Genomic DNA, 72,089 nt, shown 5'->3' on the forward strand with positions numbered 1-72,089 from the left:
TTTTTGGATTTTAATACCCAAAGTGTAAACATAGAATTTAAAGTAGAACACTACTCTTTTAGCATTTTAACCACAAAAAGGTGTGAACTAACCACAAAAGGTGTGAACACCCATTTTATACATTGAGTGGGAGGTCTGTGAGTCCACATGTGAAAGAGTGGGCAGTCCTGGAGAGGAGTGTTGGCTGTGATTGGTAGATGTAAAATTTAGGGAAAATTACACAAGAGGAAAAGGTCTTTAAATAGTGGAAACAGAGACACACAGAGATATAGTCACTCAGAGTTGGAGTGAAGAGAGACACTTGAAAAGAGACTGGAAGACAGACACTCAGAGGGAGTGAAGACACTTGGCTGTGGAACTGGACTCCTGGAGGAGCTGGTGCTAGAGACCTCAGACTGCTTTCTTTTTAGACAGTCACCGTAGTGAGTGTAAAGGCTGACTTCCTTCCTTGCCCCTTCTGGAAGTGTGAACCTCTGAGAAAGGCCCATCTTCTTGAGACTCCTTTCCCCTGACTGGTGCCTTTGAATTGCTAACTGGTTCAGAGGAAGCCAGGGCTTTCTCTCTTTCTCTCTCTTTCTCTTTCTCTCCCTCCCTCCCTCCCTCCCTTTTCTCTCTTCCTAATATCTTCTATTGTAAAAATAAACTACCATAAATTCCATTTTATATTAGTAATTAATTTTTAGGATTTAGTAATTAAATCCCTGGCATTAACCAACCTAATATTCAGTCCAACCAATAAAAAATAACAGTAACCAAGACATAAGGCAATTATCAAGGCATAGAAAAGCATGACCATATGGTGAATCACATGAGCAAAATGATATCATCAAGAGGAACTTTTAAAACAGTGGCAAATATTACAAAATCTTGGACAAAAAACTGAAAACCAAATGTATGCAAGTTGAGTTTTCGTCCTTGTTGCTCACTGAACCCAAGGGATATAGGAAAAGGCTTGGGAAAGGCACAGTTGCCTAAGAAGAGATTTGGAAATCTGAACCATAGCTAAAAATACAGGAATGACATACTTCTTGTAAGAGATGGAGTGCATTTCTGGTATCTAAAATAATACAAAAAGATCTTAATAGGGAGCAGTTGGGTTGCTCAGTGGATTAAGAGTCAGGCCTAGAGACGGGAAGTCCTAGGTTCAAATCTGGTCTCAGACACTTCCTAGCTGTATGACCCAGGGCAAATCACTTAACCCCCATTGCTTAGCCCTTACCACTCTTCTGCCTTAGATAAGGGTTCAAAAAAAAGATCTTAATAGGCTGAATCAGTGGTGGAAAATTGTGTGAATCATATCTTGACTTAGAAAACCACAAATTAATGTTATCTCTATTATATTATATGTTTATTTATCTTGGTAAACATTTCCCAATTACATTTTGGGAGCCTATTTTTCAAGCATGAGTTAACCTATATGGTCACTCATAACCCTTCCAATTTCAAAATTCTGTGAATCTCTGATCCAGCTTTCAAATGCTGACCAGAATATGCATAGTTAGTTATGCATAGTTAGGATCATATCACTCTTCTGCTCAAACATCTTCAAGGGGTCTCTAGTGTCTATTGAGTAATAGTTTAGTGTCTTTTGTTGCCATTTAAAGTAATCCATAATATGGCACCTATTATTTTCATCCCTTTCATACAGTGAAGTAGTCCAAGAGAGCAAGTTCAGGTTGCCTAGTTTCAGTGCCAATGATTAGCCACTAATTTTAAACATCTCTTCCAATTTGTTTTTCACTGTTGTTTAGTTGTTTTAGTCAGGTACATTTCTTCTTAACCCTATTTTGAGTTTTCTTGGCAAAGATACTGGAATTGTTTGCCATTTCCTTCTGCTTTAATTTTACATATGAAGAAACTGAGGCAAACAGGATTAAGTGACTAGCCTGAGGTCCCACAGTGTTTTGGGGATCAGAACTCAGGTTTTCCCAACTCTTGGTCCAGCACTTTGCTTCATAGCTGCCCTCAAATATTTATCTATCTTTACCTGTTATTAAAGAGAATGAACATGTTTTTAACAATGTTTCTTGCAAATTAGAGACTAGAAAATCTCACTCTAAAGTTGCCTCAGTAGAAAACTTGAACTAGGAGAAAGGAGATGTGAGTTCTAGTTCTGAGTCTTCCGTTAATATGAATAATAATGATGTTGATAATTAGTAATAACAACAATATCACCAACTTTTTTCTTCTGTCCAATGGAAATAATAAACTTTCTTTTTTATTTCATAGGATTGTTGTCAGGTGTCTTCCAAACATAGAAACAAGCAGGAAACCAATTATAGAATATAGAATTATAGATTTAGTTCCATAAGATCAAGAAATAGAGGACAGGAGAGTAGTATAAAATTTAAGACAAGTGGAAAGATTTAAATGTGGTTTAAAAAGAGAAGAGCAAATTAGAAAAAGGCCATAAAGAATATGAAGAGATTAGCCCCCAAGGACAGAAGTAGGAGCAGTGGATAGAAATTTCCAAAAGGTAAATTTAGGCTTGGTATTGGGGAAACTTCTTAACCAAGAAAGCTATCCAAAGAGTGGATCATAGACTCAAGAGGTAGGCAATTCTCCTTTCCTGGAAATCTTTAAAAAAAGATTGGACAGCTTCTTATCCAATACATTACAGTGGAGATTACTATTTAGATACAGCAGGCCAGATTGTCTCTGTGGCCCTTGCATCTCAGAGATTCCTTGAATGGTTCCACACCAAACAATACAAATACTATTTCTTACAATTATTACGATAGTTGCTGAAAAGATAAACATATGTCTGAGGGAAAGTCTGAATGAGCCAAAGATTTGAAAGATTGTTGAAATCTTTCTGAATGAGTGTGTTTCTGTGCTTGTAAATTAAAGATGAGCTATATATATGCAGTATGTTGAGGGGAAAAAACATATCTTAATACTTAAAAATAGTAACCCTAGAAGATTAACTGTGATAGCATGGAGGAATAAAGCCAGACTTATGATATCATTAGTGTATCGCATTCTTTCTACCATGGCAAGTCAGCATTTGCTGTACAATGTACTGATTGCAGGCAAGTTAACACTAAGCAGTCCAGTCATGAATGCCAGTATTAAATTAGAAGAAACAAACATTTAGTGATATAGGTAATATTGTATAATGGCATAACTCTGGCTCACACTAACATTATGGGATTTATTAGTCTGCCATACTTGACAGCCTAAATGGGAAAAATCCTATCTCTTCTTGGGCTGAGAAGATAGCAAAACTCCTAATATTAGTCTGAGACCTTTTACAGTCTAAAGTGTATTAGACTCTGAGTCAACAGAAATTTGGGTTCATGACCCATATCTAGCATTTATTAGCTGTGGGATCTTAGCTAAGTAATATAATCTCTTTAGTTAAGTTTACCCATTTATGAAATGGTCATAATACTTGGAATACCTAACAAACAGGGCAGTGATGAAAGGATTTTGCAAATTTTACAATTCTAACCAAACGTGAATTAATATTATTATTTGCCAGTTTTGAGAAGGACATGACTATTTAACCATAAACTTCCTTTTCAACTCTCTCTCTCTCCCTCTCTTTCTCTCCTTCCCTCTCCTCTTCCCCCTCTCTCTTTCTGTCTGTATGTGTCTCTGTCTGACTGTCTCTCTCTCTCTTTCTCTCTCTCTCATTTTCATGAGAACAATAGTTAATGTCCAAATTTCAGCCAGTGTTCAGAGAAGGCAAAGAGAGGTAACAAATTAATTCATTTCACTTCTCTTTCCAAGGTAAATGTCTGTCTATCTGTCTCTCTCTCTCTCTCTGTCTCTCCATTCAAGACACCATGCCTATCTTCACTTTCTCTCACAACAGAGTGAGAATAGCAGGGATAAGGGAGGGAAGATGTGGTAGAAAGAGGTAAGATTATTGACAGAAGAGCAAAATAGGAGGACAGAATGGACAGCAAAATGCACAGAAAAAGGAGAATAAAGTACAGACATGAGGGACATGAAACTGTCATTGGTGTTGGACCTCATGATTCTAGATTCTTTTCAATATGTTTTTTCTACAAATAGGGAGGAATACAAGCATGGATGGATAATTTCTATTTTGTCCAAGAATGACTTTACCCATGAATACTATGATAACTCTGAAAATTACACAGCAGATCAGATATCTATTCCAACTGGAAAAAACATGGCAATGGTGATATGATTCTCTATACCCCCTTCCTTATACTCAACTCTACCTGATCATATCAACTAGTCAGAATAACTTGGGTTAAACTATACTTCTCCAACTGTTTAACTTACTAAATTAGCCAAAGGGGAAAAATAAAAATGAGAACATGGAGTGACTCAAGACAGACTTATAAAATACATATCTGAATGTCACATGCCATCAAATTAGGATAGGTTGTCAGCATATGCAGAGAACATAAATATTTATTTAGGACCAAAACACTTCTCAATATGTTGAATTGGAATCCTTGCAATCTTGCTGTACAACTTCCCTAGTACAATCATATGTACAGAATGGCTTCGACTCTCTGTACTGTGTATGATAGAATTAGGTCAAGTGATTGTGTGTTCCAAATGTCTAAATATTTAACAATGAAATGAAAACCATAGTATTACATTGTAAAGTGGCTGTCATTAGTGTGATAGTGATTAATTGAGGTGTTTCTAACAGTGCCTAAGCTAAGGGTTTTCCTGTTACAAATCATTGGATCAGGGCCTTGCACATAGGAGGTCCTTAAAAGTGCTTATTAGATTGACTACATGAGATTTTGACATGGGAGAGACCTTTGAGATCTCCTATTCAGTCCATTCATACTTCAGATGAAGAAACACATTTCTTATAATCTTTATCCTATTTGTACCTTATTTTATTCAGATAAAGTAATACTTTCTTCTTAATCATTGCTATTTATCTTTTCTTTCTGTCTCCTGGCAGATTATTTGTCTCTCAAGGCCAATTGGAGTCACGTTCTCTCGCAGACTTAACACATGGGACTTTCTCTAGCTTATGGGATGAGTCCTGATGGGCAAAAGGCCACTTTCTGGGAGTGGTAACCGAGAGTAAGATGTCTTTTTTTTTTTTTTTTGGACAAGGATATCATGTACACCTTAAGGTGAAGAAGCAGCTTCCCAAACATCATTAAGATATATATACCAGATGCAGAGAACCTGAAAACAAAATTAGCATTATTAACATGAAATGTCAGAGCTGGTAGGGGCCATAGAAATGATGGCATCTAACTCCCATTTTACAGATCAGAAAAGTGGAATTTGGATACCCATCCAAGGACATTTAACATGTGCCCTGGACCAATATTCTCTTTTTTCATCAACCTTAAACAGCATCTGTGAAAAGTAGCAGGATTTCTTAATTTGAGACTTCCATACATATGTATGTATATATGTACACATGTCAGCACACATGTTATCACATGTGTTGAGTAGTAGGCAAAGTAATTTCATTTTTAAGCACAAGCTCATTTATGTCACATGGCATGAGGTAGCTGATAGTGCACTGCATAGAGCACTGAGTTTTTGCATCAAAGAAAAAATATTGCAAGCATCTGGAAAGAGCAGCTTAAGTGCTGAGAGGATTTATTTTTAAAATATATTGAATTATTTCTATTTCTGGGTTTTCCTTCAGAAGTTCTAATCAGTTCCTTGACCTTTATACACACCCCTTCCTCCTTAGGGACTCCAAGAAATGTTTATCTGAATAAAGCCTGGTTAATAGACAAGAGAAATGATGAAACTCAGTCTAAATGACTGAGGACCATCACCCAGGGGTTTATGAAGAGGTTGAGAGTTTTAATGGACTACCTCACCTTTGGCTATTTACCAGTTGGAGATGTATTAAGATATCCAAAGAAGGGGCTGAATAATGACCTCCCAAATTGTATTTATGAACCTGTGCAAGAGGACCTCCCAGTCTTTTGGTTATTAAGATGATCAGAGACTGTGAATTTATTGGTTAATGCTAGACTAATCAATAAATTGATATTCTAACCAGAAGCCAATCTCCCAGAATTTTAAATTATTATAATGCCAAGCCAGTATCACACAAGAAGCTTGCAGTCAGGAAAGACAGTTAAGAACACATGACATCTGGAAGTTTCTATTATAAGAACTGATCTTGGAATATAGTATTCCAAAAGGAAAAAAAAACATATGAATATACAAATGAATAATTTACCTTTCAAACATGAATATAATCCTATGGAGAGTGAAGGGAGGGAAGTAATGGATCTTTGATGTATAAATATTAAATTAGGCTTTGACTCAATATGAGAGTTATAAAAGTGGTTGCTGTTTAAAAAATATTAACCCATGAGTCAAAATAACTATTAGTAGCTTTTATATACAGCAAGGTAGAGACACTGAAAGTGGGAAAGAAATATGGGAAGGAGACAAAGCCTGGTCTAGCTTACCAGCCCTAAATGTTTCTCTGGTGAAGTGAAGTCCAGTTCAGCACCCAGAAGGGGCTTTCCCAAGTCCTGATCTCCATATGGGCTTCCCAGTAATCCTCAGTCAGAAGTCCCAGTGATGTCTTCAGTCAGAGTTCCACCAATGCAGAATGACTCGAAGGAAAAGCGCGTTTCTTCAGCTCTTCACCGATGCAGAATCCAAGGGAAGAGTCTCTCCAAATGCCAAGGCAGGAAAGAGACCAGACCTTGTTGGTCTATTCTTTTATACCCCCTTTTCCCATCATTTCCTGATCTCCCCCTCTTCACAGAAACCAATTGCAGTCTTTCAATTTGCCTAGCACTTCCCAGTGGGCAGTACCCTTTGGAGGTGAGAGTTTTCTCTAGTAAGTGACTTGTGAATTCTCTAACTTAAGTGTTAAGTAGGGGTATTTTTAAGTTCTTGATTTGATTAACTAAAAATAGACAGTGGCTGAGTTAATTCTTTCTTCACAGATGGAATAGAAAATTTTGATATAAATGTATATGATGTAAAAGTATATGATGAAGTGCAGTGAACACTTTAAGTCAGGGAAAATAAGCAAGTATTCCTTGAGAACCATAAAATCTTCAATAGATATTAATGGAATTAAGAAAAAAAGGTAAGGATTTGGGATTGGATGGATTCTCTTCAAAGGATATTTAAGAGGAAAAAAGGAAGGAATACATTGGTATAAAATAAGAAAGAAAAGGATAGACATATATCTCATGATTTGGGTTAATGAGAATAAACCTAGAGAAAGGGATAAGGGTGCAGCTAATAAATAGACCTCACTCATCTGTAAGTCAAAAGAGGGATTCACACACACACACACATCATTTAGTGTAGAAATTTGGCAAATTCAAGAGGCAAATAATTAAGAATCAGAAGGGTGGATTAAGATGGAGGATAATATTATGGAAGTAATAGTCACAAGCAAAACACACCTGGATCATGCCACTTTTCTTTCCCAGGCCTCATTTTCCTCATCCTTAAAATGAGGGGATTGGTTGTTGATTACTTTTGATGTTCCCTCTGTTCCAGATCTATGATCTTATCTATGACTTATTCCACTCACTGAATGCTCTAACCTGACATTTGGAGATGTGACATCTTGACAGTTTCTGGGAAGATAGTTATGCACAAAATTAACAAGGTACTCAGAAGAGAGCTATTTTGGAGCAGAAGACTGGGTGTGGTTCAAGGCAGTGCTGCGGTATCATTCCCTATAGCCACAGCTTTGGAACAAAAGAGACTATCCTAGCTTTCTCTGACATGCGGAGAGTATATAAACCTTACAATTACTATCCAAGTTGATGACTATGTTTCCTCCTTTATTGGACGAGAAATCTTTTATGAAAGTTTAAAGGCATAAATGATATTATACTATCACCACATGAGCCCATAAGGCCTATTAACTACCACACCCAGACCACTAAAACCATCTGTGTTCCCTCCATATGCAAAGAGAGAGCTCCTGGTTTAAATTTCTTTAATTGATATAAAGATCCTTTCCTCTCATACATGAGGGCTGTAAACCTTAAAATTTCTTAGACTTAGGAATGTTGGAAATTTCACCATTGGGAAATTTCATACTTGAAAAATTTCCTACTGATAGTAAGAACTCTATTGGAATGTGAAAACCCTTGGCATGGGAGGGTCCTTCTCCTCCCTACTTAAGACTACTTTAGGACAGAAACCTTTTGCTAAACAATGGAAAGGGCTTTGACCTATGCTTAAGCATAGAACAGGAAGTTCTTTGAGTCATGATTGATTTTAGAATTGATACAATAGAGATACTTGGAATGACAGAACCAGGTCTTGGAACTTACAATCTCCACCCTACTCAGTCTAACAGGATTTAGGAAGGGCTGCAGCATAGATCAAGATTTAATTATTTGAGAATATGACCTAAAACAGACATGTGCAAAGCCACAGACCTCTGGGCGGTCCTGGGTTAAACTAGAGCCACCATTGGCACAGGGGAGACATCAACAGTGATTGGTAGATGTGAGAACTGAGGGGAGGGAACTTAGATGGTTTCCTTAAAGATAGCAGAGTCTGAGGAGAGAAGGAGGAGGTTTTGCTCTGAGCGAGGTGGCTCTGAAGGAGGACTGAGGAGGTTGCTCTGTGGGAGGACCAGGAGAGAAGGCTGGCTCTGAAGGAGGAGAATTCTCTGGAAACGTTTCTTGAAAGGAGGCTCTCTTGAAGGTGGAGCCGGAGGTTGGCATGAGAAGCCTTACCTAGAGAGATCTTGGGTGAGTGATAAAACCAACTGACTGATTTATTCATTCTTATTCCTTTCTTACTTTCTCTCTTTTTCTATTGATTAATCAGTGTATTATAAATTAAATTTCTCTATAAAACCCAGTTGACTTGGGCATATTCATAAATTGGGAATATATTCCCTGGCGACCATCTTATATTTATATAAAACCAAGACACAGTAGAAAACATATTTCAGCAGTCATAATTGATATATATATATATTTCCCTTGCTCCCAAACATTTTAATTATCACAGGGCATTGTTTCTTATCCCTTATTTTTTATAAAGGGCAGTAGGAACCTGGAGCCAAGTTAATGGATTTATGCCAGAATTAACTGAAAACATGAGATACTTCACCTACTTGACCTTAATGTTAATTTTGATTTGGAAGTTGAAGTTCTCCTGTTTTTCAAAGACATGCTAGCAACATGAACCTTTGAAGAGAAATATTAAAGCAAATCCATGGCATAACTTGGAAGAAAGAAGAGATGAATATCAGTCAACACGAGAAGTGGAAATCTGAAGAAACCTGATAAGTATTCATTCAACCCAACACTATTAGACGCAAAACACAAAATCACAAATTGATATGTATTGGGAGACCTCATGTAAATAAATGAGTGTCTGAAATTGCATTTATGTAAAATGTAAATATGTATATAGTTAGTTTCATAAGGTCTTGAGCAAATAGAAAGATAATAGATATTTCTATTTCACTGACATCATGATGTGGGAACAATGCATATTGTTGTATTATATGTAAATAATCTCTATAAATAATGTATATACTATGATTAGGTTAGTAGCATAGTGATAGGGTCTATAAATATGTACCATAGCATGTATATATGTTGTATATAAGATTAGCTTATAGATTAGACTAGGGACTTAGAGAATAGTTATAATAAGTAAGGAGTAGATTAGGAGTAAGTTAAGTAGCATAGGCAGCTATACTTAGGAATAGACTTAAGCTGCATTTGCAGATAGTAAAGTTTTAATTGTTTATTGTAAAGCTGATGCCAACATTGTGTTTAATGGAAATATTTATATAGATAAAGTAGTTTGCAAATAATTATAGATACATAAAATAGGAAAAATGTTTGTATTAGTTTAACTTAGCAAGAGTAAGTAGTATTAGCACTAAGATTCATATTTCTTTGTAATAGTTTTGTTCAAACATTTATTGTACTGACTTTATTGTAGAACCCTAAAACTACCCTTACCCAAACTTTCCTGCATAGAATTTCTTAGAGTAGATAAAGTTAGCACAGAATAGTGATAGAGTAATGAGGGAAGTTTATTATTTGGGTGGGGGGAGTTAGAAAGTTGATTTAATAGCTTGGTAAGTATAATAAATATAAGTGACCTTGGGAAGGTCACAACAAAAAAAGGGGACAATTGTGGAAAAGAAAACTGAATCAAGCTCTAGACTTTCTGCCACTGAGGTGGAGCAAACAGCAGTTGGAAGGTTAGAGTGAAACTGATGAACAGCAATGACAGTTGGTGGGGAAAGGGGGACTTGGAGAGGGACATTTGGTCTTGTAGGACTCTCTCTTTCCTGTCTCTCAGATTGGAAGGAGCCTCTCTTCCTGGCTCGGGATAGAAGTACTTCATTCCTGGACTTTTCCCAACTGTGTGCCCTACCTGGATTCCTGTGATTGTGTCATCAAACAAAAGGATTTAAGGGGAGCAATTTGAACTATAAAGCTGGTCTTTAGGAGTGTCAGCCAAAAGAGACAAGCCCAACCAGCTCTGAAAGTCAGAACTGTTTTTTCTTCTTGCTGTCTACTGCTAAAGACTTTGAACTTGAGAAAACTAGCACAAATTAGTATAGACAGGAATAAAAGAAACCCTCCACCAACCTATGAGGCCTGGCCTCAGCTCAAAAGCTGAGAGAGACTCAAATCTAATCTAGAGAAATCCCAATTCCCTCTTCCCTGATATCTTCCCATCCCAAACTTGTTATTAAATTCATCTTGAGATAAATAACCCACAGTCAGATAAGAGGACTCTCATTTCAGGGGGACATAGAGGGAGCTGAACCTAAGGACAGTCATTCAACCATAAATTGTCCTTATTGGACCCCTACTAGGCAACTTTGATCTGAGGGGAGGCTTGTCCCTCAGGAGGGTCTGTGCTTACCTGCCCAGGGGTATCTTCAACATCAATCAATAGAGAAGACATACCCTCAGGCTATTATAGTTGGTCCATTTCTCAGGAAAACCATTTTTCAAAGACAGGCTCTCAGCAGGGGGTATAGCTCTTCTTTTTCCTCACCAGCATCCATATTCTGTCTATCCCTTCAACTCCTCCATTCCCTGTTACAAAACCTTCCTTATTCCCTGATACCTCTTCAATATCCCTACAATTCCTTTAACTATTACACTTTTTGCCTATGGCATGATGGATTTTACCACAATCAAAATCAATTTTTGAAATTTCATCTCTACATATATCTGCCCTCATTGATTCAGTAAAAATGTGTCCTATTCATTATTGTTTATCATCTTATTCCACAGTCACTGAACACAGAAGACAATCAGCACAATTTTTTTAAATTCAGTTTTCATTCAAACAGCCTTTCAAATCAAGAAATATTTTCTGAGTACCTACTATGTACAGGAAACTTCTAGGCTAGTCCTAGAAAGGATATGGAAAAAAATATATAAAATATAATTCCTCCTTTCAAGGAGCTAGAAGTCTAATTACAATCTATCAACAAGTAATTTGGTAGCATGTAGGAAATCTTGCTTTTTAACAAGAGAAAGAAATTTTTTAAATGCTTGGTTTTCCTCTTTGTTTATTTAGATGATCATTGGGCATGTGATTACTTTGACCTGGAAAATTAGGAACTAGAAATATAAAGTTTATTTTCAAAAAATTTTAGTGTGCTTCTTCTATGCTTAGGAAAACAATCATGTTGATCAGTAATCTCTACTAGGATCTCTCTTGTATGTACAGAGCCTCCTAATTTCTGTAGAAGTATCGAAGGTGATGAAAAGAAGTACCATGTTCACATAGATTTGATAGTCTAATGGAGAAAGGGGAACCACAAAAATGAAAATGTTATGAAAACATAAAGCCTAAAACCCAAAGTTATAGGCAGATAGAAATATTTTCAAGCTAATATGGTACTGGTTTTTGAGGTAACCAGTGTTAGGTGGAATTGGTCATGAAAGATTTCACAAAGTGAGTCTTTGGAATTGTCTTGAGAAGTGTCTACACCACTGTAGGAATAGAAGCATGGATGGTTTTGGTTTGAATAAGGCCCTAAAATTTCTGGCTTACATGTCCTAATTGTCCTTGTTATAAGGGAACACAGCACAAACTTAGCCTGAGTCATACTATTAGTGATGATACAGGTATGAACTCTGATTAAAGGGATTGATTTGTGGGGAACTGGTGATACAAGATCCCAGAATAAATAGAGGTATGAATTGTAAGGCAAGTTTTGGAAGGGAAACCTGAGGTAAAGAGACTAATATCCTCACAGAGATAAAAGATCCTTGGTAGTTATACACTCTTGAACTTTTTCTGAGAAATACTAATGACCTTTATTGTTAGAGTCTAGCTCTGGAAACAGCTTCATGGGTGGCCCAAACTGGGGTGAGGAGGATGTATTTTGGGATTACAGGAGGGTCAATACTGACAAAGGACCACTCGGTTAAGTCTCTTTGAGCAGTGACAAAGTTTAATGAGCTGGGGTACACAATTTATAGGTAAAATGATGTAAGCTAAGAGATTGGGTAAGTCTTTTGCAGGGAAAATGGTTAGTAATGATTTACAAGATAAGGATAATGTATATAGAATCCTTCAGTGGTTCTCAACTGGAGTTTTCTATAGATAATAGATCAAGATGTCAATGTGTGACTCCCTAGCTGGGTTCAGTATCTCAATGGGTGACTCCCTAGCTAGGTTTCACATGGAATTCTTGTACCAGCAGTTTCCTGGCAGGATATCTGGTATCTTGGGGAGAAAAATGAATTGGGTTCCTGCTCAGAGGAAAAGCTATGTGTCTGACTACTTCTAGGTTATGGTCATGATTTTACTGGGACCTATTCTTACTATTGGGGGCTACACTTCATCTCAAAATTTCTGTGACAGTGCCTTCTATGAGACCAAGAAGATAAAGGTGTAATATTCCATGAACCTAGTCCAGGACCCCACTAATGATAGCTAAGCAAAAATTTCCAAGAATCATAGTTATCAAGTCGCACAAATCATGACCCACACACCAATCACCTATTTTTCCTAGAAAAGGAAATGACTAACTGAGCGGTGTCTCTTTCCCCATGGTTTAAGGAAGGAGCTTATGGGTTTCTGAGAAAATGTTGACTACTTGTTTTTCCTTCTTACACAGAAGTAATAGTAACCTGGATTGAGATGGTTTGCTTGGGATATAGGTGTTATAAAAAACTTATTGCAGATATATAAGGCAGCACTAAAGTTTTAATAATGTAAAACTTCTCTGAGACTTTTGGGATACTCTGTATGCATATGTATTGTATATATACATCATATATCCTATATATTTATCATTTGTATTTATATTTGCTTCTATCTTTATATTTGCATATATAAGCATATAAGTATGTTTATAAATACACATGAACACGTATGTGAAGATACACATATGTATACATATCTATTTATGTTTTACTTATTTAAACAAATTCAAAGAGGCCAGTAATACTTCTTTAATCTAAGGGTTTATCTTTAATATAACTGTGCTCTTGAGAAAATCTGGGATGCACAAAAAATACATAAAAAATTTACAAACATAATGTTAAAGATTGTCGTTATTTACGTTAGAAAGCCCTCACTTTAGGTTTCCTTGAGTTATAAGTATTTTTAGTGTAACTAAAGTACAATTAATTTACCAAAGTTAGATAATCATTTGACTTTTAAGAATTCATTCTGTAGATACTGAATATTAGAGAAGTGATAAAGCAAAAGATCTCTGGGGAGTTTTTTCAGAACCTAATTATGTGGACCTAGATTATACACAAGTGTATATATGTGTTCTTATTTAGAGGTTTACTCCATCATGGATATGATATGACATGATACGGCACAACACAATATGGTATGGTACGGTATAGTATGGTGTGGAATGGTATTGTATGATATAATATGACCTGGTAAATTAGGAATGAGAGATATATAATTCACTCCAAAATTTCAAGCTATTTTTTCTCTGCTTAGAAAAACAGTAACTATTTTAATCAGCAATCTTTACTATGATTTCACTGTGTGTACAGTCTTCTATTATGTATATGTACATATATCACACATATACCTTATCTACATCTATGTATGCATATATACATTATACTATTTGTGTATATTATTCAAAATCTTATATATCTAAATATAGACATATGTTTTGACATACATTTATACACAATTATATTCTATAAAATATAGAGATGAATATGTGGAGATAAAGGTAGAGATGGATAGATGATATAGACTAAGATGTGTCTCTAGACATAACTAGATAACTATATTTCAGTATAACTGGTTTTCTTTGAAATTCTATGCAGTTTATTTTATGCATTTAAACACTTGATTCTTGCAAGGGCTTCATAGAATTCCCAGACTGCAAAAGGCATCCATAACACACAATAAAAATATGTAGATTGCCTGATCCCCTTATTCAAATTTGACAACCAGCTCCAAGTTTAGGAACACAACTAGAAGTGAATAATTCACCAGGAAGAAGGAGAGTGTAGACCCCCAAACATTTTCTTGATTATATTTATTTCTAATATATACTAAGATGTTGTACTGGTCACTGGAGATACAAAGTAAAAAAGCACAATACCTGCTCCAATAGAATTTACAATCTAACAAGTGGTATAAGGCATAGATACAAATAAGTGTGTTACAAAGTAGAAAGTGAAAAGGACAGAATTGATCCAAATTATATTATAATTCTGACAGTGTTTGGTGCATACCCAAACCATCTAAAATGTTATTGACTACATGGGAGATGTTTGGGAGATAGGAAAACAGACATACATAGACATTCAGTCGTGGTCTGCTGTGTGACAATATAACCTTTTTCCATTGGCCATGTAGCTAGAACTGATCTTTTAAAACTGGCAGGCATTCTTCTGCATTCTTCCTAAGAATAAAGGACTTTTTTATTGATAGCAGATAATACCATATGGTAAGGGGAGAAGAATTAAGGGCTACTTCCTTCCTGCTCCTCATGCCATGTGACCTCAAGAAATAGGCTTGGGATTCTTGAGCTTATTTTATTTTCCTTTTCAGTTCTAAGTACAGGTTGTAGAGTCTTACTTGGCTCAAGAGCATGAGACAAGCACATCTGAAAGTCCAGAATCCAGATTGGAAGTTGTAGCCAGTCCAGCAGAGAAGCAAGGATCTGAGGTTTTATTCCACTGGGGCCTTGGGCTTGAATCTGGGACTAATGCTATGTAGGAACTGTGTTAACGTATGAATCTAATGCCATTTCATACCCTGACCTGAGAGAGAGAGAGATAATGTAGAGAGGATTATGTCCCCAAGGTGTTGGAAAAATTGTTTTCCTATTTGTTCTTACTATATATTTGAAATAAATATTCCTTTTTTTAAAATAAAAGTTCACATGTTTAGTGGTGAAGTGGAGATGGGATGCTAATCAGTGGGCTCTTAAAAAGTGGGGAACATAATCAGTAAGGATTTGAGCCAGTGGAAGAAAAAAAGAGTCACCCCCCTACTATCCCACCCATTCCAATCCCCCTCAGGGTACTGGAGAAGGGGAAAATGTGACACAGTTGACCTTCAAAGAAGATGGCCAGTGTGAACCCATGTTACATAACAAAATTTGAGAAGGTAGAGATCATTTTCAGTGAAGAGAAATCAATGAAGATTCATGAAGTAAGTGTAATTGATCTGGAGCATGAAGGAAGAGGATTTTAACAAATAAGGATGTGTACAAAGTGTGTTTCTGACATGAAGGACAGTTTTTATGATTTCATGGAGGCGCAAAAGAAAGGACAAGAAGAGGGATCGAATCAGTTTGGCTAGAACCAAAATACATGAAAGAGGATATAGTTAAACATGGACAGGACTTTTGAGCTGCCAAAATGTTTATTTTTTCCTTTAAGCAATGTTGGAACCACTGAAGATTTTTGATGATAGAGTAATATGATTCAGGAGATTATAGGATTTTAAAGAGAAACCTTAAAAATCAACTAGTTGAGGAGCAGAGAAACACGTTGACTTTCCAAATTTTAGTTGGAAAGCAAGTATGTTCCATGAAATACCATTGCCCTTTTACCCAGTCAAGAGAAGAAAATGATTCTTTATTCTGGTAGAAGCAAAATCTTATGAACTAGAGAATATTTCAGACAAAACATTTTGAAAAGATCAACTATCAATATATTGAATGGAAATAGAGAAGTGATAAGATTTAATTAACAAATATGAGTACTAGGAAAAAAAGAATATATACAAGTTAAGGCCTCCACTTGTTTCATCTAGTAAGAAGAGGCAGATAGCCATCACCTTAAATATATTTATATGTGGGGATTTTTGTCCCATTTTTTAAAGATTTAGAATTTAACAAATTTCATTTTGCATTTTAGAACTATGAACTTATTTCAGAGTAGCTATGTTAAAGAGAATCCAGGCATAAACTCAGGTTAGCAAAATAAGAGTTGCCCAGTAAACTTATTTAAAGTCACATGTATTGGCTTCATAGAATATTTACAATCCAATTAGAATAGCTGTAGCATCTATAAAGTTTAGGAAAAGAATTTAATTGGATGTAGCTTCCCCCTTACAGCCTAGAAATTCACTTTCGACATTCCCATTATACTAAAGTACAATCCATTTTGAGAGACTAGAGAGATGCTGTGCATGGCATGCATGGAGGTAAGGAAAATGGTAACCATGAGTGAGGCTACCAATGAAATGAATGGGTCAGAAAGTGGGTTGGGCAATAGTGAATCAGTTGGTATGCTTGCCATTCTTTTTTTTGTTAACTAAGGAAGCTAGTGTTGGAAAAGAAACAAAGGAAACACCAGGGCCTCCAATTTGACTATAATTTTGTCCGCTTATGGTTGTTCCCTAATAAAGCAGGGACAATTTAAAAAGGAAGTCACCACACACTTACACACACATGCACACATGCTCTCTCTCTCTCTCTCTCTCTCTCTCTCTCTCTCTCTCTCTCTCACTCACTCTCTCTCTTCATCCCCTAGCTTTCAAGGACATACGACTTTGCCAGCAAACAAAATGATGTCATTCTTTTTGATGAAAAATAAGAATGGGTGATCAGCCCTAAATAAAGTAGAATTTGGGAGCTGCTTTTCTACAATGACACTTCCAGTGGCAGATGCTGCCTCAGTGCCATCTTCATTAATTTCTACAAAGGATTTGTGCATGATTTTTGATAAATATAAACGTCCTCCTGAGGCAATTCCTGAAAGATCTGCTTTTGATTCATCAAAGGCATATGCCATTCCCAAAGCTTGTAAATATCTCTTGACTTGATAACTTTCTTCAATCCTGATACGAGGAACATACACTTCCACAGACTGCAACTTCATTCTTTGGGGGCTGGTCCAGTTCATTAAATTCTGATAGGTCAATTTATTTTCAACCTGGAGAGAGTTCATAGACCATTTAAATCATGTGATCATGAAATATACAAAACAATTTATTTCAATAAATAGAGCAGGAGCAACCTATGCAGATTTTGTTTTCTTAAATTTAAAGGCTAGTTTTAAGTCACCACTATGATTTAGAGTACTAACAAATATTTCTAGAGTGATAAGGCTCAGGATGGATGAGGGACTGCTGATTTTCAAGAAAATTGTTGGTCTATGAAAGAGAAGCCGGTCTATAAATCTATAAGGAATCCATTCCTGATTAAAAATAAATATCTAAAGCAATGAGATATCGAGAAAGGAGTGCTAGATTTCAAATCAGGAGGTTGGATTGAATGTGCCTTTCATATCTTTAAGTAAGTCTCTAGCTTCTTGGAGTCTCATTTTCTTCATCTGTAAAATAGGTATACTAATACCTGCCATGCCTTTATCACAATGTGATTGGAAATGTCAAAAGATAATATAGGCAAAATATTCTGTAGACTTTAAAGCACATAAAATTTTGATTATATCATTGTTGTTATTGCTATTAACCAAGATAAAATTAAAATATACATCCTCCACTCAAATCTTCCTCTGAAATCTAATGATGGAATGGAGATGGAATGGAGAATTTGGACTTTTGAAATGTATTCTAGTGAAACATAAGTCCTCTCTATTCCTAGCAAAGTAAAGGTAGCCTCTGCCCAGTTGTCTGGGAGTTGACTTCCATCAGTTAGGAGAAGTTTATCACCAAGTTGGTTCCCAAGTTGATGAATTTTTTTGGTCCAATCAATCAATAAGCATTCATTACTTACTTTGAACCAGCAGTTGTGCTTAGCATTGGGGATGCAAAGAGAGGCAAAACTAACTCTCAAAGACCATAATGGCTAGCATTTATATAGTGCTCTAAGGATGGCAAAGTGCTCTCCATCTGTTATCTCATCTGAATCTCACAACTCAATGAGGTAGGTATTATTATTATTCCTATTTTTCAGATAATGAAACTGAGGTACAGAGAGGTTAAGTTACTTTCCCAGGGTCATTCCACCAGTAAGTTTCTGAGACAGGTAGGGCATCTCTGACAACTACATGTTCTACTTTAAGCAGCAAACACACTGCCAAAATCTGCATAATTTTTATATGATAATCTGTGTAAATCCTTTTACATTTTTCAGATGACTCTCTCAAACATTATTGCCTTTAATCCTCACAATAATCCCATGTGGAAGTTCCAAACTCTAGACCAGTGATGGCAGAGATGAAGAGCCAGGCCCCATCCCACCCCATCCTAAAACCAAATGTCATGCCCCTCCCCCACATGCTGGGTATACCCTGCCACCCCCTTACTAGGCAAAGGGGCAGATAATGTGAAAAAATGTCATCAGGCATGGTGAAGAGGGGAGGGGAGCAGCTCTCCCAGTCCCTCTGCCTTTCTAGTAATGGATTCTGGAGCCATGAGAATTGGGAGGATGACTGAGTGCCCACAGAGAGCACTCTGAGTGCCATCTTTGGCATCTGTGCCATAGGTTCACCATCACTGCTCTAGGCCAATACAATTGTTTTCAAATGAAAATAATTATATCCCCAAAGAAGTCATTAGTAATTCACTTTTTTTGTATGCTCCACATTCAGCATGGCTTACCTCTGATAGATTATTTTCAGGTAGTAGTATGTACATGCTTATCCCACCAATATATCTGAGCTCAAGGACTTGCATATCTGGGTCGCTAATCAAAGACATGTTAAACTTGCGCTCTTGATGCATGAGACTGACTGTTTTCCCAGGGCACTGAAGAGAAAATGAAAAGAAAATGGTTGAAACCTATATTCCTGAGAAGCCCCAGTGTAGCCACCTCCTTCTGGTCTCCTCTGCTCTTTGCCTCTGCCACTTCTGTTGTTGCTGCCACCTCCCCCCCTCTCCCACCCCACTCCATTGTCACCCTCTGCTCTGCTCTAGCTCTGGCTGCCAACTCTCCTTTATTTATCTCACCTTCCTCACCCTCACAGCTCACATACACACACACACACACACACACACACAAGGTCCTCTGGGGCAAACCCACAGGCATTTTATCTCCTCACTGATATCACATGTCCACTATCCAGAACCTCTAATAAGGTGACAACTTAAGACCGGCAGGGACTGAGGATTATATTATATAGAATCCAACCATGGAAAGACAGGAAGACACTGCATACTGTTCAGGGAATTGCAGATAATTATGAGAAGAAGAAACTTGTGAAAGCTTTCAAAAAGAAATTTGCTTGTAATGGTACTGTGATTAAACATCCAGAATACAGCAAGGTTATCCAACTTTAAGGTGACCAGAGAAGGAACATTAGTCAGTTCCTCCTGGAGGTTGGCATTGTCAAGGAGAAGCAGCTTAAGGTTCATGGTTTCTAAAATGAGCAAAACCACATGGAGAATTTCTTGAATAGTTTTGTTCTCTACGCTGAAATGACTACCTTGTGAAATGAGTGTGCAAGTAAACGGACTTTTCATTTATTTAATCAAAGTTTCATTTACATCTGCATGATTACAGAAAATATGTCTGTAGGCTAGTAACACATAAGAAAATTGCAATAAGATGGCAACTAAGCCCCTTATTCATCCTAACACATTTCCAGTTGAAAGTATTTTGTTTCAAGTGTTTATTGTTCAGTTTATTACTTTTCACTTAAAATATTTTTGTGGTATGTTGCCACTTAACAATAAAAAAGCTTCTTAATGTTTCTGTGAGCAGTTATGCTCCCAAATCTAAACAAGACCCAGTTACAAGCACTTAACATTTTTTATTAATATAAACTTTCTCAGTAAACAGATTCCTCCTTCAGTAAGTATTTCCAGGAAGAATAAACTTTATTGTGTGACATTGGAAGCTAATCCATTGAGCCCCGAAGGAAAAGGGAGCATTTGGAGTTTGCTTCCCTTTCCTCCAGCATAATGGCACATTCCATGACCATTCCTTGTTTACTGATGAAAGTCCTTAGACCATAATAAGTGCAGTACAGAGCTGAATTCTATCTTATCATCAGGGCCACAATTCAGTTCTTTGTGAATTAAAAAATCATCACTGGAATTGTGCTCCTCTCATGAAAATTAGTATCATCTTTTGCTCTTACCCTTATTTTATGGCTCATGCCTTAAAAAGTAAAATAAGTGGAGGATCTTCATTTTCCTATTCTAAATAAAGAAAAGAGAGAGTCATCTTGGGAATAGTATGAGATAAGTTGGACATATTTAGGTTGGGATAACAAGATGGGGATGGGGGTGGGGGGCATTCTGCCATGATTTAAACACTCAGAAATGCAGTTCCTCTTCATAGCTATTAAATTGTAATGGAGACAATAGCCCTGATATTTTTATCAAATGAATTAATATAGTTGCACAGTGTTCAAGCAGAATAGCCAGAACAACTAGACTCAAATATATAAGCTCTTAAGTAATAAACTCTAAGGACAGGCACCTTGCTTTTTATTCTTCATAGTGGTGTGTATATACATAGTAGGTGCCTGATAAATATTCATCAAATGAATAAAGTGAGTCAATTTTGATTAATCAGATGATTCTGTGAAATGTATGTTATCAATTGTGTGCCAGCTGAACTTCTGTCCATAATACTTGATAAATATACTTGCCTCCTTCAAGAATTCATTCTGTTCACCCATGATTTTATAACAGGAAGGGGTGCTGTCTTTTGTTTTCCTTAATGGAATAAAATATTAGAACTAAGACTTAACTATTCACTTTATAGTTAAGTTTGGAGTTTGCATTGTAGTCAAGATCTTTGGAAACTCTTTACTTATGGAATCAACAGTCTGGTAATGTACCATATACATGTGATATGTCCATTTTAAATAACCAAGAGATGTGTTTAGTTTCATGTGCACCATAATATATAACATTAGTGGTCTTTGGGGGGAAAAAAGCAAACCTGTGTTCCTTCTTATTCCTATTCTTAATAGAGTATATTTAGGAAATCTCAGAAATATTTGCTCTGTTTGTGATCCTTAGGAGCCTTTTGCCATGTGGATTAAAGGAAGAAAAGTGTCCTATTCTTATCCCCATTTCTGGGATGCAATTCAATTTGACAAGAATTTATTGAATTTCTAAGCTTGCTAGAGATGTTGGCAGGTTTGTTAAATATAGAAAGATAAAAATGAAATCCCCTCCCCCCCTCAAGATGTTTACATTTTACTTGAAGAAAAAAACATGCATAAAGATAGGTCAGTACAAAATATACACAAAATAAAGTCAAAGTAATAGGGAGTTAGGGGGCACTAACAACTGGGAGAAGCAGGAAGTCTTTTGTGCCTATTTACCTGGCCTGAACCTAGAAGGAGCCAGCAATTCCAAGAAAGGGAGCTGAGGAGGGAGGAGTATTCTGTGTATGGAAGATAACTTATGCAAAGGGAGAGAGGCAGGAAATGGAATATGATGTAAAGGCAGGACAAGAAATAGGGTAGTTAGGCTGGAATACCAAGTATGTCGGGAGTATTGTGAAGTTTGTACGTAAAGGTAGGCTAGAATCAGGACTAAGATGACTGGATTTAGCAATTAAAGGATTGTTGGTGACCTTGGGGAAGGCAGTTTCACTCTACTGGTAGGAGGAAGCCAAATTACAAGGAGCTGAGAACTAAATTGGAAATGAAGAAATGAAAGCAAAGAATGTTGACAGGGTTTTTCCCTCTTAGGAATCTGATTGTGAAAGGGAGGAGAGACATGTGAACAAAGTTTGAAAGGGTAATAAAAAAAGATTTTCCCTCCTTTTTTGAAGAATGGGAGAAGACTGCACATGCTTGGAGACAGGAGGATATAGAAAACAAAGAGCAGAAAATGAGAGAAAAAGATAGAGGAAGAGCAGGAGGTAGAAGAGAAAAAGAAAGAGAATAGGAAGGAGGGAGGAGGAGGAAGAGGATGGGAGGGGATGAGATGAACAGCACAAAAGGAAGAGTTGTCCTAGTCAAGAAGAAGAACCAATTCTTCCACCAAGATTGATGCAAAAATAAAATAAAGAGCACAAAAAATGCCCCAAAAGATCTGTCTGGTTTCATATTCCACCTCTGACACAAACTGAAACCATGGGCAAGTCACCTAACTTTTCAACACCTCAGCCAAGCTCTTAAAATGTAAGTTGCTAAGTAGGTGGCTTGTATCTGTAGAGAGATCTCTTTTATTAAGAATTCTCTGTTCTAGTTAAATCACAAGTCTTATCCTCTGGGATAGTGGGGAGGTAGGGGTGGGATAGAAAGGACCATTATTCCCCAAAGTCTGAATAATCCATTCTTTGTTCCTAAAAGAACACTTATATGACCAACTTGTCCCATTATGCATTAACTTTTAGAATAAGCAATTATTTGCACATGTTCATATAATATTGTGCCCATTGCAATTCATTTAAATCAAGCACAAGAAAACAATTCCTCCTGGGATTCCATGCTTAGTTTCTCTCTACATACCAAAGTCTGTGCACTGGTTTCTCCTCATTCCACCCAGATAGTTAATATACCTAAAACTGTAACAGGTCTAGGTAGACACAATCACATTGTCTTAGAGAGATTTCAGTGTGAACTGCATTCAGAAGTCAGTGAAGAAAAAGAAATAAAAATATAGAAAGCCATTTGGTAACCAACTTTCATGAACTTTTCATTTTACTAGGTCCTGCATAAGTTTCTTAAAACTTCTAATCTGAAGAAATGAACAAATAGCATTTAACCAGGTATTTTTATGAGAAAAAATAAGACTATATTTATGTCTATTTTTTCATCAATTTTGATGATATTCATGGTACATGAGATTTTAGGGATCCCAGAAGACAACCTACAAAGGGAAATTTTATTTGATTGCTTTGTGAGTAAGCAACTGCCTAAAATATTAACAACTTAAAAGAAATAATACATGATAACTGATGCAGCCCATGGAGCCTCTTGGAAATAGAGAAAGGCATAAGGGGAGATATAAAGTTCTTTTGCTCTAAATAGAATCTTTTGATTTTAATATTGAAAAACTAATTACTGACATGAATTACTGAAGGAAACTAGTTATTGACAGGTATTGAATTGACGGTGCTGCTATGGGGTTGCTACTGGAGCTGTGGGCCCTGGAGCCTTTCTGCTTTCAGTGGGAAGATGGGATAGTAGAGACACCAAAATGATGATGCATGATCATTTACTAACAGATTCAGGATAATAAATTCCAGATAAAAAAGTAGCTGTCTTCCTTCTCTTTTTATTTCTACCAGAAACAGTGGACATTTATTCCAAAGCTTTCCCGTTCTGTAAATCTGGTTCATACTTTTATCTTCATTACTCTCATAAGTGATTTAGATAAAAGTGTGATTGATCTTAATTGTGCCATTTTGTAGTTCATTATTTGTGAGGATATAGGCAGAGTGACAAACGAGCAAGAAGATAGACCTTTCCTTTGTGAATGTCAGGACAAAAATGAGTCCTTTTCCTCCTTTTCACCTTCTAACTAGAGACTTCTGGGGAAAATGATAGAGAATATGGATTGACATTGATTTAAATTTTATTTTAATAAATATTGTAAAGCAGGGTAAGAGTTGAATCTAGGGGTCTCTTACCCCTTAGGTGAAAAGTGAATCAATTGACATTATTATCTGCTATCACCTCACTATAGGGAATAAGATATTTCTAGGAACACATTAATAATTTTTAAATTAAATTTTCTTCTTATGTGTGAACTTAAATTCAATACAAGTGCAAATTATTGTATTAGCACTATTTTTTTCATGCACAATAAGGAACACAGAAATACTTTTGCAGAGGTAGAGCTCAAGGCAATGTTCAGAGAGTAGGTTCTGTTCAATGAGAAGAGGAAGAGAATAGTTGGCAATATCCATTGCTACTCACATCTAAAGGTGGGGGCCAAATGGAGGGAGTAAATCCCATTCCCTTCCTATAATGGTAGTCTAACAGAATCTTTTTCAACTTCATCCAAACCTCCAGACCCTCATAGATAACTTACTACATTGGGCAAATATGATCTGTTATTCACGTATATTACAAAGTCCATTGGAAAACATGCTACAAGAAATGTGTCTAACTATATAAGGGGGGAATTTATTAATACAAACTGTACATTTACAAAAGTTCAGTTTCATGTAGTCTTTTATATTCCTCTTTGTATGTTAAAATAACTATATTTGTTTGATTATGAAGTCCATAATTAAAAAGAAATTTTCATTTAAAAAATCAGTTTCCTAGTAATTTACTAGACCCCAAAATTATATAAAGCAGTGAAAAGTAAAAGCCTTCTGTATGTAGTTGCAAATTGTAAATTTTAAATAGTGTGAAAATTCAAAAATTAAGAGTTGACATTTTCAACTTGCCTCAAGTAAATTATTTTTAAAATTAAGTTGGTCATATATGATTACTTTGAAATTCCTTGAAGAATTATCCATCTCTTTCTTTGCTGCATGAAGTATAAGTGCAATTATAGAAAAATGTTTTTTATTTAATTTTAAATATTTTTTCCCCAAAACCCTCCAGAGCAAAGTAGAGTGATTAAAAAATCATTGGGTGAATTGTTTTTATTTCTTTTAATTTTATATTTTTCAATGAACAAAAACTTTTTTCCTTCCCATCTCTTATAAATGTTTGTTAAATGAATAAAGATAGAAATATAAAAGTAGAAAGTTCTACAATTTGACCCTGCATAGCCTCCTGATTTTGATAATGCAGAAAAATGAAAATTTTCACTGACTCTCAGAACACAATGCTTAGACAAAGAAAAATAATTAAAGACATCATAGATGTGATAGAGATTCACATACCTTGGGGGACTTGAAGCGGCAAGTTAAAGTTTGACTTTTAGAAAATGCTCCATCCCACTTCCCTTTGAAGTACACAGCATTTACCATCACCATTACTACTGATGAACTAATGCTATCTGGTGGACAGATATTCTTGATTTTACCTTTTCAAAGACATTGAGGAAAAAAAGGAAATGTGTTATTTTCAATAAAATGGTAATATTCAATAAAACTTTTCCAACAAGACTTTTTCAATAAAATAATAAAACTTTTCAATGAGATTACTCTGTCTTAGTGCAGCTTATAATCATTACAATATTCAAAATTCCAGCTATCATTTTGGCTCTGATCATCTTAAAAATGATGAAGAAATACTTCTTTGGTAATCAGAAGCCTTCTGAAATGTTCACAATCTTAGATTCTGAATTAAAGAGTTTAGTAAATGCAATGAGTTTTATTTATAAAGTTTTCTGTTGTTGCAAAGATTTTTCACAAATCTGATCTTGTTTAAACTTCAGAAACACTTTATAAGGTAGGGAGATAGACTATTATTCTATTACAGGCTGACCAAGTCTGAAAGATGCTTGATTTGAGGGCGTATGTAGCAAGGCTGGGTTGAGCTCCCTCAGTCTCTGACAGGTCCCTGCTAGAATTAGTCAATAGAAAGATCATTGTAGAAGCACAGGGAAGGTTTAAGCAGTGGTGTTCATTAGATCCAGATTCGCAAATACGTAGTGAGGAAGAACAAACGTATCAAAAAAAGGCAATTTGGGAATTAAATTCCAGCATGATTCAGACTACACTTGTGTTTATGGTAGGGAGAAGAAAATTAAAAATCACAAGGCTTTTAAGGCCTAATGTATCACTCTGACTTCAGAGCATATATTATGATTTTGGTTTTTCAATTCAGTGCTAAAGCTAACTTGTCCATGATCTATTTACATATATTCATTAATAAACAACATGTATTAATTATATATTATGTTATAAAATGCAATATATTATATATGTTTAATAATGTAGAACACTGTGCCTAGTCTGGAGAAGATAAGACCAAGAAGACAAATTGTTTAATCCACAAGGAACTTTCAGATTAAGATTCATTTCTTAAATGCATACGTTAAATTGATATACTTGGTTTTTTTAAACCCTTACCTTCTCTGTCTTAGAATCAATAATGTATATTGGTTCCAAGGCAGAAGAGTGCTAAGGGCTAGGCAATGGGGGTTAAGTGACTTGCCCAGGGTCACACATCTGGGAAGTGTCTGAGGTCAGATTTGAACCCATCTCTGAGCCTAGCTCTCAATCCATGGAGCCACCCAGCTGCCACTAAATTGATATACTTATTAAGCCGCAAACCACTGACTAATATTTGTATGAGGAGAGAAGTAGTAAATACACAGTTGTTAAGTTGGGTTTCACAAAATCTGAGAAACTACAGAGTGCTGGTGATTCCTTGACATGAAGGCATACCTTTTTAGCAAAAATCATCTTCCAGTGAGGTTATGTGGCTATGAATGAATGAAATGGCTATAAATACCATTCTTGCCAAAGAATTATGGTGGTGAATGATTCAAAGGGAAATAGAGAGACACATGTGGGGTTTAATTTATAGAATTTTATTGCAGCAGTGATGTAAAGGCTATTGTAAAAGAGATAAATGAGGAGGAAAAAGATGTGGATTGGCCACATAATGAACAAGTAACACTATGGCTCACATGTTCTGCTGGTACCCACACAATGTCAAGATATCTAGAGGAAGGCCTCTGGTTATATTAGTGAATCTTCTATAGAATTATTACTATGAAGTATACAAACAAAAATGCCAGAGAATGAGGAAATGTAGATGGGTTGAAAGCTGCACTACCAAAGGAAGTGAATGAAATCATAAATCCATCAAACTGTAGAAGTATGTTGAAAAAACTGAGAATCTGGTGCCCTAATATTTGACCATTAAGTCCAGTTTTTAGTTAATTATGAACAGACAACCAGGTGGCCCCTAGGAGAAAAACAAGCTTATATTCTCTCTCTCTCTCTCTCTCTCTCTCTCTCTCTCTCTCTCTCTCTCTCTCTCTCTCTCTCTCTCTCTCTCTCTCTCTCTCTCTCTCTCATTTTTATGAGAATAATAGCTAATGGCCAGATTTCAGCCAATGTTCAGAGAAGGCAAGGAGAGGTAACAAATTAATTCATTTCACTTCTCTTTCCAATGTTAATTTTATAGGTCTCCTTTAGCAATTAACTATGCACTGCTTCGTGACAATTCTTGAATTTTTAAACTGACCTCTTGGGATTTTTTTGTATTACTATTGAACGTATGATATTTTATATTTTGTTTTCCCAGGTAGACTATAAAATATTAGAAGGTAAAGACTATGCTTGAGATTTTTTATGTCACCTTGAAGATTAACACAACACTTTATATATGACTCAATGACTATTGGGCAGATAGGTGGCCCAGCAGATAAAGTTCTGCACTTGGAGTCAGGATGATCCTGAATTCAAATCTTTCCTCAGAGACTTATTAACTATGTGACTTTGGGAAAGCTATCTAACCTTTGTAAGCATCAGCTTCCTTGCCACAAAATGAGGATAATAACAATAATATCTACTACCCAAAACTATTGTGAGGATCAAATGAGATAACATTAACTACAAACTTCAATGTGCTAGATAAATGCTAGTTATTTTATTACTGACTTTTCAATGTTTCGGTAAAGTGGTGGAAACAAAGGCCTCTATCATTATGTAGCCATAATTTATCCAGAATTATAGAATGGTAGAGCTAGAAAGAAACTTGATGGTCATTAAGTCTAATTTTCTCATTTTAAAAGTAACAAAAATTAGATCAGAGGATTGAAGCAATTCATTCCCAGTCACAACATTTGTGAGAGAAATAGAGCTGAAACTCAGTTCTTCTGATTATAAGATATACAAGACTGCAATAATTTTGCACTTTTGCCCACTGTTTACCTCCCTTTATAATGGAGATAATAGCTACACTTTATTATTCCTCCCACAAACACTTATTACATACTTTGTTCAAATCCCTTTTAAGAACTGTATCCCTTCAGAAGGATATACAAATAAAAAGAGCAGCTTTGAAAGCAGAGGGTTGTATTTATCATTCAGGGACAAGTCAATGTATCATATCTTGTTTCTACACAATTATTTTCATGTTGTCTCTCCCATTGTCTCTTCCATTAGACTGTGAGCTCCTTGAGATCAGGTGCTATTTTTTGCTTTTCTTTGTATCTTCAGTCTTTGGCACAGCATCTAGCATATAATAAATGCTAACAAATGCTTACTGACTAACTAAAAGGAAATTGTATGCCATCAAGATTTGCAGTTTTATGTGCAAACATCCTTTTCTATTTTAATGTACATGGAATTGGCTTAGAGTTATATTTGCTGAATGCAGAGTTTTTAAAAATCAGCTCTTTTGCAGGGTTTAAGTTTAAAAAAAGAAAATAATTTTATCCATGAATGTCTTATAACAGCACAATATCTGGATTGGTACAGAAATTCATTTCTCCAAGAAATCAAACTCAATCACAAATTAATCCCAGGTTCCTCCTTGGGATCAGCAAGCCAGAATGCCATAAGAGATAGAATGATGTAATTGGACTTAGGAACACCTGTATGTAAATACCTATTCTAGCATTTCAATTGTGTGACCCAGGTAAATAATTTAATCTCTTCAAGACTTGAACAACCCTCTCAGGCAAAAAGAGAGGCCATTAAAGTCAGATGAGTTTTAATGTTTCTGGTCATCAAGCTTTGGGAAATTCCTCTAGCTCATATTCAACAGTCTCTGATTAGAAAAGTAAGTAGAGGAGGTAGATAGTAAAAGTAATTCAGAACTGAGATAAGGCAAAAGATGAATGACACAGAATAAGGAAGAGAGAGATTCTGGAGTAGAGGACAGTGTATGATTGAAATGGCTAACTAGGGTCAAGATTAGAAAGGGAAGAAAAGCATGTGAAGCCAAAAGAGCAAGGCTAATAGTCTGAGAAAGAACTGAACAGGAGAGGAATTAGTGGTCTCAACAAGAGGGAATAGCTAGATGGGGTGATATATAAGAAGAGATAGAATATAGGAAGTTTAGGTCAGATAAAGCAGTGGCAGACTCTCTAAGGAAATAGAATACTTTGGGGTAAAAATGAGATCTAGTTTATGACTAGACAGTTAGCCACTCAATATTATTTCTTTCTGGCTAAGGTATAAATGAATATTGATGATTTCATTTATTGCTCTTTCTCAGACACATTGAAGATAGTCAGTTGGTCATTATATGTTTACTTGTTAATTCTTCATGACTTCATGACTCCTTTTAAGGTTTTCTTGGGGAAAATACTGGTTTGCCATTTCCTTCTCCAATTCATTTTACAGATGAGAAAACTGAGGCAAATAGGATCAAATGACTTGCCCGGTCAGATAGCTAGCAAAGTGTCTGAAGCCATATTTGAACTCAAGAAGAGGAGTCTTCTTGACTCTGGATCCAGCACACTTTCTAGTGCAACTCTTAGCTGCCTAGAGCTTAAAAGCAACTGCTATGTGAAAGGAAATTTCCTAAGTACTGGGGTAACAATATAAAACAGTTCAGTGATGCTAAATGATAGCATTAGTTACTATGAATAAGAAGAAGCTTCTCTTACCCAATAAGGAATTTTCTGGGTTTCATTATGATCTTATTATTCATGTGTAACTTTGGCAAGTATTGTACTTTTTTAATGGACACTTACCATTTGTTTTATCTGCCGTCCATTGGTTAATCTTATTCCTAGTTTCTTCTATATCAGTGGTAAAGTCTACACGTTCTACTTTGGCATTGTATAAGCTTCCAGCGCACTTTAAAAATTGCTAAAATAAAAAAATGTCTTATATTAATAGAATAATCACTAGATAAATATAATATATACAGGTACCCCTTCTATATCATGAGACTTAGAAGTATAGCATCCCTGATATGGAAAAACTACATAAAATTTTTTGGTCTTCCCTTTGTACCAGAAAAGAAGTTTGGATTTTTTCTATGGAATGTTTACAGTAAAAGAAATTATGTATATTTATGGTATTAAAAGATAAAATCTGTTATTATATTATACTATTCATATATTTTATGTTCTTTTGATTCTCTAAACCTTTTCTGTCTCATATGTTGCCTGTGGTTTCTGCAAAATTCTCAAAAAAAAAATTCCCATTTAAGGAAAGGACCTGTTTGTTCAAAAATATTTATAGTTGCACTTTTTGAGGTGGCAAAAAATTGGAAAATGAGGGGATGTTCCTCAGTTGGGGAATGACTAAACAAATTGTGGTATATGATGGTGATGGAATATTATTTTGCTATAAGGAATTATGAATAGGATGATTTCAGAAATAATTGGAAAGACCTATGTGAACTGATGCAGAGTGAAAGAAGCAGAACCAGGATATCATTATACACAGTAACTGAAATATTGTGGGATGATAAAATGTGATTGACTTTTTTGCTACTAATAGCAATATAATGATCTAGGACAATTCTGAGGAATTTATGAAAAAGAATGCTGTCCACTTCTAGAAAAAGAGCTGTTGGAGTATAAATGCAAATGAAAACATATGATTTATCACTTCTTTATTTGAGTATATGATTTGGGGGTTTGGTTTTAAAATATTATTCACTTACAAAAATGAATAATATGGAAATATGTTTTGAGTGACATTACATGTACAACTGAGATTAAATTGCTTGTCAACTCTGGGAGTGGGGAGGAAAAAAGGAGGGAGGCAACATGAATCATATAAATTTGGAAAATGTATAAATTTGTTATTAAAATAAAGATAAGACTAAAAATTCCCTTTTAAATTTTTATGTTGACTTTTGAAGGAGGTCAAGATATGGAAGAAATATGTGTGTACACACATATAAATATATTTATTATATATATAACAAGTATGAGCATAGGTGTGCATAGAACATTGTGCTTATGGACCTTTTAATAAAAAAGTGGTATTTTGCCTCATTTCATATTTGTATTTTAAGCAAAATTGAGTTGTCATTTTCTTTAAATATCTAATTTTTTGTTTCTTAAGTTTGGTGAACAAATTGAATGCCCTTATCATCACGTATTCAATAACTTCAACCTTAAAAAATAAGAAGAGAAATCTTTTGGAATATCCCTAGCAAATGTGTCATTTACCCTTATGTGCACTAAGTACAATAAAGCAGAAGAATTAAATCTGAGGAGGAAAAAAAAAACAACACCCTAATAAATCTTCTAAAACAGATCTATCTCTCTGCTCCATCGTTCCCTCTACTTTCTTGGAGAAAATAATAAAGTACATTTTCACATCTGGAAACAGAATATTTGCAGTTATGAATTACATAAAATGGCAGTAGATATTTGAGGGAAATGCAACAAGTTCGAAAGGGAAGGAACCTAATATTGAAATCAGGAAAATACGAATTCAAATCCTACCTCTAACATATGATGACTATATGGGACCTGGGCAAGTCACTTAGCCTTTCTTCTAGGATTATAAGTAACAAGAGCTACCAACACAAAGGAAATCACAAATCTATTTGAGAAAGAATTTTTTTTCCTCCATGGAAAATGCATGGGATTTTCCTAACTCATTAATCAAGAATCAGTCAGGAAAATTAACCAGAAATTCCTATTATCTCTAATTCCTATAATTATCTCTAGTGTTAGATTAACTGTATTCATGAGAATGGGAGAAATTCTCACTCATGTCATTAACATTTACATAAATGATTTTGCAAACTCTCTAACTTCCCAATTCCTCAGCCTCCTTAAATTCCCTCCTCAATCAAATATATAGATGTTAAAACTAAGTCTCACCATTACCCACAAAGGTTCTAATTCCTTAATTAGAGAGTGTACCATAGTTCTGTATGACCTAAATTTCCTATATTCTATTTCTTTCTTATTATCTCTCTTAAACCTATTCCCTCATATGAAACCTCTAATATCTCTACTGCTCAGTTCTTTCTCAACATTTTTTATTAGCTTTACTCTGACTTCAGTTGCTTTTCTTCCCTTTCCAATCTTGACTCTAGATAACCATTTCAATTATATACTACTCTCTGGTCTGGAATCTTTCTCTTTCTTATCCTTGTCATCTTTCACTAAATCTGAGCTCTGGATTACTCGCACTATCCATGTACTCCTTATCATAGATTGTGGAATATGAGCTAAAGGAATTCACAAAATCCTTATGAGTGGAAACATTAAAATTCATCTGATTTCAACAGGGCACTCTCTATAGCAGGAGCAATCCTTTTATTTCTCCCTAATTGGTTCTCTATTTTACTCCCTCTAGAAGCTATTCCAGAATTTCTCTTCCTTTAAAGATACTCTTATGCCATCTCTTCCTACTTTAATGAGAAAACAAGATTATTCAATGTGAGTTCCCTCTTCTCCCATCCTCTTCATCTAAAAAACACTTCATAACCTTCCCCACTTCCAGACTCTGATAATGAAGCAGATTATAAACTTGCTGAGTTTACATGTCTACATGAGCACTTCTTGTTCTCATGTCCTCAAATCTTCAACAGACTGAGAATTTCATCATCCCTCTATCTCAAAATGCCAACTTATCCCTATCTAATGCTTTCTATCTTACTGTCTTTAAACATCCTTATGTCCTTCATTCTTGACAAAATTCACTGGACTCTTATTTCCTCTCAAGCTATCATTATCTATCTTTCCTCCTTATATCAGAAGTCTTAGAAAAGCTATCTACATTCAATATTGTCACTTCCTCTCCTCTCCCTCACTTCTCAACCCTCAGCAATCTAGCATCCAATTTCATCAATCAATTAAAACTCTCTCCAAAGTTTCCAGCAAAATTGCCAAATCTGATGATCTTTTCTCAATCTTCATTTTCTTTGACCTGTGGCTACCCTTGACACTGTTGACCACCATCTCCTTTTAGACACTCTCTTCTCTCTGGGTTTTAATCCTTTACACTTTTCTGGTTCTCTTTGTCTTCTTTGCTGATTATATATATGTATAATATATATATATATATAACATATATATATGTGTGTATATATATATATACAAAATGCCCTAACTATAGTCCATTCTGATATTTCTCTTCTCTTCTTTCCCAGTAACTTCATTAGCTCCTTAAGTTTAATTAAAATCTTTATATAGATGACTTACAAATATATATAGCCCTAATCTCCCTTCTCAGCTTCAGTCTTGTATTACCAATTACCTATTATACATTTCAAACTAGATGCACCAAAGATATCTCAAATTCAACTCATCCTAAGTAAACTAATATTTCCCAAAAAACCCTTCCTCTGCTCCAAACTTTACTATTTCTGTTTAATGAACCAATATTTTTCTAGGCTCCCAAGTTTATAATTTTAGCAATGTCCTCAACTGTTTACATTGTCACCCAACATATTCAATTGGTTCTTAAATCTTGTCATTTCTGCATCTTAAAACATCTCTCATCTAACCTCTTCTCACTAATTACATAGTTTCAGGCCCTCATTTCCTTTCACCTAGATTATTGCAACAGTCTCCTAGATCTCCCTACCTCAAGACTATCTCTGATCCAGTCAGTCCTCCACATCAATTTTCCTTAAATGCAAATTTGACCAAATTAGCTCCTCTACTCAAGTGATTCCAGTAGCACCATATGACCTATAGGGTAAAATATAAACTTCTCTGCTTACTTTTTTAAATTCCTCACCTAGCCTTTTTGGATCCAAATATCAACCCTCTGTGATCTAGCTCAATTGGTGATCTCTAAGACGCTCACACAGAATACTACATTCCCCATCTTGGTGACTTTGCACTCACTGCTTATCCTCCAAAGTTGGGCATCTAGGTAGCACAGTTGATAGAGTGCTGAGCCTGTAATTAGAGAGACTTATCTTTATGAGTTCAAATCTAGCCTCAGACACATACTAGCTGTACAACTCTGCACAAGTAGCTTCACCCTGTTTGCCTCAAGTTTCTTCCTCTGTAAAGTAAATTGGAGAAGGAAATGGCAAGCTGCTCCAGTATCTTTGCCAAGAAAACCCAAAGTGAAGTCACGAAAAGTCAGACATAACTAAAATGATTGAATAACAAAAAAATTCCGAACCTGGAATGGTCTCCTAATTGATTTTGTATCTTACTCCTTATCCGTGCCTCATAAAATCAGTCTCTTCTTCCAAGATGCACCTTAAGCATCATCTTTTACACAAAGTCTTTATTGATGTATCCAATTGTTAATGTCTTCCCTCTGAAATTACCTTGTATTTAGTTAATATGTTTTTATGTGTTTTGTTCATACAACTCAAACCTGTATTTTCTGATATCAAAGAGCTAGGTAGTACAAGTTTTCCATCTTATTGATGAAGAGCCTGAGGTTCAGAGCAGTTTAGTGACTTGCCAAAGCTCAAAACCACTTCTCCTGAGTCAAACTATCCATTGGCTATATGGATATATAAAAGTATTTATATTATATATGTGTATATACATATGTATTCTCTATATGATTATTTGTATCTCTGATTAGAATATGAGTAACTTGAGAGTAGAAATTATTTCAGTTTCGTATTTGTTTCTTCAGCTTCTATATGGCATACAGTAGGTGCTTATTGATGGATGACTTTAAGCCTATATATATAATGATGACTCAGATTTTCCCAGGACAATGCTAATTTCAGTAAAAGTAAATATATATTTTTAAACCCTTACCTTCCATCTTAGAATCAATACTGTGTATTGCTTCCAAGGCAGAAGAGCAGCAAGGGCTAGGCAATGGGGGTTAAGTGACTTGCCTAGGGTCACACAGACAGGAAGTGTCTGAGGCCAGATTTAAACTTAGGATCTCCCATCTTCAGGCCTGGCTTTCCATCCACTAAAAGTAAATATACCTTTAATACAGTTTTGCAAATGGAATATCATTTGTCAGTTTATGCCAGATTTGGAGAATAGAAAATCTGGTCCCTTCACCTACTGGCACAGGAAAGTGAAACAGTGCTTTTACATGATTTATGGAGAACACCCATTTAAGGAATGAATGGCACAGCCCCCAGGCCTAGATCCCCAGGATCCCAGAATGGACAATGCACAATACAAAGAGGGAATGATATTCTAAATCCCCTAAATGATATATAGTACAGAAATGGTGTTCACTGTTTTCTAAGTTCAGTTATCTTACAATTCTGGATTTTGAGTCTTGCTATGATAGTGCATTGCCCATTGAAATACTAGACAGTTTCATTCTGTCCTTTTGGTTATCATTATATTAGAGAGATGTAGCTTGTTTTCAGTGACCTCTCTCCCCCTCTATCTAATCCGGGAAGGGCATTCATTGAGGATTAACATTTAATTTTCAAGAGCAAATATCTTCTTTAACAGCAGGTAATGACCGGATGGTCATCAGTTAGGTCACTTTTTAAAAATTTATTAAGGTTTCTTCAAGCCACATTCCCAGGATTCTCTCAGGGACAGGTGTGGATATTTGTACTTCTAAATCTCCCACCTCCTGTTCTATTTACTATCAGATCCTGAGATGATTGACTGTAACAAATTACTACTTTCATTCCCAGGTAAGGTTTTTTAAAACCAAATGCATTACCTCCCATGCCCTCAGGAAAGGTGTGTCTCTTAGACAATAAACTTAGACTTAACCCAAGTGGATTCTAAGAGGGAAGCTTGAAGCTTGGCACCTTATTATTATTAGTAGGGTGTGTGGAGAAGTATCTTATCTCCCTCCCTTCCCCCAGCCCCATGCACATCGATCATTAATCCAGAGCTGAGAGGAAAAGCTATTCCTATAGAGAACCCCATTTTCCTTGCCAGAGGGGACATAAAAACCTTGTGATATTCACACCTGAAACCGTAGTAATGTGAAAACCAACTCTGAGAACCATACCTGGAAGTCCATCTTAAGTGTTCCTTTTGTTGTTCACTTACTCCTGTTGTGTACAACCCTTCATGACCCCATGGTCCAGAGCTATTCATGGAGTATTTTTGGAAAGAATGTTGGAAGGGGTTTGCCATTTCCGTCTCCAGTGGATCCAGTGGATCCTTTTGTCAGGGAATCAGAGATCAAGTCTCTTGCCCAGGGTCACACATCTAGGAAGTGTCTGAAATCAAATTTGAACTCAGGTCTTCCTGACTCCATACCCAGCACTCTATCCATTTAGTCACTTAACTGCTTCCTAGGCATATAGAGGCTAAGTGATTTGCCCAAACTCACACAACTAGGAAGGATCTGGGGCTGGATTTGAACTCAAGTATTCCTGACTCCAGGACCAGTGCTGATTCCAAGACCACAACTGCTTTTGGTGTTCCTTTAGACTCTTATCCTTTCATAAGACTCAAGGAACTAATATACTCCTTAGAATGTGCATTAAATAACACTAAATCACTTATATATTGGGTATCACAAGACACTGCAATTTAAAGCCTAAACTTTAACATATTATTCAGGATGTCCCAAAAGTCTTAGTATAGTTTAAAGTTTTAAAACCTGTTATTTTTTTCACAATCTTGTGAAGTAAATAGTATACATGTTACTCTCTCCATTTTATAGTAGAAAAAAGAGAAACCCAGAGAAGGAAAATGGCATACCTAAGTTCATATACCTCATACCCATATTTTTTACATCAGTGACCTAGGGATATAAGTATAATTATTCCTATCTTATTGATGGGGAGTCTGAGGTTCAGGGAAGTTTGGTGACTTGCTATATAGTCCCAAAGCTCAAGCCACTTCTCCTGAGTCAAGCTCCATGGCTCTTTCCATTTAAACTTGCCAAAACTAATTATGAGAAGTATTAAATTATCATGTAAATAATATTTGGGGCAAATATTAGTAATAATAATAATGATAATGATAATCTGTTAAAGTAAAAACAACTCAGCTTACCTCATGAAAATCAAATATCTTTTCTGCAAACAGACCATTGGCTATGGTGAGTTGATATTCATTTCCAGATGTGTTTATTTCTGAGAGAAGTGTTCTCATCTGGGATTGGAGTCCCTGGGTGTTGCCAGATTGTTATTAAAAAGATAAAGACAAGTAGTTAATTCATTCCTGGAATTGGAAGATACACATATGTAAATAACTACATATATTTACAGGATGCTGCTAAAGGGTGGAAGCACATTCATGGAATCATTAGGCAATACAACCTTATATATAACCATTAAGAAATCAATACCGTGAGAAAATTATGGGAAATTAAGGGGATTAGTATAGCGAGTGGTTAACTGTGGGAACTGAGTGAACCACATTGACTCCATCTGTGACTCAATTCTGGAGCTAGCCTAGTTCCTTCTTCACTCAGGTATGGGCCTAGTGAGAAAAGTTTATTTATTTGTGGGAATTGGGAGAATACCTTGTTGGATTGTTTGAACCTAGCCCTGAATGGCTGGAAAGCTGGGCCACCTGTTCCTGAAGTTTAGAGACCCTTATCCAAGGACCTGGTTTATGTTGACCAGAAATGCAAGTGTATCCTGAGAATCATGCAAAGAATTTCTCATAAGTGTACATTTCAAGTAACTATTTGTTTTATCTGAAAATTGGCCCCATACTGCTCAGTTATTCTATCCATGTTCCTTTGATTGTTTATAGATAATTGGGGAAGAGTAGGATATATCTTTTCCTGAATTCAGGGAATTGTGTGTATTCATTCTCCCTCTCCCAACTTGGAAAGTCTCTAATCTTTCATCCAATTACAAATCAGAGTACCTACTGTTGTATCATTTTCTTTTAATTAATTGGTCTTATTAAATTAATAGTTTTTCATATATAAAGGTTTTTCTTTCCTTGTATTTGGGATCCAGCTCCAGGCTGTGGAAAGGTCCTGGTCCCAATTGTTTAAGTAATCAGTGTGCATTGATTAATAAACCAATATATTCAGAAGATCAAACTTTTGTTTCCTTAGTCATTTCATCTTTTGCTCTTTATGATACTGAACTCAAAATGAGTAAGTTTTAACCTGAAGTCAGTTGTTTCAATATAGTTCCTTTGGACCAATTTGCAAAAGCTACAAATTGCTGAAGTGGTTAAAATTTCCTTTACTATGAAGAATTGACATCTCTATAGCTTCTTGTATAATCTCAATTTATCTTCACTAATGACAAGTCTATTAACTAGTGATTTTCAAACTTTATTTGAATCGAATTGAAAGATTAAATTTTTATTTGTTTTTTTTTTTTTTTAGTTTCAGAGATATGAAAAACAAACAAAAAAATTCCAGGCATCTAGAACTATGGTTTCCAAGCTGGGGAAGAGGAAGAAGAGGAAGAAGAAAGATTTCTTTCAATTTAGTCACCCATCATACAACATACTTTGCTTCTTTTCATGGAAATTTTTCAAATAAAATGTCATGTGTTTACCTGAGAATTTGAAGATCCTTGTTCATTCTGAAAATGAAGCACCTGCAATTAGAAACACAAAGAATATGACACTGACTTAAGAGAAGCTAGTGATGCTATCATGAGTGATTCAAATGTCTACAGACAACCAAGAAGCTTTTTTTAAACCAAAAATAAAAATCACCCTTTTCCAATGTAAAGTTTTAACACATTTAGCCTCAGTCATAAGACTGATAGAGCCAGAAATCCTTCCCAAACTTAATAGCATCCTAGGAATCATTTAACTTTTATTTTTGGATTTTTCAGACATTCTTTGGGAGGAATTAGGAGAGAGGACAGAAAAAACATTGGAAATATTTTCTTCTACTATCCATTTTATTAGGGAAGATCTTGAAATTATGTATGGAATAGTGTGCAGCAAGGCGGCTCAGTGGATAAAAATCCAGGTCTGGAATCAAGAGGACCTATGTTCACATCTGGCCTCAGATCCTTCTTAGCAGTGTGGCCCTGGGGTGGTCACTTAACCCCAGTTGCCTAGCCCTTTCTGCTTTTCTGTCTTGGAACTGATGCTTAGTGTTGATTCTAAGACAAAAGGCAAGAGTTTTTAAAAAGAAAAGAAATTACCCATGTACTTTGTTCTTTGTTTCCATGTTAGTACTGCCTTTATCACCAATCCTATCTTCTATAATATCATTCCCTCAGCTTATTTTCCTTTGCTGTAAAATAATGGGTGTTGGGCTAGCTGGCCTCTGAAGTACTTTCCAGAACTAATCTTCAATCCTGCAACTTTGAGATTCTATGATCTGTATTTTTATTGAAATTACCAGAGAAGGCACAGTAAAAGACAAGCCATAAATTATGTTCTAACCGTTGGCATCAAATACTTAGCTCTTCAAAGCTGCATCAGGTAGGTTCATTCAGGACAAGGCATTTCTGTATCCTTAGTGAGATTTGAACTATACACTTTCCTGCATTTGATCAGAGTATAGGACCTCTGTGTTATCATCATCAGAAGAATTGAGATTTCATAGAAACACTTAGAAACAGATACACTCTAAATCTAGTATCAGGCACCACAGAAAGTAAAACTGGCTAAAATTGAAATTATGTGCACATAAAAAAATAACAAATGATTAAAGATTATCAGTCCTTATATCTCTGACTCCATGAGTGGCACTGGATGGTTGTTCACTCTGCTAACCCTTAGTATCAGCTTTGGTTAAGGGTAATAGTAACAATAATAACAATAGCTTGCATTTATAGATTACTTTAAGGCTTGCAAAGCAATATGTATGTATGTGTGTGTGTGTACACACAAACATACACACACACATATATATAATTAATCTGAGCTAGTTGCTATTATTATTTCCATTGTAAAGATGAGGAAACTGAGGCTGAGGCAAATTAAATTGCTTTTCCAGAGTCATACAACTGGTAAATGTCTCAAGTAGATTTAAACTTGTCTTAATTCCAGGTCCAACATGGGCAAGTTCATCCCTCCAAAAGAATTCCAAGCTTTACTCTAGTTCTCGGGTATTGTTGCTAGGATTTAAAAGTTAAGTGTGGTAGACTTGTGAACATTTAGTCCCGTCATTTTTATTTTAAGACATTATCAGATCAAGGCTCAATATCCAAAAGTATGGGAGGTATCTATGTGAAGTAAAGTCACAGAAATTTACCACCAAAGTATAGAGTCATCTTAGCATTCAAATAGCAGGGTTCCAGAACCAGACAGCCCACTGATTTTTAGATGGCAAGTTTCTAAGAGGAGGGATGGTCCTCTCACTTTGAGTTCAGAGCCTGACTTAATGCCATATATATATATATATTTAGAAGTTAATTCTGTACACATTTTTATTCCCAAATACCAATTCTCACCAGTGAGAAAAAGCCACCTCCTTACTCCTATTTATAATTTGGAGAAAAAAAGGTATTTAATTATTAAAAGGTGCACAAAATGTTAAATACTGGTGGCAAATAAATAAATTTTAATATTTCTTAATAAGCAACCCTTTCTATTTAGAATGCTACATCCCTGCTTTAGGGGGGAAAAAATTCCCAGGAGATGTAAAGTTGTTCATTATCTCTCTAATAGGAAACCTTGGTCTTGGCTAAACCGACTTACGGCTTCAAGTATAGTTTTTAGAAGCACCATTTGCTCATATCTGCATTGACTAACATAAGGATTGGAGAAAATACAAAATCTAACAAAATCTAAGAAGGTAGAGAATGAAAAACAAAAGTCTTAACAGTTCCTGCCAGCATCCCACAACTTGATCTTTAGGAATTTGCGTCTAAATGGACTGATAAGAATTTTACAACCAAAGAAGTCTTGTCAGTTATTCTTCAGATTTAAAATTCAAGTGAGTCTTTGCATATGTACTTCATATCATTTTCCTCCTGTTCTCATGCATTATTTATTGCAAAAAAGTTTTCTCAAATATTCCCCTAATACTTTTCTTCAATTTAATATAGTAGGAACAATTTACAATTTACAAGTACCCATTACAGGTATAATGGATCTATCTCAGTCGCAGCTCTTAACATTTACTCCTTGAAGATTTGAAATATATATATATATATATATATATATATAGTGCCTATAAGTTAAATAAAAACTTTTAGGTTATGAGGGCGACAGAAGAATAAAGTGAACTAATACCTTTCTGGAATAAATTGTATCAGTGGGGCCTGAACTATGCATCAGATGGAAAGCATTCAGTATTTTTAAACAAGGATTTTGTAGTTTTAAAAATAAACTACATTTTTTTCTACCTCTGTAACCTTACTCTTCAAGGCCCCTGAAAGAGGAGAGCAATCTTGAGATTCTATAAGATTTCAGGCTTCCTCTCCACTTTAAATTGAGCATGCAAAAAGAAATCCTTTTCCAACACAAAGAAGTAAGCTATGGTGCTGCAGGAGAATATGGCATCTGTCCCCCTGCAATCAGCTAATTTCCAGGTTCTAATTCTTGGGCACAGCATTTGAGGGGGAAAACAATATGGAGTACCGATGAGCTGCAGAAGATTATGTCTAAAGGCACAAACATGGATCTATATATCAGAAATTTACCTTATCAATTTGCTTTGCGCAGTCACCTCTGGAACCCATTCGCACCAGGGACAGAGCAATGAAGATACTCAGGGGAGAAAAGAAGACGTTGCCATTGCTATTTCCTTGACTGGTGTTCATCTCTTTGAAAAGATCAAAGCAAAATTCTGCATTTGCTGCAGCAAGGGAGACCATTGTGAAACTGAACACAGCCTACAGGGAGAAAAAAAAATGAAACTTAAAAAAATATTTCAACCACATTTTCTCTATATTTCTCTGAACCTTCATTTCCTCGCATGTAGAATGGGTTTAGCAAGGTTTTATCAAAAATCAAATAAAATAATATCTTTAAATATAAGACTGCAAACCTTAAAGTTTTAAATAAGTGACAACAAAATAAGAAATTAATGAAATAATGATATAACAAGAGTCTATGTTGGCACCCAGTTGTAATAACTGCTAGTGAGGAAGCTGTAGTAGACTGATCTCTTGAGCTCCAGAGTTCTGAACTACAGTGGGCTATATTGATCATATCCATAATAAGATCAGCATTGATATGATGAGCCCCTAGTGTTGTGGAACAATAAGACTGCCAAAGAAAGAGTGAATTAATCTTGGTCATAAATAGAGCATATCAAAGATCCTATCTAGTCAGGAGCAGGACTGCATTCATGAGTAGCCCCTTCATTTCCAGCCTACACTAGATAGAAAGATCCAGACTTTAAAAAACAAAAAGAAGAGTAAATAATGACAGAATGATAGTTTCATGGCTCCATGAGTATCCATTAAAAGACCTAGAGGAAAATCTTAAGCTAAGTGGGCAGATATACCTCTAAGTATGATGAACAAAAGGATATGCATAAGAGAGTTCTAAGGGGTTGAGATCTACACTGATAATCAAAATATCTCATCAAAGTACATCATCATTGTTGATGGTATTAATATAAAATTCTAAGGTTTTTAAAGCACATTACTAATACGATCTGCTTATAACTACCCTGGGAAATAGATACTATTATTATTATCATTCCCATATTATGGAGAAGGAAACTGAGGCATTATTGTCCAGAGATTGATATGCAGATGGACTGACAACCCAAGTATTCAATCCATTAGCTTTACAGATGAATGATGAGCTGGGTGCAGAATAGGAGAAAGTGTGAGGACATGATCTCATTTGGGAAACTGCTTTAAATAATCCCAAGCTTCTTCAAGGTCACACAATCTCATGTGTATTTCTCCTTCTCTCCACTCACATAGCTACCATATTTGTACAGACTTTAATCGTCTCATGCTAGACAATTGAAATTGCCTTTTGGTGGTCTCCTTACTTCTAGTCTCTCCCCATTCCAAGTTATCCTTCATTCAGCTGCCAAAGTTATTTCTTAAAGCTCCGCTCTTACCATGTCACAACAACTTCCAACTCAATGCATTAGTGTCTCCCTATTACCTCCAGTATCAAATATAAAATCCTCTGGCATTTACAGCCCATCACAATCTGGCCCCTTTCTTCCTTTCCAGTCCTCTTACATTTTACCTCCCTCCAAGTACCCTAAGATATTTCTTGCTGTTCTTTGCACTTGGCTCTCCATCTCCTGATTGCATCTATTCATTCGCTATCCTCCATACCTGGCATGTTCTCTTCACCTCCTCTTCCTGGCTTCCTTTATGACTTCACTCATATCCCAGCTCTTCCTCTGTCTGCTTTCTTTCTCCTAATACCTTTCTTCTGGAATTAACTTCCATTTAAGCTATATAGAAAATGCATGTCAATCTGTGTAGACATACATATACATATGTGTACATTGTGAATATATGTGCATAAATGTGCACAGTTATATGTATATTATCTGTATCCATAGATTAAATCTCTACACAATGTACAATATAAACTTTTTTGCAGGTTTTTTCCTCCATTAGAACTTGACTTGCATAAGGAAAGGGACCAAGTTTTTATCCTTCTATTTATTCATATCACTTGCCTCCTACAGAGTAGGTCTTAAGAGGTGCTTATTGATTGGCTAACTGTGAAGGCTCGTCTTTTTAATACAAAGGTTCTTCCAGTAATCTTGAATGGTTGTGAATCTTGTAGCGTATTCTCTGATTACTCAAGCTTGTGAGTGACACCAAGAGTGATGGAGAAATATATATGCAGTAAAGAAGCAATCTGCAACAAATTCCAGTGACAACTTACATATAATAAATGGTGTCAAGGGTGTTATTTCTTGATATGGTGCCCCTCTCAGTCTTTAGCCATTGCCCCTCTAGAGAACATCTGTGCTTTGACTTCCTGCAGGGGATGAAGGGGGGAGGATGCAAGTGGAAATGATGGCCAATAGCAACCAAGGAGCAAGTGACATACAAAAAGTAAAGTCAGAAAAAGAGAGCACTGGAGCAATTAAGATGTAGAGTTTTTCTCTATATCTGGTTTTTGCCTACAACCCAAAATTTCATCATCAATGAGATGGCTGCATTAAGAAGTAATCAGATAAATGTATAACCCAGTGGAATTGCTTATCAGCTCCAGGAGTAGGGAGGAAAGAGGAGAGGAAAAGAACTTGAATCTTGTAACCATGGAAAAATAATCTAAATAAATATATTTTTTTAAAGAAGCAATCGGAGTTGCACATGTAAAATCTATATCAGATTGTTTATCATCTCTGGGAAGAGGAAGAGAAGGGGGAAAGGGAAGAGGGAGAGAAGAAGGAAGGGTGGGAAGGAGGGAGAGAATTTGGAAGTCAAAATATTTTTTAAAGAATTTAAAAATTGGTGGAAGGTAGCTCAGTGGATTGAGAGCCAGGCTGAGATGGGAGGTCCTGGGTTTAAATTTGGCCTCAGACACTAACTCACTATGTGACCCTGGGCAAGTCACTTGACCCCCATTGCCTAGCCCTTACCACTCTTCTATCTTAGAACCAATACTTATTATTGGTTCTGAGACAGAAGGTAAGGGTTTAAAAAAAGAGAATTTAAAAATTGTTACTATATGTGATTGGAGAAAATAAAATATTTTAAAAATATAAAAGGGGAAGGTTTCCTGGACACATACATACATAAACATTAATTTAAGTACAAATCATTCTTATCATAACATTGATAGATCTAATGGACTTTGATTCCAAATTGGAATTGAAGCATTTCAGAGGGCTGATTATAAGCCGCATCTCCCTCCTCTTTTTGGAATATAGACATGGAATGAGGCATACATGATCTAAGGTCAACATATGATGGTTTTTGTTTTTAATTTTCCTTTTTTGCTTAACTATACTTCTAATGTTAAAAATATATATTATTTTTAAAGGATGAAAAAAGGCAATTAGAGGACCTTTCCATTAACAAGACCCCAAATAGAAAAGCACTAGCCCTAATTACTTGTCTTTTCCTGAATCATCTGTATCCCGAGTTCTTCAGTCATTTGACAAGCAAAGGTTTTTAACTTTTTCCTTTAACATGGACCTCTATTGATGTATGACAAAACCTGTTGACTCTTTCTCAGAAGAAAGTGATAAAATGCATAAAAGGAAATTACATTAGATTACAGGAAGTCAATTATATTGAAATAGTATAGACACAGACACATAAATATTAGGGCTCAGGTACTCTGGGTTAAGAACCCCTGATTTAAAAACTGGTCATCCTGGGTTTGTATATTTATTATATTACATTATATTAAAATTTAGTTGGGATATATGCTGTTGTTTTTTTTTTTTTATGCCCCTTTGCCTGCTAGGAGGGAGAGCAAGGGTTCTGAACTATGTTTTCCCTAGAAACCCTGGATTGACAATATATGTGACTGGGACAGTCTTGAATGTAGACGAAACAGTAGACATGAAATGGACCTAATGATGGATGTTTTGTTCTATACTGTCTATTCTCTTATTATTTCATTAAAAAAAAAAGTATAGCACTGCATACAATATCTAAGAATGGCTCTCTCTTCCTATGGGGAACTGATTCAATTATGCCAAGGTCAAAAGATCGAATGAACTACAGCAAATTCAGGGACTCTGATGGACCATTTTCTATTGCATGATTCCTATCGCTTTTTCCAAGAAGAAAGGAAATAAGCATTTATTAAGTGCCTGCTATATACTAGTCATTGTGTCAAGCACATTACCAACATCTCATTCTATCATCACAATTCTGGGAGGTAGGTGCTACTATCACACCCATTCTATAGTTAAGTAAAATGAGGCAGACAGATGTTAAGTAACTTACCCAGCTTCACAACATCTAAAAAATGTCAAGCAACTCACTTAACATAGCTAGTAAGTAGCTGAAGCCAAATTTGAACACAGGTCTTCCTGACTCCAGGTTCCCACTTCAATCTACTATGCCACTTCCATTATTCTTTATTTATTGCTCTTTAAATTATTCCCCTTCCTCACCCCACTGTACACTGCAATTCTATTCCTTCATGCTGGGCTTATTTGTTGGTTACTCCAAAGACAAGTCCAAAGTGAAATATGATAAAAGTACTAAAATTTGTATTCCCCTTTTAAAAATATTCTCTTAAATAGTAACCTATTCATATCATTCAACCCCTTGCTTACAAAATAGTCCTTTGTTACTCAAGACCTTTCTGCAATCTCTCTCACTCTGTCCTCTGCCCAACCCTATTTTTAGAGTCTGAGGGACAAAATCAGACACATACATTAATTAAATGACAAACTCTAAAATGTTCTGATCAGCATAAGATCGTGCAATTATTCCTTATAGTGCTTGCAATTTCTGAATAATAGAAAGATTTCAGTGATATGATGAAATCCCTCAGGGCACCTCTGAAGAGTTTCTTTCCTGGCCCACCCCATTCCATCCATAGTTTGGGCCCTGGTCAGTAATCCTTGTACTTCCAGTTTGGGCTGTCTAGGACCCACTAGGGTTTCAAGGCTGTCCTACTTATTTTCTAAACTTTGTACCTCTCTCAAAGGTAATATGAACCAAGAAAACTGAAATCAAATTCAAACTAAAATGAAAGTAACATTTTGTGATTCTGGAGCTCATATTTTCCAAGGCTCAGTGGGAATAAGTATTAAGCCCACAAATGAAGATCCAGATGATCCCATGTGTTCTACCTGAGGGCTCTATGACTAGAGAACACAACATAAAGAATAAGACAGGTTGCTCCTTTGAATATTTGTTTTTATGGAACTCATTCAAGTACAATGTCTCTTTTTTAAGTTAAACAATATTAGAACTTGAAGGACATCAGAGATTAATCAACCTACCTGTAGGGCAAATCCCTTATATAAGCTACATGAAAAGTAGTTGGTCATTCAGTCTCTCTGTCTAAACATCTTCAGTGATATGGCTAAAGGACGACTTCTCCAGGAAACCCATTCCATTATTGAGAAGTTATTCTTTGTCATAACAAAATTTGCCCTGATAAAATTTCTACTCATTAGTCCTACCTTTGCATTTTGTTAATAATATAGTATTTATATGTTTGCAAAGAATTTTATAAATATTAGCTTCATGACAACCCTTAGAAGTGTTGCTGTTGTTATCCTTACTTTACAAATGAAGAAACTGAGGCATAAAGAGGTTAAATTTGTTCAAGGTCACACAGCTAGTAGGTTTTCAAGGTAAAACTTGAACTTAGGTCTTCATGATTCCAGGTCTAGAGCTCTGCCCACTGAGCCACCTAGGTCAGAAAAAGCTTTTTTTTTTCAATTTGGAAACTTTTTATTTAATTAATTAATATGGAATATTTTTTCATGGTTACAAGATTCCTGTTCTTTCCCTCCCCTACCCCTACCTTCTCCTGTAGCCAATGTGCAATTCCACTGGGTTTTATATATATCATTGATCAAGTAGGCCAGAAAAATCTAATCCCTTTTTGCTCCATAATCTTTCCAACATTTGAAGATAATGACCATGTCCCTGTTAAATCTCCTTTTCTCCAGGCTTAACATTCCCAAGTCTTTAAATCTGTTCTCATATAACATCACCTTACCATCTTGATTACCTAGTCCGAGTTCAGAAAACCACAGGCTTTCAGAGTTGGAAGGGATCTCAGTGGGCATCTACTCCTTCCTATACTTGAAAACATATAGGTTATCAATCCTTTCTTTGAAGACCTCTAAGGAGACACCTAGCACTTCCCAAGGCAATCCATTTCAATGTTGAATGGCTTCCTCTAAATGTGCTCTCCTGCCCCTTAGAATATAAGTTCCTTGAGGACAAAGGTTATTTAATTTTTGTATTTGGGTCCTTTGTGCCTAGCACAATACCTAAATAATAATAGGCATTCTTCTCATTCATTCTTTTGTAAAGTGATACCTCTTCCATACTTGGACAATTCTATTTGTTCAAAGGAACAGATAAAAGGTGAGAAACACTGAAAAAAGTAGCCAATCACTCCTGGAACAGAGATATAGACAATTCTGAGGAATTGGGAGATTATTTCTTGGAAATAATACTGAGAGTAACTATAAGAAAAATAACTACTCAGTCACCCAAATTAAATAAAGAGATAAAGGTGAATGTGGCTGAATTAACTCCCCCCCCCCATCTAAATTTACATAAATCTACTCTAGAGGCAGCATGTGGAATAGCTAGAAAAATTACTGTTAAGCCAAGAAGTCAAATCAAGGCATGCCATTTCAAGTATGTATTAAGTACAATGTGCTAGGCCCTGTTCTAAGTACTAGGATACAAAAAATAGAGGGAAATACAGTCATAGTGTTCAAGAGATTCACAGTCCAGTCAAGAAGAGAACATATAAACAATTATATACAAGTACAATACATATAGGATAAATTGGAAATAAGCATAAAGGAAAGGCACTAGCACTGAGGAGTATCAAAAATATTTTGCTTTGTTTTAAATAGAAAGTGGTACTTCCACTTTCTATTTAAAAAAATTTGAAGTAAGAGAAAACAAGAAGGAAAGAATGAAGGGAGGGAAGAAGGAAAGAGGGAGGGAGATTTCCACATCCTGGTTCCTTCCTATCTTTTAAGGCTTCTAACTCCTTACGCTACCACCACCACCATGACCACTCCAGTACTTCCCCTGCCCTGCTTCAGTGATGTTGTTACACTAGCTTCCTTCTCGCAAGACACTCTATCTCCTAACTCCAGGCATCTTCACTTTCTATCTCTCATGCCTGGAACTTTCTTCCTCTCCTCTTCTTTACTTCTTAACTTCCCTGGCTTTTTTTAAGTCTCAGTTAAAACTCCAATCTCTGTAAGAAGCCTTTTCAAATCCCCCTTAATGCCAGTGACTTCCCTCAATTATATCCTATTTATATTGCATATATATCTTTTTATATACAGTTCTTTTCATGTTGTTTCCTCTATTGGTCTATAAGTTACTTGAAAACAAAAAGTGTCTTTTACTTATCTTTGCATCTCCAGTACTTAGCATGGCACCTGGCACATAGTAGGCACTAAATAAGTGCTTGCTATCTTGACTTGACTCTCTCCTAAGGACACTGTGAACATTAATAGGGGAGTATGACTCAGGTTAATAGGTGCATTTTTATTATTTTATGGTTATTTTTGCCCTCTTGTTTAGTTAACACTTCAAGATTAAGAGTTAATAGTGAGAGCCAGCTGGGTGGCTCAATGGATAGTCTCAGGCCTGGAGACAGAAGGTTCTGGGTTCAAATATGGCCTCAGCTCAAGCTGTATTACCCTGGGCAAGTCACTTATCCCCAATTGCCTAACCCGTACTTAGAACTTATATTTGTATTGATTCTAAGAGAGATGATAAGTCTTTTTTTTTTTTAAGAGTTAATGGCGACATCTTGGCTAATTTCTTTTTTTTTAGTGTGAAGTACACTAGTAGAAGCCTCAAGAATTACAATTGTGAGTAGTAAATTTGTAGTTTCCTCCACACTGGAGTCATCTTTAGGATCCTGAGAGTGAGTTGTAGCCATGTGACCACTATTTGAGGGAGTCACCCCAACCTAACAGTGTGGGTACAGTGATATGGATAGTGGTACAGGTGATGGATAATCCATTTCTATCACAGAGAGAAATTTGAGGGAGGGGTGTATCAATACCTAGCCCACCCTACAGAATAAGACTCTAATTATTAGAAATATTTTTCTTATATAAACCCCAAATTGGGTACTTTGTCATCTTCATTGTTCCTAGTTTTCCCCTCTTGGAAGATGCCAAACAGAATTTCACTAGAGAATATTTTACAACCATGAAGTCAGTTATTATGTCTCCTTTTAGTCTTTCCTTTTCCATGCGACCCATAATTCCTCATTCTAATTGCTCAACTAATCCTAATCCTACTTTGTTCAACTAATGCTTTTATGGAATGAATGTTCCATACTCCGCCTATTCCCCAGATTATCTCTGCCCTTTGTGTTGGTGGTGTTGAGGTCTGAACATAATACTCTGGAAGTGCTCTGGTTTTATTCCTGGAAACATGGTCCTTTGGAAAAAAAACCCAACACTGTATTAGTTTTATTGGTTGTCATATAAAAGTATTCTCCATTTTCCTCCTTAAAATATGGCACAGAGAATTCAATTCAACAAACTTTTATTTGGCACCTACTATATATACTGTTTTAGATGCTAAGGAGAAAACTGTTTAGATAAGTCACATTCTCTGTCCTTTCAAAGATTACAATAAACTGTTTGTGGCCTAAAAACACGACAGATAACTTTAATATGTAAGTGAAGAAAGACCTCAAAAGTTGCTTTTTGAGATTTGAAGAGGAAAAGATTAGACGTTTCTGGGAGATGCAGAATTTGGGGTGAAGTCCAAGGAACATAATGAACAGAGTAGAAACAAAAATATTCAGGAAGTAGAAAATCACTTATGGAAGGATACATAATGGAAAAGCACCAGGGATTTGGGAGGGAAATTAATACATTTGATTAATGCACTGGATCATAGATTCTATGAAGGGAAATAATTTGACAAAAGCTTGGAAAAGTAAAACAATGCTAAATTTGGGTGACCTCAAAGATCAAGAAGTTGGAACTTTACTCAATAGGTATCACTAAATATTTTTGAGAAAAAGAGTATAAAATCAGATCTATGTAGAGGAAGATCAGCCTGCCCATAATAATCATAGCTTGCCATAGCAAAAAGATTATTGGATCCATCAGGAGTCAGAAGTCTGTTTTTTACTATCTTGTTTGACAGAGGATCAAGTACCTTAAACTTCTTTATTTTTTAAACCTTACCTTCTGTCTTAGAATCAATATTCTTGTCTTGATTCCAAGACCAAAAATCAGTAAAGGCTAAGCAATGGGGATTAAATGATAACAGGGTTACACACCTAGGAAGTGCCTGAGGCCACATTTGAACCCAGTATCTTCCATCTCTAAGCCTGGTTCTCAATCCACTGACCCACCTAGCTGCCCCCTTACTTAACTTTCTTCTGCTCATTCCTTGTCTATAACATAAGGAGTTTGTACTGAATGATTTCTAAAATCCATTTCAATTCTAAATTAAATTTAATGAGCATTTCTATGGGAGTAGAGATAGGAAGATAGTAGAGTGGGAAAACCTTAGAAGGCAAATATACAGTAAGATGGAAATTCAAGGGTAGATGCAATAAATAATATAAAAGTAATGAATGTGAGAGATATCATAGAGGAAGGTTGGGGGATGACAGTCTATATTTGGTCTGAATTATGAAAAGAGAAAGCATAAAAGGAACTTTACTTCTTGCCTCTGGAATAATAGAATTCACATTTTTCAGGTCAATATATTCCTTTTCTTCCAAGAAGGAATAATTCTTAACCATTCCAGATAAATAAGAATCTAGACAATTCTTATACACACCCCACAAACATTCATGCCCTTTTTATAAGTCTCTGAAGTAAAGTATATATAAACTTCATTAGGAAATCCTTCAACATAGGAAAGCCATCACTATTAGCAATTTCTTACATCAAATCTAAATTCTTCAACTGAATGTGCAAGAATGTTTTCCATTGTTTTATTCATAGAGGAAATGGGCAAAAATGTATTATTCATTTATTCATTATGCATAATGTCATGCTCTAGATTTCATTCTTAAAAAACAAATTATTGTCTGACACTCTCTGCCCAATAAAACAATCATGTTTCTTTTGATTTTGTAAATCTGATTTCATATTCATCCTTGGCATATTCCAAGAAAACTTCCTTGTCATGTTGAGATGATCTGCATTGGATTCAGAGCCATGGTTGATTATAAATTTAAAAGAAAAAATATGCATACTTTGGGTACAAGTAAAGAGGACAGGGAAGATAATATGTACAAAATACATAATCGAACTATAAGATTAATAATTCAGATATTAGAAGTTTAAGCATTATTAAATAATGAAAATGATATCTACTACCAAATAATAGTATATGGCTGAATACTACTACCACAATGATTACTATTAATAATCACTAGCATTTATATAGAACCTTAAGATTTAAAAAGTACTTTATAAATATTATTTCATTTATCTCATATTATCCTTAGAACTCTGAGAGATAAATGCTATTATGATTGTCTTCTTTATACAGATGAGGAAGCTGAGGCAAAAAGTAGTTAAGTGATTTGTTCAAGAATATAAAAATGGTAAAGAATATAAAGTCAGTAATGAATATACAAATAGTAAGGAATATATAGCTAGTTAATATCTGAGATTGCAGATTAACTCAGATTTTCCTGAACCCAAGTCCAGTGTTCTATCTGTTGTACCACCTAGCTGTTATTTCCTACACAATTCCTATAAAATCGTGTCTATATAATCCTAAAAAATAGTATAAGAAAGGCAAATAACTTTATCAATTTTTGTCTCCCCAGAGTAAGTTTGAGTAAAATGAATTAAAATAGCATTCTTTCCTGTTAATCAAACTATATGTGTATATATATATATTGAAATCCCTTATTTCACTGATGTCACTGCCTCAGTAAACACAAGGAGGCAGCAGGGAACAGTAGATATGGAGATAGTTAGAGGACAATTCTTCCACTTGTTTCTTATGTAACTATGGAGAGTCCCTAGATCTATATGGTACTCAACTTGCTCTTCAGCAAGGTGATTGAGAGGGGGTGAAGGATTAGATGCCTTCTCTGCCCATTTTAATAGGCAATGTGGTATGAAAAAAAAAATGATCACAAGTTGGTCAACCATCTGGTGGTGAAGCTTTCCAAATTGCCACACTACTAAAATGGACATGACATTTGGCCCGCAGTCCATTGCCAGGACCAGAGAGGTCTTGTGATGGAACTGTGGACAACATGCTGCCCACAATACTTCCAAATATGACCTAAACCATATTAAAAATGTAATTAGAAAATATTTAAATTTTAGAAAATGAAACAAACATAAATAATATTACATATTAAATAAGTCAGCATATGGAGAAAGATCTTTATGTACAATTTGTTGTTGTTCAGTCATTTCAGTCATGTCCAAGTCTTCATGATTCCTTGTGGGGTTTCTTGACAAAACTAATAGAATGATTTGTCATTTCCTTCTCCAGTTCACTTTACAGATGAGGAACTGAGGCAAACAAGTGACTTGCTCAGGACCACACAGTTAGTAAGTGTCTTGAGGCCAGATTTGAACTCAGGTAGGAGGTTTTAATTTGTACTTTAGGCCTGGAACTCTATCTACTGTGCTACCTAGCTGCCCCAGATGTATGGTTTCTTGGTCCTCATTTCTATTTGAGTTTGACTTTGATCATCAGGATCATTCTTAGCTTTCTAGCTTAGTACTCAATGCCAACATTTGAGTATCATACTGACATAAGCCTTTGAGAACCCAAAGTGAAATCCATACAAAAATGAGACTTTGGAGTAAGACTGTCAAGATATTAAACACCTTGGAAAAGGAGAGGAATGACTATTTCTAAGGCTGATTTGCTCATCTACAAACAAATGGTTCATGTTCCTTCCCAATAGGTCATAGTAGGAGTAAAAAAAAAATGCTATAACTTTAAGATTCTGATCCCTCCATTTCCTCACTTAAAAGACTAAAGGAAGAGAATGGTTCTACAATGGGTTCTTGAAAGATTTTGAATAGGGATAATGATTAGGAAAGGAATGGGAAATTAGGTAGCTCAGTGGATAGAGTATTGGGCCTGAAGTCATGTAGACTTATCTTCCTGAGTTGAAATTTCTCCTCAAATACTTACTAGCTATATGACTCTAGGAAAATCACTTAACCCTCTTGGCCTTTGTCCCTGGTCCATAAAATTAGCTGGAGAAGGAGATGGCAAACTATTCTAGAATCTTTGCCAAGAAAGCCACAAATGGAGTCATAAAGATCCAAAATGACTGAACTATGACAATAGGAGAAGAAAATATTGTTGTGGCCAATGGAGATAAGGATGCTGTAGTAATCTCAGAAAAGGACTATCTTATGGAAACAAAAATGGGAAATACTGTTTTTACACATTAATTTTCTATTTCCTTTCAGAACCTTATAATATCAAAAGGCTTATATGAATTCTTTATTTAAATAATTACAGTAGTAATAGATCCCATTGCTTTTAAGGTTTAGAAGCACTTATATCCTCTTGTCAAGCTTTTAGAATATTTGTACTTCTTGAATCCTAAATTTTTCAACTAAAGATGGTGAATTGGCAAATATATGAAATCTGGTGGATCTTAGCATCTCAGATTTTGGGAGGCCAGGGTCTATACATAACAGTCAGGCTATTGGGTCAACAATTACTTTATTCACTGTCGTCAGAGATAAGTTTTACCTCCATATATATATATATATAAATATTTTCATATGATATATACTCCTTGAAAACAAGGAAATAGTAACCTCCTGAAAAATGATTTGACTAAAAAGTTTTCCAAAGAATTATGAATCATAAATAACAATTTGAAAGGTTGTTCTAAATCAGAAATAAGAGAAATGAGTATTTTAAAAATGAAAAGAATTTGCCTCACACTCAACACACAAAGATCATAGAAGATGAAAATAGTGTTGGATAGACTGAAAAAATAGAAACTAAAAGATCCAACTTAGTACAACCATGTTAGAAAGTCATTTGGAAATTATGCTTTTCTTTTTAAATGATTAAAACATTCAGTGCCTTTAACACAGGCAACCCACTATTAGGAATATATGCTGAGACAAAACAAAGAAGGAAAGGAAGGAAGGAAGAAGGAAGGAAGGAAGAGAGAGAAAACAGAAAGAAGGAAGAAAATGAAAGAAAAGGTAAAAAAAACTTGCAAAAAAGTAAATGTTCATTGATTCGAAATGGGTAAATGGAGCAACTAGGTGGTACAGTGAGTAGAACAGTGGGCTTGGAATCAGGTAGACCTGATTTCAAATCCAGAGTAAGTCACTTAGCAGCTGTGTGACTCTGGGCAAGTCACTTAACTCTATTTGCTTGAGTTATTCATTTATAAAATGAGAAGGAAATGACAAAACACTCCAGCATCTTTGACAAGAAAACCTCAAATGGGGTCATAAAGAGTTAGTTAGATAGGGCTGAAATGACTGATCAACAACAACAAACAAGCAAATGGATTATGGAGCATAAATATACTGAATACTGCTACACTGGAAGAAATTAAATGTACTAAAAATTCAAAACATGGAGAGTGTTCAGTAAACTGATGCATAGTGATATAAGCATAACTCAGAAACAATGCACAAAAGAAAGTAAGTGGGAAGAAGAAAAGAAAATTGAGTGCTGTGTAGGCACAATGAATAGGTTTGACTCCAGAGAAGAGATGGGAAAATTTACCTCCCTTCCTTCTTTCCAGAAGTAGGAGACAGTAGGTTTAGAACATCACATATACTGTCAGATTTAGTTGAGGTTAATTTTGATGAACTACTTTTTTCGTGCTCTCTTTTTAATTCTTTGTCACAAGAGATGGCTCTCTGGGTAGGAGGAAGGAATAGTCAGAAATGGAGGTAATGTAAAACAAAGATATCAATTAGTTTTTTTAAAAATATCCTGACCATGCCTATCTAAAAAGTAAAACATCTTTCCTGAAAACAAAGGACAGTTTATATCCAAATGTTAAAACAATAAAATAGGCAAAATTTAATTGAAAAAACATTCAATTAAAACATTTGTCCCATATTTGTTGGCATCAACTTAATAAGAGTGAGTCTTAAAAGTTGCTGAAAAATAATTGTCAAATCTTATAATTTGTTTAGTTGCTATTCTTATTTTTCTTAAGTAATAAAAAACTGCCAACTAATTTAAGTAGCTAAAGATAAGAAGGTTACTAACCACACTACGAAATCCTCATTTTTTAAAAATCTGAAACCTGAAGGCAATGTATATCACCAGCAAAATACTCATTTGTACCATAATTAATTGTTTTGGTGGTTTTTTCTGTTCCTTTTTCACAGTTGGGTTAAGTAAGCCCAGACAAATACATAGTTGAGTTTTTAACCACAACAGTAAGATAAAATTCTATTCCTTTACCAAAATAAAACTATCCTTAATTTCATGGTGATGAAATTAAAATCTAGTCACCAAATAAAGCTTTCTCAAAGAATTCTATACAAACACAGAAACAATTCATTGCAGAAGCTAATGTCATGCACTCTTCCACCAAATACAGCTCATACATCTAAGGACCCATGATACATTTATTATTTGAACAATCAATTAGACTCTAATGACCTCCATCTCAACCTTTCTTCCATCCCATACACATGAAGCTCTCTTGTTAATTTCAGATGTAGCTACTCACAGAGAATATACTTAATAAAAAGGGGCTGATTGCAAAGCCCCACAGGTTTAATATTTCAAGAAGAGAACTGAGAGCATCATATATAGATAGGAAATCACTTTCCCAAATATCTAACCATTCCCAGTGAGCTCTAGTTGTTTGGCTTTTTCTAGAAGGGAGGGGGAGCAGCAAAATTCTAGACAAGACAGGCTATAGACTCCAAAAATATTTACCTTATTGTCTTCATAGAGGAAGTTAACAGCTGACTGGGTGAGTCTGAAAGTGTTCTTTGCATTACCCTGGAATATAAAGCCTCTGACTCAGACACTTACTTTTCCAGTTTCTGATTATAGGATGATATAGAGTAATTAAAATGAAATTATCTCCTTGTTCTTTGTATAGTGTATTGAAAGATATTTGGTAGAATATTAGCCAGGCCTATAGTCCTAGTCATCCTTTATGTTTTTTTAAAAGTTTTCTTCAAAAGATAACAACAATCTCAGGGTTTTGCTCTACACTCCATTGTACACTCTACACTCCATGACTTTAGGGTGTTGATGTCCTTTCCATCACTCTGGATTCCCAATTCCTCAACCTCCTCAAATCCCATGACCTATATCTCCACTCTACTTCAGCCACCCACAAGGATGGTTACACCTCATGATCCACCTTGAACTCTGAAATTCCCTTCTCATGATAATCTCTTGTCTTTTTATCTTTTCCTCTGCCTCACTCTTAAAATGTCTCTTTATCCTTTCTTCAATCTCCTCTTCTTCCATTCTTCCTTGTTCTCCCAGTCTATCCCCCTTTACTGTCAACTCACTCTCCATTTCCAGTCTTGATCTAATCATTTATCACCTGAATTTAGCACTGTCCTCCATCCTTGAATCATTTGCCCTCTTGTCACTGATGAACTCTTGGCTAATCCTCAGTTATGAGTCACCTTGAAATTATCCTCTGCTTTTACTCCTAAATTGTTGAACAAGACTGGAGAAAGTCACAAAACTACATGACCTAGGTCTACTACCAACTCATTATTCTCTACTCTCATCTGGGAAACATATACACACATGTATACTTGCTTGTGTTATATATAGATGTGTGGGTATATATACATAATATGTGTATATATATTACATATATATCTATATATAATGAGGGTAGCTTCATTAGTGGAAACAACATTAAAGGGGAGGTATTATATCTGCTTTGCTGCTGCAACCTAACAACTATGGGACCTTTCCCTCTCACTGGTAGCTGAAACATCTATGTCCTGTCCCTCTATTAGAATATAATCTCTTTGAGAATACAGACTATCTCCATATTGGATTCATATCCCCAGCACTTAGAACATAGTAAGTGTTTAACAATGATTTTTCATTCATACATTCATTCATCCAGAGGATCTGCACTGCTACACACTAGTCCTAATTTTTTTTCTGATTGACCTATCACGATATCTGTAGTACTGTTTGGAGTATTCTCCTTGTTCCTAAAGTCTGCCATGCACTTCATCCCTTCTTTATCAGCAGATGACATTGCCTCATAATTATTTAGAAAATTGAATCCATAAAAAATGAGCTCCTTTTCCTTTCCTTCAAGATATCTCAAATATCCTTCTTTGCGTTTACTTTCCCTTTTCTACTTAGCTCCATGTTTTGAGAAAGAAGTGGGACCTCTTTCTGATCATAATCTCCTGTAATAGATGCTCCTATCACACTCCTTATAACTTTCATTCACCCCTAATGCTTCACTTCTCTTAAATCTTCATCCTCAAGTGGCCTCTTATTCTCATTCAGTTCTTGTTGACTCATTCTCCCTCATTTTAAAACATGCCAAAATTTTTGTCCTTTATTTTTTTTTACTTGGCCCTGCCAACTCCTCAAGCTATAATAGTATCCATCCACAATCAAGATCATAGGAAGGGTCATCTATACTCATTGCCTCCATTCCTCCACCTCTCTCTCACTTCTTATTTCTTTATAATTATGTTTCCTACCCTCTCACTCTACCCCTACATCATGAATTATAACTCCAAGATTATCAGTGATCTCAAATCTGATGGTCTTTTCAGTCTTCATTCTGTTTGATCTCTCTTCAGCTTTTGGAACTATAAACCATATTTTTTTTCCTATATACACTCTTGTCCCTTGACTTACATAACTGCCATCTTTCTTTTTTTCTTTCCTCTTTTTTAAAACCCTTCCTGTATAATCATTCTTTCTCAGATTCCTTTCCTAGATCTTCTCCCTTTTCCCCCTTTGTAAGTGTGGCTTATCCTTCAGGTTCTGTCATAGAACTACTTTTTTTTTCTCCTTCAATCTCTTCTCCTTTATTCATTTCATCAGATCCCATGAGTTAAATTTTATTTATATTCTGTTGGCTCCCAAAAAATAACATATATAGATAGATCTTAAAGCTTCCTCAGAGGGGAGAGAAGCTTTAAGGTAGGAAGACAGAAACAGGATAGAAGTTTTAGATACCACGAGGGGGATGACGGAGTCAAATTAGAGATATGAGGTGGCAGGAATGAGTCTTTATTAAATTTCCATGAACCACAGCTAAGCTCTGATCAAAGGACCCTTCCGAAGGCTTTTACCAGTCCAGATATCCACGTTTAATACCACACAGGTCAGAGAGATGAAAGAGAGATAGAGAAGATTTAAAGATGGAGCTTGGCCAGAGGCCAAGCTCCTGCCAGGACAGCCATCAGCTAGCCTGAAAGAGAGAGAGAGAGAGAGGCGGAGCTTGCTGGGCTACATATACCCTTTGATACGCAGTACATAGGGATGACCCTCATTGGTTAATGACAAGGCATAGGTGTGGTTTCTCTTAACCAGGTGAGAACAAAGAAACCTGTTTTCCCGCCTAACCTGGGGGAAGCTGGGGTCAAGGGTCAGAGGCCTTCCCAGCCATGAGCAATACTGAGCATGCTCAAGACTGAGCATGCTCTCTTTTAAGGCAATCTGCACATACCAACCGTTCCCCTTGCCCATAGCTAGGGGTGAACTGCTACAGATCTAATCACCCTTAAGATATACAGTCATTCACTGAATAACTACATACTAGACATCTCTACTTGGATATTCTACAAGCATTTTGGAAGAGAGAAATGCTAAAATGAATGAAAAGACTGGATTTTGCAAAGCTATCTCATGAAAAAAATGAGATAGAACTCTGCTGCCATTGGGGGATGGGAATGGAATATTCCAGCTAAGAAAAGGAAAAACAGTTGGGGACTGCTGGTTCTTATCTCTCTTTGGTTTGAATAAGGAAGGAACAAAATCCTTATTGAGCTTACAAAGCTATATCCACTAAATCCTTTGTTGATCAGTAGAAGTGAAGTAGCCCCAAAAAGACCAAAGATGGAAAAATTACCCCTGTCCCATTTTTAAGGGACAGACCTGGCTTCCCTTGGGCCAGGAGATCAAACTGTTTATGTAGATAACAATCTGGCAGGAAACAAGGAGGAATTTCAGGAATATCAAAGTCAGGGAACTGCACAACCCTGAGATGGACTTCTTGTCTCTAACATAAAATTCCTGCATTAAGGTCTGTTTATTGTCAAGATAAGAACCTGTATGTGTAACTTGTATCTAGGAACCTATATAACCTGTTCCCTAATCTACAAGCCATGCAGTATTCCATTAGGGAATTCTGTCCCAGCTGGTAGTTTCTTTATTTCTCTCTTTTATTAATAAATTATGGTTCCAATAATCAATATTCTAGGTGTTTGAACTCATTTGTGAAGTGTCCCACTTCAGAAGATCCAGACCATTCATCTGTTACAGTAGTGGGATAGAAACTTTTTCCCTTCAGGGAAGACAATAGCCTATCCTTCAGAAGATTCATTCAAGCCATATCTCTGTAACAAGAAATACCATCCTCTTGAATCTATAAAGACATTAAGATAGTCTGGGATGTACCAGACTTGTGCCTAAAACCCCTGAAGACATCTATAGGAGGGAGATAGCTCAGGGACTTCCTGTTTCCTCTGTCCTCATTTATACTCTAACCCCTTATCCAATAAATAGTTATTTTTACTTTACTGAAGACTCAAACATCTCAAATGTACTAGAAGGGGGATTACAAATATATCAACTAAAGAAGAAAAAGACTTAAGGGGATTTCCTCTTACCCTTCAGCTTTAGTCAGATCTGACTCCATTGTTCAAACAGCTCTGCCTGTGGGGAGGGAAAATTGGTGTTACTCTTTATCTGTTCCCTCTCTCTCAAGCACCTGTCAAAACTTTGGGTCCTTTTGATTCTCCATGAGAACAGCATCTCAAAATCAACATGTATGAGAAAGAACTCATTATCTCTAAAAGTCTCTCCTGTCTCTATGGTCAGCACCAACATCCTTCAAGTCACTCAAATCTTTTACCTTGAAGTCATTCCCATCCATTTATTTTCTCTCCCTCAACCCTCATAGCCATTTTCTATGTCAATCCCCATTCCTACTCTGGTTTTCTATTGTTTTTACAATAAAATACAAAATTCCTAACCTATTACTTAAAGCCTTCCTTGATATAGCTGCCAATTGCGTTTCCAGTCTTAATTACATTTTTCTGTTGGTTATTTCCCATCTTTTTTGTAAATAACTTATTTGCACATGTTTATTTGCATGCTGACACTTCTTTGAGAACTCTTCAAGAGCAGAAACAGTCTTTTACCTTTTTTTATATTCCCCAGCACTTAGAACAGGAGTTGGCACATAGTAGGTAATTAAAAAAATGTGTATTACTATTGTTCTTCATAGACATGATACTCTAGTCAAATTGGCCTTTCAGTGGTTCCTTGCATGAAATATTCCATTAGGTAATTTCCTATATCTGAAATGCATCTTGTCTTGACAGCTACCTCTCAAGAGTCCAGAGCTACCTTCAGAGCACAGCTCATGTGCTGCCTCTTATATGAAGGGTTTCCACTTTCCTCAGTTGTTATTGTCCTCTTCCTCTTAAGATTTTTTTTTTTATTGCTTCATATGTGTAGTGAATGTTTCTTTGGGTTCAGTGTCCTGAAGCCAGGCTGCTGTATCTCTTCAGGATTCTAGTGGTAATCATAAAGGGTTCTGACCACATCCTCCACCAGTTGCATTCCTCTCACTCTTTGGTGCCAATAACTAGCACCAAAGTTTCATTTAATTAATTAACATAAATTAGCTTTTTTGGTATTTTAAAGAGCTGGATCTGCTTTTCTTATTCATACTGGAAATAGAGGAGTTTTTATCTACTTCCTTTCTGACCTTGGCCATTTCACCCCCTTCTTTGGTCACTTGGCTTACCCCTTACTGTGGGGACTCACTATATTAATATCCTCAGATTCCTAGATTCCTGCTTTCCTTGTGGTTCACCCTCTTGGCCATTCAAAACTCGCAAGGTTAAAGACTCCAGATTACTCTTCTTCATCAAAAATGGAAGAACAAATGACAAAAGACAGAAGCTCATTTTCATGAAACCACATGACAACTTCAGAGGGAGAAGATGCTAGGGACTCTGCCCTAGCCTTTCTAGTTCTGTCTCTTATTATCAGCAAAATAAAATCAACACCCAGATACAAAATCCAACCAAGAGGGTTATGAGGAGAATGAACCAGGCTTTGAGCAGTTAACAACTTTTGAAAACATCCATGTTTCTTGCTAAAGATCCAGAGATCTATAGATTTACAGATCATCATTAATTACCAGACTATAACCATTTAGAGAATGTCTATGCAAGATTCAAAGTCTCATTATGGTACTTGCATTGCACATCCTCACAACTTTCCTAGAAGTAGGCTACTCAGCCTCCTGCACCTGGGGAATGGCAGAGGTATGTGTCGTTCTCTTGTTACATATAAATTTTGTATTTATTTCTCCATGTCCTCGTATCCCCCGGTTGAAAGTAAGCTTCTTGAGGATAGGGATTACTTTATTGTTGTCTTTGTAGTCACATTGCTTTGAATACCGTATGTTCTTAATACATATTTGTTGAATTGATGCCTCAGCCCTCTTCTTATTTCCTTCATCTATTCTCCATTTCTCTTTCATCTTCAGTCTCTTTTTTACCATTTATCTCTTTTCCCCTTGACAAAATAACTCAAACTGACACTATTTCTAAAATTTATCACTAAACCCTACCATTCCTTCAATTTATAGTGCTGAATCTTTTCTTTCTTTAAATCCTTAGAGTCTTTCAATCTACTTACTTACTAGATATTCATAACTCTTTGCAATATGGTTTCCAATCCTACCACTGTATTAAAACTTTGCACAACCTCTAGGTGATAGTGGTTAAGTTCAAAGACTTTTTCTCAGTCCTTCCCATCTTCTTTGACCATTTTGCAGCATTTAACACTTTTAACCTCAACATGCTTATTATAGATGCTTTTTCCTCTTTGGGTTTTCCTGACATTGTTTTCTCCTGATCTCTTATCTACTTTCTCTGAGATTCCTTTATTAGATTATCATCTTTTTCTACTCCCTAAATGAGAGGATCCCAATATTCTCTTCTGGGCCAAAATATCTTCTTATTTTATGTTTAACACAATGGCTAGAGTGCTGAATTTGTAGTCTAGAGGGCATAGGTTTGAATCTTGACTCAGACACTTCCTAGAATGAATGATTTAGGGATGTCACTTAAACTAGTTGAGTTTCAGTTTCCTATTCTGTTAAATGAGGAGGGTGGAGTAGATAGCTTCTAAGATCTCTTTTATCTCTAAATCTATGATCCTATGATCTATGACAATGTGAATCCCTTGTTAACCTCATTCACCTTTGTGATTCAATTATCATTTCTTTGCAAATGATTTCTAAATTTATATTACAATCCCTAATCTCCTTCCTAAATACTTGTTAGACATCTCCATCTGAATGACCTCTTTTTATTTTCCATTCAGTGTGCCTAAAACGAAACTCATCATTTCACTACCTGTGGTTAGGCTGAAAAACTTTACTAAAATGCTTGCCATGATGTTTGGTTTCCCTAGTTCTTTATCTGCTCTTAATATGTGAATAAAGATATGACTTGATTTTTTGGAATGCTATAACTTCAATTGCTAATCTTGCTAAAATGTAAATGAATTATTATTGCTTCCTATAAAATATATAAACAAATGCATATATTTAAATATATTTAAGGTCTTTAGGAGGTAGAGATGGGACTTCCTATAAAGAAGGAGGAAAGCTAGGAAGCCATCTTTGTAACCTCATTGCCCCAATCTGGTTACAGATTTAGAGGCTAAGAGTATCCTATCTTCATCTCCATTTGGTAGTAAAGAACATCCTTTAGTTATACATCTTGCGTATGAATTTCTTTGTGCACTCTTCTCAGCACAGAAGCTTGGGTTACCACATAATCATTCACTTGGAGAGGCATTTGTCTCCTAATAAAGCATTCAAAATGGGCTAAAGAAATTGATTATCTCTTCATTTTTAACTTCTTTAGTCTGAGTTCTCATTCCAATTGCCTTAGTGAATAGCCCAATTTATTCCCCTCAACTAAACTCTCCTCCCTTGTAAACATCCCTATTTCTGTTGGCAGTGCTACTTACCATCCTTCTAGTCACCCAGATTTGAAACTTTAAGTCATCCGTTGATCATTCCTTTTCCTCGTCACCCATAACCAGTCAGCTCCCAAGTCTTATTTTCATTCCCTAGCATTTCTCAAATCTGTTCCCTTCTCTCCATTCAAATTGCTGTCCTAATTTAGGCCTATATTACTTCTCATAACTAATGAGTCCCTTGACCCCAGAATCTGCCTTCTCCAATTCTTTCTTCACAGAACTACAAACATAAATATCTGAAGACACATGTCTAACCCTATTACTCTCCTAATCAATATACTTCAGTGAGTCTATAATTATCTCTAAGATTAGATACAAGCACCTTGTATTTGGCATACAACTTCCCTAAAAATAAGACTCCAATATATCTTTTCAGACTTATTTTATACTTCTATTTTGTGCATTCACATTGTGTTGCACATAACTCCAACTTGTGAGTATTTCTCAATCTTATCTTGTCTCTTGCATTTCATTCATTTTTTTTACAAACAGACATATTCCAAGAATGCATTTACACCACATCTTTATCTCTTAAAATTCTATATTTAAAGTTCCACTTGATTTTGCAACATTCATGAAAACTTACTTGAACTATAGAATGCAACAAGGTATATTTAAGAGACCATAGTCTCTGGAGTAAGATATTACCTATGTGGACTTGGGTAGTAGATCCTTTAATTTTCCAGAGCCTCAACTTCCTCATTGTAAATCGATGGAGGAGTTAGCTGGGTGACTCCAGTGGATTGAGAGCCAGGCCTAGAGATGGGAGATCCTGGGTTCAAATCTGAACTCAGACACTTCCTAACTGTGTGATCCTGGGCAAGTCACTTGACGCCCATTGCCTGACCCTTACCGCTCTTCTGCCTTGGAATCAATACACAGTATTGATTCTAAGACAGAAGATAAGGGTATTAAAAAAATAAAATAAAATCATGGCGCTGAACAATATAAGTTCTGAGACTCCTTCTAGCTTCTGATCCAGATTCCCTCCTGAATATGCTCCCTCACTCTTTAAATTTTTTTTAAAAAACACCTTATCTGAAATTTTCTCTTTCTTTTACTAGAATCTACTTTGATCTGTACTTATTTGAGTAAATGATATATCCCCCTCTATTTGTCCTGGAGGGACAGGAATTGTGTCATTTCTGATCTTATTCCTAGAATATAGAACAACATTTTGGCTATCATAAGTATTTAATCAATATTGAATAATCTCTGTTATTGTTGTTGTTGTATGTGTATACAACTATGAGGTAAAGAGGGAGAACATTCAAAGTATGGGGAAATGCCAATGAAAAGAGATACAAGTGACTTGAGGGAAGTAGAGTATGAACAGGTAAGAATGGCCCGTGTTGTGAAGATCTTTAATTTCTAGATAGAGGAGTTTGTATTTGATTTTAAAGTTAATTCAGAAACCTCTAGCATCATTGAGTGGAGGAGTGATGTGACCAGACTAAGCTCTAGGAAAATTACTTTGGTGGTTTTGTGAATTAAAATGGAGAGATAATATAAAACAGAAAACCAAATAGGGAGGTACTGCAGTAGTCCAGGCTGCAGGTAATGAGAACCTAAAATAAACTAGTAACTTAGTGAACAGAGAGAAATGGATATATGTGAGAGAAATTATAGAAATAAAAAACCAAATTGGAAATTGATTTAACTCTAGGGTAAGTGAGAGTGAAGAGAATGGTGTCCTGGACAGTAGCAGGGAAATTCAGTAGCTGAGTGGGTTTGCAAAGAAAGAGAATTTTAAGTTCTGTTTCAGAGATGTTGAATTTTCCATGTCTACAGGTCATTAAAAATGGAATTTGATTACAAATTCAGTAAAATCCTGCCCAATTAAAGTTTTTTATAATCATAAAATACCTAACAACTCATATTGATATATCTTTTAATATTCAGATTGTACTTACCTTACAACAACCCTATGGAGTAAGAGGTATAGAGATTATTATCCACATTTTGCATATAAGGAAATTGAAGCTCTATGCTGTTAAATAATTTCCTAATGGCCATATAGCTAGCTGTAATGCAAAGCCAAGTCTTCAGACTAAGCTACAGTTCTTTCTTCCTTTTTTTCTTTTAATTCATTGATACCTCGGTTTGGTACCACAAACACTTCTTGAAAAATGCCCAAACACAAGCACGATCCTTGAAAACAAAGATCATTAATTGTTAACAAAAAGGAGGAATTTTTCCTTTAATGATAGCAGTATGGCATTAATATTGACCTTTATACTGATTGATTTTACTTGAATCCCTATATATATACACTCGGAGAAAAATATAAGTATATGCATGTATTATTACACCATGCTTAATTAGACTCCATCACTGTAGCTCATTTGTAATAATGATCATCTAACTCTAAGTTAGTGAACAGGGTTGTTCTATGGGTCATTCACTCCATTTAAGTTAAGAATTTTATTTGCCACAGCCTTATTTCTCATAGACATAACTTAATTTCTTCTAGGCCTTGGTGTATGACAGGATGAGATCAAAGAAGAATTAACACAAACCTTTGATCCCTCTCCAAATTCATACATTCATTAGGATCCCAAACAAGTTTGGCTGGATTTCCTTTTAATCTGTTCTATTTGACTTTCTACTCCCTCTTCCCAGTTTCCACTGGCCTGGAATTTTCCAGAGAAGCACATACCTATCTTATGAGTAATCTCAACTGATTTCTTGAGATTAAAGCATGGAACAGGTCTTAAACTTGTCACCCTTCCAGCCTCCACCTCTACCTTCATGATCCATTACTGGGTAACCAATTCTGCAACACCCAAGCAAATGGTGCCCAACCAGCTCTCATAAAACAAGCTTGAGTCGGCTGGGTTGGGTCTGCAATTTGAATAGTAGGTAGGTTTACCCCCAGAAATATGGTCATATAAGGCAACATATATTTTTTATCTTTGCATTACTATCAGAACATGCCATATCTCAGAATGCATAGCATTCTGGTACTCACCCAGGTCTCAGGAGGCTGAACTATTTATCAGATATGGTATTTCATCTGTTGGACACAAACTGTGATGCTAAATTGCATAGTCTCTGGCTTATTCCACAGCCTAATTAGGCTTGTGACCCTTTTCTAAAAGACCAAAAGTACCATTTTATAATGAATACAAAGCATTATAATATAGTAGAACATGTACTGATGTGAAGTCATGAGATATCTGAGTTGAATTTCTTCTCTATGTAATGGTGGGTAAGTCTCTTCATCTCTCCAAGCCTCGGTTTTCTTATTTGTAAAATAAATATAATTACATTTGTGCTAACTACTTTAGAACTATGTGGGTAAAACACTACTTAAGCTTTTACATGTTATATAATTATGTGATTGTTTTTATTGTCCTCATATAGTTGCTTTTAATCTTGTTTCACTCTAGCCTGGTTTTCTTTTCTCAGAACAAGGTGAATCTTCTTAACTAATTCATTCATCTAGAATATACAATCAATTAGGTACTAATTATGTGCCAGACACTGAAATGTTAAATTATAATACAAATAGAAAGGAATGAAACAATCCCTAATCAACAAGGAGTTTACATTCTAATGAGAGACAAGTGTATATATGTATGTGTTTATGTATGTATATATATACACATATATTTGTATATATGTATATCCAGAATAAATATAAATGAAGCTTAAGCATGGCTCAAACCTGTTACATTTACATAAGATTCTCCTCATTGGGAGAAAGCATGATTCATATTGCATGCCTGGGTAAACGGCAAAGTAGACACAAGAGGTGAGGAGAGAAAAGATTTTTTTTTCCTCTAGCTTTGAGAGAACACATAAGTGTTTCCATGATTTACTTGAGGAGAACTCCAGAAAGACAGGGAACAGATGTTAAAAGTAATCATGTGAAGGAAAGTCATTTTCCCAACATGTCTGTGCTTTATAACTTGCTTCCCAAGAGACTTCTCCAAAATTCCTGGTAGGTGAGATTGCAGACTTTCTATAAGTTGAGTTGAGATTTCTCTCCCAATGAGAGAATTCATTCATTCTGTCTGCGATTTGTCGTTTTCTAATTTGCATAACTTCTTTGATTCCAGATTGCTATCTGTTTGTATAAATGGGTTTATTTGCTATTTACTTTTTATGATGGTCTTCTGGTAATTGGAATTTGGATAACTAAGTTGGTTAAAATCTTGCCAAAATCTGGAAATATGTAGCATTCATAGATATTCATAGAGTATGAGAGAAGTGGGCATGCCTTTGTATGCTACATATTCTAGATCTGGGCAAGGTCATAACCAACTTAGTTACCAATCCAAATGGTGCAGAGTCATCTATTTTTCTTTCTTTTTTTTTAGCTTTGGTATTTTAATGGATTTGTGAAGTCATACATATGATTTACTCCTTCCAATGGTACAGATCAAAATTTACCCATGTAGGCCCACCCCGTATGACTCTTGTCCATGTACTCCCATAAATCTTTTATAGAGAGCCTGCTCAATATCTCAAAGGCCTCTCTTTAGATCTCTTGATATTTTGTAAATCTATGAAGTATGTAGACTGTCTGTCAGCAATTCCTCACTACCCAACCAACCAGAAGACATAATCTATTGATCTCTTTTATGCTATTCATCTGTGGAATTCTTTATCGGTAATAGCTTGTAGCTTATTTACACTCAACACATTGTAATTCTCCATTGTTCTCTGGACAACTATTTTTCACAGATATATTTTCCATTACTTGTAGACATATAGCATCATTAGAAGAATATCAAAGAGAAAAGGCCTAACCTCTGTTTCAGATTTAGTAACAAGACTGAAAATTTTCCATTTTATCTATCAAATTTTATTTTTTAAAGATAGAAAAAATAAGAATAAGGGAAAAATCAACACAACAGACTAACACATTGGGAACAGTCCAAAATCATGTGCAAAATAAAATACTTGTGGACTCCCCACCTCTTTAGGGGAAAAAGGAGAAGGCCAGTCAGGTCTCCTCTCATATCTTTTCATTCAAATCATGCTTGATCTTTTATAGTTTTATTACATTCACTTTTGATTATTCGTGTGTGTGCTTGTTCTTCCTATTCATGATTGTAGTCATTGTGTATACTGTTTTCTTTCTTGGCTCTGCTTACTTCACCTTGTATCAGGTCAAATGGATCTTTCCATGCTTCTTAGTATTGATCACATACATTATTTCTTACAGTACACCAATATTTCACTACAATTGTGTACTATAAGAACCAACAGAAGACAGACTGGAGCAGGGTTTCAGTCAAAGGAAACATAGAGGGGCAACAGAAAAGACCTAACTTGCTGGGGTAAGAGATAAAAGCAGTAGAATCAGCAACTTGAGGAGTGGTCTGATGCAAATACTGGGATAAGAAGTGAGAGAAGTGGAATTAGTGGCAAGAAGAGCAGCTGACTAGTGCAAGCATGTGCTAAGGAACTTGAGGAGCATACACTGAAGAGCTTGAAGTATGACTGGTACAATCATATCCAGGGGAAGTCTCAGTCAAATGAGCAACCCTAAAGCTCACAAAAAAAGAGGGGAACTAGCAACTGAGGAGTAGAACCCAGCTAAATTCACTTTCTATGGAACCCAGGAGAACCCAGAAACATTATTCCCTCTCCAGAAGTGGAGCTGAACCTCAGCATATTGGGAAGATTATAAAAAGTTCCCACATATAAGTAAAAGACAAAGAAAAGGTTTAACCCTGGAAAGCTGTTTCAGCAAAATGAAAGACCAAAATACAAGCTCAGAAGAGAACAGCAAGTCCATAATGGAAATGAATTCAGATTGAAATATGCAATTATTTACTCTATCTTCTCCATTAATTTTACTCTGATGTAAGCAATACATATCTTCTTTTACAACATGATGAGTATGTAAATATAATACATGTACAACCTACATCACAGTATCTAAAGTCTTAGGGAGGGAGAAGGAGTAAAGAGGGTCACAAAATGTCAGAAAATAATTATTAAAAACTGTACCAACATGTAATCTCAAAAACAAATTTTAATTTTTTTAAATTACCTACTATGATTTGTTTAGTCACTCCCTAAAAAACAATAGGGATTTAACAAAAGTAGAAGAGCTTCAGAAGAAGTGACAAAAATATACAAAGGAACTATTCAAGAAAGATCTTAACACCAATGATAATCATGATGATGTAGTTGCTGATCTAAAACCATCCTAGGAGAATAAAGTCAAGTAGGTCATAAGAAGCATTGCTAATAAAAAGTATATTGGAGATGACAGGATTCTATCTAAGCCACTGAAAATCCGAAAGGATGATACTGTTAAAGTGCTGCATTTAATATGCCATTAAACTTGAAAAACTCAACAGTGGCTATTGGATTGGAAAAGATCAGTTTATATCCTAATCTGAAAGAAGGCAATGCCAAAAGAATGGTCAAATTACTGGACAATTGTGCTAATTTCACACACTGGCAAAGTTGTGCTTAAAATTCTGTAAGTTAGACTTCAACAATATGTGAACCAATAACTTGCAAAAGAGGAGACTTCTTTTTTTTTTTTAAGAGGCAGAGGAACTAAAGATCAAAGTGCCAGTATTCATTGGAATATGGAGAAAAATATGGAGTTCCAGAAAAACTTCAAAATCTGCTTCATTGACTACTAAAGTCCTTTACTGCATGAATAACAATGAAGTATGGCAACTCCTCACCAAGATGAGAGTACCAGATCATCTTATTTGTCTCCTGAGGAAACTGTATGCTGGCCAAGAAGCAATAGCTAGAACTGAACATGCAACGACTGATTGCTTTAAGACTGGAAAAGGAATATGGCAAGGCTATATATTGTCACCCAGAGGACATCAGGGGACATGCCAGGCTAGACAAATCAAAAGCCAGAATTGAAATATCAACAGTCTTAGGTATGCAGACAATACCACTCTAATGGCAAAAAGATAAGAATTAAGAAGCTTCTTGAGGGGCAGCTAGGTAGCTCAGTAAATAGTAAGCCAAGGCTGGAAATGAGAGGTCTTGAGTTTAAATCTGGCCTCAGATACTTCCTAGCTGCTTGACCCTGGGCAAGTAACTTGGCAAGCCCACAACTGAACACTGCAAATTAATACTTCCAAAATGTGGTGCTCTCAGCCCAAAGATCATGAAGGAGGTCAGACAATCGATTGGAAAGAGATTACTTTGCTCGCATTGGGAGTAGCTTTGCTGATTGGCAACTTTATTCCCTAATGATTGTGACTATAGAAGATCAGAACATAGACCAAGAGAGCAGTAACCATACCTTTCCCGGGAACACACCACTGTAGAGGCACTAAAAACTTGAAGACTTCTAGAACAAGTTCCAAAAACAGCAGTATGAAGAAGCCAAAAGCTTCTCTAACCCCTAGGTGAGCAGAACCAACTTTAACAAATTTGAGTCAAGAAGTAATCTAGAAAAATGGGCAAATAATAAAAAGAAAGAATTTGACCATAAAAATGTACTGAGGTGACAAAGAATACCAGACATAAACTCAGAATAAGAATATGATGAAAACAGTAAACAAAAAAGCCTTAAAGAAAAATACTAATTAGATACAAAACCAACAAGAATTTGGGGCAGATTTAAAGAAATAGATGATGGTTAAGGAAAAAACGGAGACAAAAATGAGAGTGATGGAAGAAAATTATGAAAAAAAAATTAACAGCTTGGTTAAAGAGATACAAAAAATACTGGGGAAAATATCTTAAAAAACAGAACTGATCAAATGGTAAAAGAAGTATAAATATCCACTGAAAAGAACAACTCCTATAAAAGCAAAATTGGACAAATGTAAAAGGAGGTACAAAAATTCAGTGAAAAAAATAATTTCTTAAAAATCAGAATTGATTAAGTGGAAGCTAATTACTGTGTGAGACATCAAGAAAAAATAACACAAAGTCAAAAGAATAAAAAAATAAGAAAATGTGAAATATCTTATCAGAAAAACTGCTGAACTGGCACAGAGAGAAGAGATATAGTTTAAGAATCACTGGACTACCTGAAAGCCACAATTGGAAAAAGAGTCTAGACATCACATTTCAAGCAACTATCTAGGGAAAATGACCTAATATCTTATATCGAGATGAAAAAATAGAAATTAAATGAATCCACCAATCATTTCTTGAAAAAGATATCAAAATGGAAACTATTTTGAGTATTATAGCCAAATTCTAGAGCTCCTAGGTCAAAGAGAAAATACTTCAAGAAGTCAGAAAGAAATAATTCAAATATCATGGCATCACAATCAGGATCACACAAGTTTAGTGGCTTCCATATTAGAGTACAAGGTTTGGAATATAACATTCTGAGAGATTAAAGCACTAGGATTACAACCAAGAATAATAAATCCAACAAAACTGAATGTAGTCCTTTGGGGGGAAATGGATATTTAATGAAATAGAGAACTTTCAAGCATTCCTGATAAATGGACTTGAGTTGCACAGAAAATATGATATTTAAATACAAGACTGAAGAGAAACATAAAAAGGTAAGGATGAAAGAGT

The 72,089-nt window shown here is 35.6% G+C and overlaps 1 protein-coding gene across 1 annotated transcript; it reads right to left on the reverse strand.

Annotated features, from left to right (window-relative positions):
- Window positions 1-14,474: 14,474 nt before the first annotated feature.
- On the reverse strand, window positions 14,475-56,424 carry SERPINB7 (serpin family B member 7). The gene is made up of 8 exons (XM_007486871.2): window positions 56,298-56,424; window positions 41,472-41,663; window positions 38,418-38,459; window positions 36,943-37,056; window positions 29,797-29,914; window positions 25,076-25,218; window positions 18,922-19,068; window positions 14,475-17,291 (listed from the first exon to the last, which is right to left on the reverse strand). The coding sequence occupies exons 2-8, from the start codon at window positions 41,643-41,645 to the stop codon at window positions 16,893-16,895; spliced, it is 1,137 nt and encodes a 378-aa protein (XP_007486933.2). The 5' UTR covers window positions 41,646-41,663; window positions 56,298-56,424; the 3' UTR covers window positions 14,475-16,892.
- Between the last annotated feature and the right edge of the window lie 15,665 nt (window positions 56,425-72,089).

This window comes from Monodelphis domestica, chromosome 3 (genome assembly GCF_027887165.1).
Source record: "Monodelphis domestica isolate mMonDom1 chromosome 3, mMonDom1.pri, whole genome shotgun sequence".
In the NCBI taxonomy this organism is placed as follows: Eukaryota; Metazoa; Chordata; class Mammalia; order Didelphimorphia; family Didelphidae; genus Monodelphis; species Monodelphis domestica.

Bases quoted from the DNA above. Each gene is read 5' to 3' on its own strand.
- SERPINB7 (XM_007486871.2), bottom strand. From the start codon at position 41,645: ATGGTCTCCCTTGCTGCAGCAAATGCAGAATTTTGCTTTGATCTTTTC. The intron at 38,460-41,471 runs GTAAATTTCTGA...TTCTAATTGCAG, and splicing joins GCGCAAAGCAAATTGATAAG to GTGCTTCATTTTCAGAATGA. The intron at 37,057-38,417 runs GTAAACACATGA...GGCAACACCCAG, and splicing joins AAGGATCTTCAAATTCTCAG to GGACTCCAATCCCAGATGAG.